Source organism: Dreissena polymorpha, chromosome 6 (genome assembly GCF_020536995.1).
Source record: "Dreissena polymorpha isolate Duluth1 chromosome 6, UMN_Dpol_1.0, whole genome shotgun sequence".
In the NCBI taxonomy this organism is placed as follows: domain Eukaryota; kingdom Metazoa; phylum Mollusca; class Bivalvia; order Myida; family Dreissenidae; genus Dreissena; species Dreissena polymorpha.
Window position 1 is genome coordinate 52,313,704 of NC_068360.1, and position 72,089 is coordinate 52,385,792.

At 36.1% G+C, this 72,089-nt stretch overlaps 1 protein-coding gene and 2 long non-coding RNA genes across 4 annotated transcripts; 1 reads left to right on the forward strand and 2 right to left on the reverse strand.

Annotated features, from left to right (window-relative positions):
* Positions 1-2,522: 2,522 nt before the first annotated feature.
* LOC127833415 (uncharacterized) lies at positions 2,523-41,182 on the reverse strand. Of its 2 annotated transcripts, none has more exons than XM_052358644.1 (9): positions 39,994-41,182; positions 38,549-38,672; positions 36,678-36,780; positions 35,785-35,877; positions 31,203-31,473; positions 30,056-30,198; positions 28,259-28,330; positions 7,095-7,212; positions 2,523-4,769 (listed from the first exon to the last, which is right to left on the reverse strand). In XM_052358644.1, the coding sequence occupies exons 1-9, from the start codon at positions 40,580-40,582 to the stop codon at positions 4,600-4,602; spliced, it is 1,683 nt and encodes a 560-aa protein (XP_052214604.1). In that variant the 5' UTR covers positions 40,583-41,182; the 3' UTR covers positions 2,523-4,599. The 2 variants fall into 2 exon arrangements, with proteins under 2 accessions (XP_052214604.1, XP_052214605.1); XM_052358645.1 differs by lacking the exon at positions 39,994-41,182 and adding an exon at positions 39,949-39,967.
* Positions 41,183-47,549: 6,367 nt separating this feature from the next.
* LOC127833429 (uncharacterized) lies at positions 47,550-60,108 on the forward strand. The gene is made up of 6 exons (XR_008027412.1): positions 47,550-47,700; positions 50,883-51,041; positions 52,053-52,175; positions 53,083-53,235; positions 53,848-54,480; positions 58,720-60,108. It is a non-coding gene; the product is annotated as an uncharacterized LOC127833429 (long non-coding RNA).
* A 4,360-nt stretch (positions 60,109-64,468) lies between these two features.
* On the reverse strand, positions 64,469-68,663 carry LOC127833427 (uncharacterized). Its single transcript, XR_008027410.1, has 2 exons — positions 65,990-68,663; positions 64,469-65,843 (listed from the first exon to the last, which is right to left on the reverse strand). It is a non-coding gene; the product is annotated as an uncharacterized LOC127833427 (long non-coding RNA).
* Positions 68,664-72,089: the final 3,426 nt, after the last annotated feature.

A 72,089-nucleotide genomic window follows, 5' to 3' on the forward strand; every position in this document is an offset into this window, starting at 1 on the left:
TGTTTTTTTTAAGTACGTCAGTTTGTTACAAATAAAATTCATTTATTGGTAAATTAATATATTTCAACATGTATTGTTATGTCATCTCAATACCTTCTAAAGCTTTATTTAATCTTAAAATTGAAAACTAATGGGAAATGGAAATTAAATAGTTAAATCTAAATATGAACGTTTGCAAACCTCTTGCAAACTTCAATTTTTAACCTAAGTGATTAATATATATATTCTTGATATAGGAACATAAAAATAAGGCAAACAGATCGAATTTAAATCATGTATATTTTTCTACTTTTAAACACGTAAAAACAAATATGCCTGGCAAACATCGATAGAAATGTAAATGATCAACCAAATATGACAAATATAATGAACCGAATTTTTATCTGATTAATTTTTCTATTATGAAAACATTGGGATAAATACTTAGAAATTAATTTTCAAGTTCATGTAATGTATTCAAATGATCACAGTATGAAAAATGTTTTAAAGGCTTGATATAACATAAAACGTTAGCTAGTGAATTATTTTTAACAGATAATTCAACAGTACATGCATATTCATATGACTTTGTGGGTCGTTAAATAACCAATCAAACGAAACAAGCTTGTTGCAAAGAAACAACGTATGCATTAATAATTCAGCTTTCTTAAAGAGTATAAACACGAGCTGTCACTTGTATGTATACATATATAATACATTTATATTATATAATACAATTATTGACACGCCGATTCATAATATACATCCACAGTTAAAACAAGAGTGCCAAACTGTCACAAGATACGCCCGTTCGAAGGTTTTGGACACCATGCTCAATGCTTGAAAGTGTCCTCAAGACCTAGTTATTGACCCGGCATGACCCATATTTGAACTTGACCTAGATATCACTTAGATGTAACATCTGACTAAATTTGGTGAAGATCAGATGAAAACTACTTCAATTAAAGAGCGGACAACATGCTTAATGCTTGAAATGCACTATGTGACCTCGTTTTTGACCCGGCATGACCCATGTTCGAACTTGACCTACATATCATCTAGACACAACTTCTGACCAAATTAGGTGAAGATCAGATGAAAACTACTTCAATTAGAGAGCGGACACCATGCTAAATGCTTGAAATGCACTAAGTAACCTCGTGACCTAGTTTTTGACCCGGCATGACCCATATTTGAACTTGACCTACATATCATCTAGACACAACTTCTGACCAAATTTGGTGAAGATCGGATGAATACAATTTGAATTAGAGTCCGGACAAAGTGGCGCCGTTGAAAATGCACTAATTGACCCTATGACCTAGTTTTTGACCCGGCATGACCCATATTCGAACTTGGCCTATATATCAACTAGATGCAACTGCTGACCAAGTTTGGTGAAGATCGGATGAATACAATTTGAAATAGAGTCCGGACAAAGTGGCCCCTTTGAAAATGCACTTATTGACCCTATGACCTAGTTTTTGACCCGGCATGACCCATATTCGAACTTGGCCTAGATATCAACTAGATGCAACTGCTGACCAAGTTTGGTGAAGATCGGATGAATACAATTTGAAATAGAGTCCGGACAAAGTGGCCCCTTTGAAAATGCACTTATTGACCCTATGACCTAGTTTTTGACCCGGCATGACCCATATTCGAACTTGGCCTAGATATCAACTAGATGCAACTGCTGACCAAGTTTGGTGAAGATCGGATGAATACAATTTGAAATAGAGTCCGGACAAAGTGGCCCCTTTGAAAATGCACTTATTGACCCTATGACCTAGTTTTTGACCCGGCATGACCCATATTCGAACTTGGCCTAGATATCAACTAGATGCAACTGCTGACCAAGTTTGGTGAAGATCGGATGAATACAATTTGAAATAGAGTCCGGACAAAGTGGCCCCTTTGAAAATGCACTTATTGACCCTATGACCTAGTTTTTGGCCCGGCATGACCCATATTCGAACTTGGCCTAGATATCAACTAGATGCAACTGCTGACCAAGTTTGGTGAAGATCGGATGAATACAATTTGAAATAGAGTCCGGACAAAGTGGCCCCTTTGAAAATGCACTTATTGACCCTATGACCTAGTTTTTGACCCGGCATGACCCATATTCGAACTTGGCCTAGATATCAACTAGATGCAACTGCTGACCAAGTTTGGTGAAGATCGGATGAATACAATTTGAATTAGAGTCCGGACAAAGTGATGCCTTCCGCCCGCCGCCCGCCCGCCGCCCGCCCGCCGCCCGCCGCCAAGGGGTTTCACATAATACGTCCCGTATTTTATACGGGCGTATAAAAAGTATTTTGTATTGTTTTGTATTTTATAATTTATATTAACATCATTTACAAAATCAATAAACACCAAACATCAAGTTCGTTTATAATAACATCCCAACAGTTAACAGTCTTATATAAACAAGAGAATAAATCATAGAACTACTTCATTTTGATAGTCTCAAATCAGAGATCTATCAATAAACATTTATTAAAAGATCTTTGACTTAAATGAGTCCCCTTGGTACAATCATTGAATAAATGTATAGGCGCCATTCAGTTTTATGAGTCCCCTTGGTACAATCATTGAATAAATGTATAGGCGCCATTCAGTTTTATGAGTCCCCTTGGTACAATCATTGAATAAATGTATAGGCGCCATTCAGTTTTATGAGTCCCCTTGGTACAATCATTGAATAAATGTATAGGCGCCATTCAGTTTTATGAGTCCCCTTGGTACAATCATTGAATAAATGTATAGGCGCCATTCAGTTTTATGAGTCCCCTTGGTACAATCATTGAATAAATGTATAGGCGCCATTCAGTTTTATGAGTCCCCTTGGTACAATCATTGAATAAATGTATAGGCGCCATTCAGTTTTATGAGTCCCCTTGGTACAATCATTGAATAAATGTATAGGCGCCATTCAGTTTTATGAGTCCCCTTGGTACAATCATTGAATAAATGTATAGGCGCCATTCAGTTTTATGAGTCCCCTTGGTACAATCATTGAATAAATGTATAGGCGCCATTCAGTTTTATGAGTCCCCTTGGTACAATCATTGAATAAATGTATAGGCGCCATTCAGTTTTATGAGTCCCCTTGGTACAATCATTGAATAAATGTATAGGCGCCATTCAGTTTTATGAGTCCCCTTGGTACAATCATTGAATAAATGTATAGGCGCCATTCAGTTTTATGAGTCCCCTTGGTACAATCATTGAATAAATGTATAGGCGCCATTCAGTTTTATGAGTCCCCTTGGTACAATCATTGAATAAATGTTTAGGCGCCATTCAGTTTTATGAGTCCCCTTGGTACAATCATTGAATAAATGTATAGGCGCCATTCAGTTTTATGAGTCCCCTTGGTACAATCATTGAATAAATGTATAGGCGCCATTCAGTTTTATGAGTCCCCTTGGTACAATCATTGAATAAATGTATAGGCGCCATTCAGTTTTATGAGTCCCCTTGGTACAATCATTGAATAAATGTATAGGCGCCATTCAGTTTTATGAGTCCCCTTGGTACAATCATTGAATAAATGTATAGGCGCCATTCAGTTTTATGAGTCCCCTTGGTACAATCATTGAATAAATGTATAGGCGCCATTCAGTTTTATGAGTCCCCTTGGTACAATCATTGAATAAATGTATAGGCGCCATTCAGTTTCTTAGCCACAATATGTTTTTAAACACTATGGTTATATTACACATAAAGGAAAAGTCATTACACGACACACTCGTTTCTCACCATGAAAATAGTTGTATTGAATTTCTATTTTTACACATTCTTGTGCACTGTTTGTATAAAATATTGTATTTGTTAGTAAAATACCATCATGAATTATCATTCCACACAACTAAAACTTTAAAATATAAAATCTAAGACTCCGTAGAAATATTTCAATTTAAAATAGTTGCCTTTTTTATATATCCATTTATTCAAATCACAAAATGATTAGGCTTCCTATCGCGGTGACACCGTTTAAGATTCTGAACTTCTCAATAAGTGACTATTTCCAGGGCCGTACAAATGTCTTTTAGACTGGGGTCCAACCGGGGAGGTTATGTGAGGGATCTTCCCTCCTGAGTTTTAATTTTTTGAATTGTGCACTTTTCAAGGTGAATTTTTATGCTTTAAAAACATTTTTTGTGATATTAATTCATGGAATATAACAAGTAAATCAGTGAAATTCGCACCAATCTGTAATGCTTTAGATTTCATAAATCTATTATGTTTGATCTAGAAGAAAATCATACTTTGAAAATAACAAATCTTTATAAAGAAATGTATCATAAATGTTTATCATCTACTACACATTTTTTCGTTCACCATCATCAACACAGACAAACCATAATAATTGTCAACAGCTTCGAAGTTAGATTGAATTTATACATTTTCTCTATAATTACCGTTTTTTTCACTTTCAGATATTAAGCTGATTTTTGGTATGTGAGGCTACCTACATAAGCTATAAATATAGTGTGAAATTCGTTCCGTTCCATTGATTTTTTGGCGAAGTTACGGGCCTTGGAATTAAATTTTATTTGATAAAATGCAGTTCAGGTAGAAAAAATTTAATGCCCTGTTTACTGAGTTTCACATTTCTTCGTAATACAGTGAGATAGCCTTGTTCACATCCATGTCAGCTCGCTGCACAAAGTATCGAGCTCTATTTGAGTCCTCCATGTTCGTGACATTCATGAACTCGTGTATGCACAAGTCCAGCACTTGCTCAACCGACCTAGCCTCGTCCTGAGTCTTTGGGTCTGAAAAATAAATCATATTTGTGTGTGGAATATGTCAAGAAATAAAATGTAGATTGTTTATTCAATGTCTAATATGCTAAGAATTTCATATACTTCACCATTCACAATGTAATTCAACATTTTCAACAATATGGTTCATACTTAAAGGGGCCTTTTCACAGATTTTGGCATGTTTTGAAGTTTGCAATTAAATGCTTTATATTGTTAACATTGGATATAAAAATCTGCAGCAAAAAATCAAAAATAAAATTAAAAAAAGAAAAAAAACGTAACCCTCAGCAGGGCTCGAACCACTGACCCCTGGAGTCCTGGAGTTAAAAGTCTCCTGCTTAGACCGCTTGGCCATCCTTCCGGATACAATGACAGGTGTATTTTTTACCTCATATAACCAATCCTCGTAGCTTCACAAAACAAAACGACAACAATAGAACTCTCCAAAATATTAATTCCTTTCGCGTTGCAACGCTTTATAATTTTCGGGTTTTTAAATCGTCAAAAGATGCATATAATGGCTATATTAGAGCATGGTAAATGTTCAGTATTACTGTTTCCTCATAAATATCATATCTAAAAGAAAATTTGCGAATCTGAAACAACTTTTTTCAATTTTGTCAATTTACCCAAACGTGAAAAGGCCCCTTAAATAACTACCAGTATGTACATGATTCAGTATATTCTGACATTCTACATTTCTGACTTGGCAAACAGTCCCATATTCTAGGATAGTAAAATGCGTTACTAAACAGTCTTTTTTGTTACTTATTTAAATCTTGACCTGACCGATTAAATATTAATTTGATAAGTCTGTTTTTCAAACCACCGACAAGACCTGGTTTTGAAAGGCAGACAAATGGGAAAAAACATATAGCATACGGAGTTGACCAAGCAACATGAGCATTTCTCTCAATTATTGCAGTATCAAGTTGTGTAAATTTTTAGTAACAGTGACCTGACATTTTAAATGTGGTGGAAACAGAAGGCCGTGCATATTACTTACATTAACCTTGGTATGTATACCAAGTTTTATCCAAGAATTGTGAGAACTTTCCGTTGGAACGTATACCAAGTTTCATCCAAGAATCGTGAGACCTTTCCATTGGCAAGTATACCAAGTTTCATCAAAGAATTGTGAGAACTTTCCATTGGCACGTATACCAAGTTTCTTCCAAGAATCCTGAGACCTTTCCATTGACACGTATACCAAGTTTCATTCAAGAATCATAAGACCTTTACATTGGCATGTATACCAAATTTCATCCAAGAATCCTGAGAACTTTCCATTGGCATGTATACCAAGTTCCATAAAAAATTGTGAGAACTTTCAATTGGCATGTATACCAAGTTTCATCCAAGAATTGTGAGAACTTTCCACTAGCATGTACCAGTATACCAAGTTTCATCAAAGAATTGTGAGAACTTTCAATTGGCACGTATTCCAAGGTTCATCAAAGAATTGTGAGAACTTTCCATTAGCACGTAAACCAAGTTTCATTAAAGATTTGTGAGAACTTTCAATTGGCACATATTCCAAGGTTCATCAAAGAATTGTGAGAACTTTCCATCAGCATGTAAACCAAGTTTCACCAAAGAATTGTGAGAACTTTCAATTGGCACGTATTCCAAGGTTTATCAAAGAATTGTGAGAACTTTCCATTCGCACGTATACCAAGTTTCATCAAAGAATTGTAAGAATTTTCAATTGGCACGTATTCCAAGTATCATTCAAAAACCGTGAGAACTTTTAATTGGCACGTATACCAAGTTTCATCCCAGAATCGCGAGAACTTTTCGGCACGTATACGAAGTTTCATCCAAGAACCGTGAGAACTTTCCATGAAATCGTAAGACCCAGATTTTATCTTCTTTCTTTTCAAGTTATTTCAGTTTTTAAACAACAAACAGATTGATCGATGAACAAATACAGGGTTAACAGGCAGACCAATAGAAAACCTACAGCTTCGTGAGTAGACTGCGTTCCATATTACTGCATTATGTACATTTTTATTTATTACAATATTAGATTTTGTTATATTCTAACTAACAGAGCTCTGACCGTTAACCTGGTTTTCACAGGGCCATAATAATATTAATATTGCCCTTTATAAGGATATCAGATTTTATCTAAATAACTCTAGTTCTTGTAGAAAAATCGCTAGATCTAGTTTTTTGCCTGGGCATACTGACAGACGGACAGGCAGACATCAAAGGGTTAACACACAGTCTCTTTTGGTAAAACTTGCAGTGGACCTCATGCATTTTGGACCAGGAAACTGACAATTTTAGAACAATGTTTATGTTAATAAATGGGTAAATACAGTATCAGACCTCTCTGTCGTGGCGGTGCTGGAGGTCCATCAAAATCTACAGCGTGACTACTCTGGGATTTGAGACTCACTTCAGAACGACTCAGTGGCCGAGTCAGCAAGTCATTCATTTCTGAATCCTGAAAAAAGTATATGAAAGCAAACGTCACATATAATTAAACACTGTTGTCAGCTTTATTCAAAGGCAAATCACTCAGGAATGTGTGGGTCATTGGAATTGACAAAAACTGTCTTCCTCGTCTACACTTTATGGTGACCTACATTTAAAATATATATGACACAAAATTCAACTTTTGACATATTTTGTCACCACATACCATAGTTTGTTGCACTTGCCTAATAACTTGCCAAAGAAAACAAGAGGGCCAAGATGGCTTAACCTAAAGTTGGTCCATTCAATCTTTACCAAATGTCAAACTTGACCTAGATATTGTCCAGACAAACATCCTGGTCAAGTTTCATCATTATTTCATCTGCGAATCATGATCAATGTACCTATGAAGTTTCATGATCTTAGGGGGAAGCATTCTTGAGTTATCATCCGGAAACCATTTTTCTAAGTTGGGTCACCATGACCTTGACAGCCTAATGGGATTGTTTACCCTCGGGACTTCGGTTAATAAACCATTGCCCGAGCACACTGCTTAACATTAAAACTCTGCATTTAAAAGGTCGAAAACGGCCATAAAATGGACAGCCCGATTTTACTGGGCTGTACCATTGATACAAATATAAAACTTTGCAGTGTTGGTGCCTTGCTTTAATAAAAATCTAGTAGTTTAAAAGTTAGCTTTACACTGACTGAGCCTAGTTACACTGTTAAAAAGCGGCATTTTTATTCGTTAATAAACTTTAAAAACGATAGCTCTGATTGGCCGAAATTTCTTATTAAGAATTACAAGAAGGTCAATCCGTTTAAAAATAGAAATTTTCCCACGGCGGACGACCTTGATATTGCACTTTACAAAAAGTAAACAGTAATATTTTCTATGTAGGAAATATAAAAATGAAAGAAAAAGGATGAATAAATCCAAAAGATCTTTGACTTGTTTTATAGTTATAAATTACTATGTTTATGTTATGTTACTGTACTTCTAATTAATTATTATTATTAATATGATGTTGTTATTGTTATTGTTTGTTGTTTTTTTTTTAAGAAGGAGAGAGAGAAAGAATAGCCCAATTTTTATCACAGGTGGTTAGCCTGTGGCTATGATATTAATTAGTGAAAACATCATTTTGAATGATAAATAATCATATTATAATGAAAAAATAACTTTTCTGAAAAAAAAATTCACTGTCAAATATATATATAACAAGATATGCAACTCAAAATCAGCCCAAAACAGGGTGCATCGCTTTGAACAGCCATATCTTCATCAAGTGTGCAGCGATTTTCACGATCTCGGTCTTATTCAACGCAGAAACGAATTTCCTTTCTGGAAATGTATATGTCTTGCAATATTTTTACAAATGCTGGTTCAACTTTTAAGAAATAGCATCAAACACAACTCGCATGACCCAGTTGACAGTTATCATGCAGTCTTTAAGACTGAAATCTTCACGGAGTAAAGGGCAACTTCCCTACAAAGTTCATGTAGTTCGACACCATAATTCAATAAAACGTATGAAAAAACCGTTCTTGTCGTTACATTATGCATCAAGACTAACTGTCCAGCGCCTGACTGACAAATGGGATTGTTTACCCTAGGGACTTCGGTTAAAAACCATTGCCCGAGCACACTGCTTAACATAAAACTCTGCATAAAAAGGTCGAAAACGGCCATAAAATGGACAACCCGATTTTACTGGGCTGTACCATTGATATAAATAGAAAACTATGCAGTGTTGGTGCGGTGCCTTAATAAAAATCTATTGGTTTAAAAATATCTATACTTATTTAAGAAGCGTTATAAGAAAAACGCAGTACTTTACACTGGCTGGGCCTAACGCTGTTAAAAAGCTGCGTTTTTATTGGATGATACACTTTTAAAACGATGGCGCTGATTGGCCGAAATTTCTTAATAAGGATTACAAGTAGGTCAATCCGTTTATAAATATAATTTTCCCACGGCTGACGTTGCACTTTAACAAAAAGTAAACAATAATAGTTCATATGCAGAAAATATAAATGAAAGAAAAGGATGAATAAATCCAAAAGAACTTGGACTTGTTTTATAGTTATAAATTACTATGTTTATGTTATGTTACTGTACTTCTTATTATTTATTATTATTTATATGATGTTGTTATTGTATGATATTGTTTGTTTTGTTTTTTAAGGTGGAGAGAGAGAAAGAATAGCCCAATTTTTATAAGTTAAGATGGTGGAAACACACATACTGTTGTATGTGGCATCATCATTACTAGACCCACTGTTCAGTATATACTACAATGGGTTTGTTGGAGTCTTTAGACTTTGTGATCTGTGTTTTAAATGTTAGAATCCAAATAGGATTATTTTAATATAATTCTTATAGAAAAAGGAATACACAGATGTGTAATATGTTTGAGAAACAAAATAATAATACTTGAGGGTTTTCCAGATCACAAAGTGCAGGTTGAACATTGCCACTATATATTTACATACATAGTCAAGTACCATTATTATGTGTATATTTAAGGTTTAAACGAAATGCCACACAACAAGATCTAATCGTTGGAGAGATATGTTTATATCTATGAACATTAATTAGTGGGGATGCCAGTGCCTGATTTAACAGCTCTCAAATGTAAAGTGAGGTTGCATGTGTACATGCAATTATTATGAAAAAAAAAAGGAAAATAGACAATATATGATAACACATAGGGAGTATAACTCTCAATCATATATTAATGTTGCAATTGAGTATTGAGTTATTAAAAAAGTAATGAGTATAAGTTTATGTATGTGGCTCAATGTTAAACACTTGCAGACAGGGAATATAGCCGTAATGCTCCAACATAAGACCCTGTCTGTATGGAACTTAAGGAGGATTGGGCTATGGAGAAGAGAAGTCCCCCCAAAGTGGAATTAAAACAATATTTAAAAGTGGGTTTAGTAAAAAAACCTTATATGTTAAGGGTAATAACGTGTCTCCAAACGGTCACCTTTATAGGGCCACATAAAAATTAAAGGTAAGACAATGTGCTTTACAGTAAACAAGAAATATCTTTAAAAAAGATATACGGCGTTGATTGTGGTTGCAGCTAATGAAAGGTAAAGACTTCAATGAATGAGATCAAAGATAGCGAATGTCTTTTTCTGTGCAGTTCTTAGCTGCAGCAAACGCAGTACGGGATAATACGCGGAGTTTTCGCGGCTTATTTTACATTATTACATATTGCTGGTCATAAACGTATAGATACAAAACAGAAAACCAAAAGAAGAATGGAAGTGAAATTAAAACATATGAGTCAACCGGCCACACGCGAAGTATCCGTATATATTTTAAATATTTATACGCGCGTTCTTCGAACAAACCTGTTTTAGTGGTTTGTCTGGCGTTGCTATTTGATTCGATTTTTAACAGTATCGAGAATCATTGCGCTCATGCTTAATTCATTAGTCAATATGATGGCATAATTCTTGTTAAATTAATTAAAAATAATATTTATCATGGTATTGTTGTAAAACACATTAAGAATCTATTATTGACATACCATATGATATCGCTGGATATCTTCATTTAACATCTGTCTGGTCTAAAGAAAATTCCAGTTCACCTAGTTCACGCTATAGCGTCTTTATTATGTAACGATTATTTTCCTGGCCGCGAACTCCGATCAGCATATAGGGTAGAGACGCAGCGATGACATCTATGTAAACTCTGACATTCACACACAGTGGCCGCAAATTGACCCGATATACCTCGCGAGTTGAAATGCAATGTATTAAAGTGAGTCTTCGCTTCCACTGCTCTCTATACTTTAACATGTTACCTGTCAATATGGAAGTTAGTAATAAATATGAGAAAATAGCCTTTAAGTGCAAACGTTCTCGCGCTGAAAATCTTCTGAAAATAAAAGGTGGACGCACAAACTGTATTGATGTCGAGATTGAGTGTAAAACTGTTCTATCTATTAAGCCTTTTCATTAGATATAAAATTGTTTCATGCTGAACACGCAGTAAAACAGTGTTACAAAGACGCGGACATGTTCCCAATGTTCTGGTCGTATTCTCAAATCAGCCAATGCAGTCAATGAAGTGTATTCATCTGTACTTGGCCGCGGGAAGTTTTATTTGAACTCTATTGGACGCTTACAAAGGTCAGGCTAAGGTGAAAAGCTGGCTTAATACAGCTTACGCCGAAAAATGAGATAAAAACAGCTAAATTTGTACGAAAGGTACATTATTTACAATATGTACAGAACTATATGCGTTTATATATTTAAAATACAGGTTGCCACCCTGGAGGGTTGAAAGAAGAAGAGATTTTTGGAAGTGTAGGCCGATGTGAGTGGGGGAAAAAGAGCCAGCAGGGGTGATGTCACTCAGTTGAACTAAGGGAGGTAATTGTGGGGATGGAGTCTACAATGGCTGTTTCCCCTGGACCAGAGGGAGTGCACGGTAAATGAAAAATAGTTTGTATACTATTGAAGGAAAATTTGTAAAGGTAAGATGTAAAATGGTAAAAAGACCAAATATTACCTAGATGCATTAAAACAAACCCAATAAGCTCTAATCCAACCAATATTATTAATATATTGGTGATAACAATGGAGGAAATAGTACTAAAGTACCTTGTATGGTATGTAAAATGACAATTAAGCAGAAAAACCGAGGCAATTTGCTATATAAAATAGCAATTTAATATAAAATTAAGGAAATTTGCTATAAAAATAGCAATTTTAACATGAATTAGTGCAATACAGAGTAAAATGGTTGCTATGGTGTAGGAATAGCAGTATTGAGAAAAAAATTAAGGCAATTTGCTATATAAGATAGCAGTTTTACACAAAAATAAGGAAATTTGCTACACAATATAGCAGTTTTAACAAGATTTAATGTACTACAAGGTACAAAATTAGCAGTATCAACAAAGTCGACAATACTTTGTCCTGGATAGGGCTAAATAAGTGTTTATCATGGTATAAGGCCCTGCACCGTGCACTCCAGTCCGACATGGTTCTTCGAGTTTGAAGGGGAAAGGGTGGGGTGTCAAAGGGGAAGAGAGGGGGTGCAATGCAGCCAACAATCCCAGGTTACTGGACAGCCTCATCCTTTCTTGTAGTAAGAAATGTCATAAAATATGATTATATTGAAAAATGTAAATGGTGGACTAACGTCATACTCTCATAAAAAATGTATTAAAATAAAGAAGACCAGGTCAATGCCATTGGCCTGATTTAGAAAGGGCGGGGTAGAACAATAAACCCATTAAAAACTAAAATTAAAGTTGTGTAAAAGCGACACAAATCCAACACAATTATTAGATTACATCAGGTTTATGCAAAGATTACACAGTTTAAAAGAAAAACAGTCACAAGACTGAATAATTAGGTGGGTGTTGGCTGCTCTCCCTCCCCCAATGACCTAGATTTTGTCAGTTATCTGACAATCCAGTAAGTATTTGGGGAGGGCAGAGAAGACCGGGCCCCTAGCTGCTCCCTTGGGATCTAGCACGTTGGAAAGGTTAAAAACTAGTCCATGGGAGTGCAATGCAGCTTCGAGGTGGTCCCTCTGCGCCTTATGGTTAGGACAGTGCAGCAGCATGTGGGGCGCAGTGAGAGGTTCCTGGCACCTAGGACATGCAGGGTCAATACCGAGGACATACTTTCCTGCGCCACCGGGTAATAGGGTGTTTCCCATCCTCAGGCACGTGATGGCTCTGTCAAGCACAATGCTTGCTGAGTATCTGTCAGGCGGCCTGAGGGTTTTTCGCTGGTCTGGTAAAAGTATGTCGACGGGAAGACAAATTGTCGGTCCGGAGATTCCACTCACCCAATACAAATTTCTTTGTCAGGGAGTAGATCTCAGTAGGTGCCAGGGGTTCCCCAACATCTACGGCCCCCCTCAAGAGGGCCTCTTTGGCCCCCCTGTCGGCCTGCTCATTCCCACTGATGTTGACATGTGCTGGACACCATACTAATGTGACCTTTAAAGATTTATCTAGGCACTGTTGATGAAGTTCCAAAATGCTAGCTAAAATATCAGGCCTAGATCTGCTATTTCTGTTTTTTATGGACTCAAGAGATGACATTGAGTCTGATAAATTAGCAGTTTTAGTAGGTTTATTGACCAATATCCAGCACAGAGAAAATTTAATTGCCAAAAGTTCTGCTGTAAAAATAGAAAGATTGTTGCTGAGCCTGTGCGTTTTACTAATGTTTTTTGAAGGAATTACAAAAGAGTTGGCTACTAAACCAGAGTTAGGGCATTTGGAGCCGTCAGTGTAGATTTTTAGATGCTCAGCATACATATTATCTATAAGAGAGAGAGCTTCTTACTTGATGAGTTGTGGCAAGTCAGTTTTCGTTATTTTATTAGAGAGTGATAGGTCAACATCAATGGTCCAAGCGTCCAGGGGGGGGGGGTCTTGGAGGGCCTCAGGTCTGCTACATGTACCTTGTCGAGACCGGCATCTTCAACCAGGGTCCTAATACTCGCACCAAAAGGTAGGGCGACATGCTTACGCTTAAGTATTTTCCCCTTGATGAAGGTGCCAGTCCCGACAAGTTTGTTAACGGGGTTTGAACCATGCCGAGACTTAGCCCTGGCCCAGAAATTGAGGGACTGTTGTTTTCTACGCAAGTCAAGAGGTAACACACCAGCCTCCTCCTCTAGCAGTGCACCCGGTGTACAGTTTAGGGCTCTCAGAGCTATCCTTAGGGCCTTGTGTTGAATGGCATCAACCATTTTTAGGGCGTTTGGCTTTGCACATGCATAGATTTGGGCTGCATTATCTAGCTTTGGACGTATAAGGGACTTGTAGAGAGTTAAGAGGCTATTTTTATCTGATCCGAAACCTGTGCCTCTTAACATTCTCACTAAATTTAGGTCCCTTTCGCACCTTTCTGCCAAATATTTGAAGTGGTGAGTAAAAGTGAACTGTTAATCTAGGTACATACCTAGAAATTTCACCACTTTTTCAAAGATAATTTTAATGCCGCCTAAATTTAAGTCCAAAGAGTGCTGAAATTGTTCGCCAAATAGTACTCCTACTGTTTTGGTTGGAGACATTTTGAATCCCCATTCAATTGCCCATTTCCATATGGAGTCTAAGCCTGCTTGGGCCCTCTTTTGCAGGCGTAACATGTTAGACCCCTTTAACCAAGTGCCTGAGTCATCGGCAAACTGGGAGATAACCATTCCTGAGTCTTTTACGGCATCAGGTAGACCGTTTACGATGAGGGAGAACAGAGTTGGGGATATTACGGACCCCTGAGGGGTTCCGCGGTCAGTTATGGCTACCTCTGATAACTCCCCATCGACCCTGACCTGGATTTTACGGCCCTCTAGGAAAGCTCTGAGGTAGTGGAAACAGTATCCAGTGATTCCATAGTCAGCAAGCTTTTTTAATATACCAAAGGTCCATGTTAAATCAAAGGCGGCCTGAAGGTCCAAAAAAATTGCTAATACTGATTGCCCTTGATTTTTTGCAGAAAGAATATCATGTTGTAATCTAGCTAGCTGATCAAGAGTAGATCGCCCCTTCCTAAAGCCAGACTGGAAGGGGTTTAGTATATTATTTGATTCCAATAAGTGTTCTAATCTATTTTTGACCATTATTTCTAATAATTTACCTGCATGTGATGTTAAACTTATTGGACAATATGAGTTTGGATCATTTTTGTCTTTACCGGGTTTAGGAATTGGAATCACTGTGGCCTGCTTCCACTCGGGTGGTATCCTGCCTGTCCTATACACCTGATTGAATAGGTTAAGCCAGATTTTTAGAGTTATGGAAGGCATATTTTTAAACATTAAATATGCTATTTTGTCAGGCCCTGTGGCGGTGTTGCTCCTGCTGTTAATGGCACTTAATAATTCTGTAATAGTGAATAGTAAATTGAGAGGCGTGCTGTTATCTCCAGGCTCATTTAAAATATTTTGGTGCTCAGTCTCAAACCGCTTTTGATAATTCAAAGTTTCAACGGGAAGGTTTGAGTCACTGGAGACAGATTGGAAATGTCGTACCAAAAATTGAGCCTTATCCCTTGGGGTAGTGGCAATTTCACCTCTGTATTTAAGTAGCGGTACAGGGGTGAATGAATTTCCTTTAATTCTGTGATTTTTTTGCCAAAAATCCCTAGTATTTTTCTTATTAATGATAGCTGAATCACAGAATTCTTTCTAATTTTGAGTTTTTGAGTCCAAAATAACCCGCTTTGCCTGATTTTTGAGGGACCTATAATTAAGAAGATTATGCTCAGCGGGGTTCTTTTTAAGAATTTTTAAAGCATTTTTACGGGCCTGTTCCGCATTGGAACACGCCTCATTCCACCACGGGACCCTATTTCTGGCTTTAACCTTGCCGGAGGAGACCGGTATGCTACATTCCGCTATGGACAGTATCTTGCTAGTTAAGTTATTACAAAACAGATTTGGATCCTGAGAGTGAACATCTGCAAGGGAGAGATCTGAGCAGTGGTCCCTAAACTGAGCCCAATTAGCTTTTTCCAATAAAAACTTTTGCTCTCCTGAGCATTGAGCCTCAGTTCCCTGTGCAATGTAGTTGAGCAGGGTAACCTGTTGTGGGAGGTGATCAGATCCCATGGTATCTTTAACAGTTGCCCATGCAGACGCACTTGCTATCCTGGCATTAACAGCAGTAAGGTCAATGTGGGAGTTTAAACCAGTGGGGTTAAGTCTGGTTGGAGAACCGTCATTGAGCAGTATAAGATCTTGCTCGTCCAACCATTCTATTACCGCCCGACTTTCTGCATCTGAATTGATGGAACCCCAAGCAGGGTGATGTGCATTAAAATCGCCTGTGAATATTACATCAAAGGGTCCTTTAATGGTCCTTAATTCCTTAAAGAGGCCGTTCAGAGTTTCAAGATCACATCCTCTTATAAATTGACCAGGATAAGAGGCCGGTTCTTGTCAATAACCAATTTAATTGCTAATGCCTAAATAGCAGTGCTACCATCAGATTTAAATTGGTTGTTCACTCCCAGGTGTTCATAATTAATTGTGTTTTTAATATATATGGCAAGGCCACCGGCAATATTATGGTTTAAAGTAACATAACTATTAAATTCACAGTTATACCCAGGTATTTGTTTTACAGAACTATTTGAAAATTTGGTTTCCTGTAAACATAAGATATGGGTATTACGGTTACAGTCAATAAAATTTTAATTCTGTAAATTTGTTGGGGGTAAGACCACCAACATTGAATGAAATGATGTGCAGGCTACTGTCCATAATGATGTGAAATTAACTTGCGTTTAATCTGATTTAATGAATGATGAGGAGATTTAACTCCTAGTTTATGGCCTGCACAGGCCAATTTGAGTTTCGCAGGGGTCCTGGCAAGCCGAACATGTTTCTTTTTAGCGGGGAGGGTACCGCTGGCCGGGGGGCATCCTGGATCTGCTACTACTATTGGAGGATCCCCAGTTCCAGAATGGATTTTATTAGTTAGGGATTTATCAGGGGGGATGACCTTTGTTATTGATTCTCTGCAATTTTTTAATCGAGAATCAATTTTGTTATAGATGTAGCATATAACACGACTCCCAGTGGGCCTTTTCTTGTCCTTAAGTATCTCAGCAACCAGATCAGCCAGCTCGCTGAGATATATTTTCCTAAATGTGGGACCTGTTGCTGGCGGATCCTTGATTTTAATAAATGAGTACCCAGCAAACGAGTTACTTCTGCTGGTGTTGTCGGTATAGGGGAGCTCATTGGGGATGTCTGGGAGTTGACCATTCTAGGACGGTTAGGGGGGACACTAACTCGGGGTTCCTCCTCTATTTCACAGACACCAGAGATAGAAAGGTTCTCCAATATACTGGAGTGCACTGACACCAGAGAGTCTCTCCCCGTCACATCAAACATAGAGTCGTCCGACAGTGTAGGACCACTACAGGTGGTGTCGCTAGCACCGTCGGTCAACATGTCGGACGGGGAGGACCCCCTGGTAGCCACAGGAGGGCGTCTCTGTGTGGGTGAATCCCCCTGGATAGGCGATACAGGGGGGTGGTGTGTAAGTCTGGTGTATGATTGAGTACCGGTTCCAGGGGGGGGGTACTCTTACCCGCTAGCCCCTCAACTATGGTGCATGTCCTCCCGGCCTGGGGCAAGATAGAACCGGGAGAGGCATGTTTAGGTGAAGAAGCGGAACCGGTTGTGATGATGGTGTTCAGGGCGCCCACGCTGTGGCTCACAGTGTCAGGTGCAAGTAGCCTGCTCTCCGCCTCGGACCAGGTGACCCCATAAAAATTGGCATAGGTGGCTATGTGGATAGCCTTCTTATAGGAGGGGCACCCCTGGTAGGATGCGGAGTGCTTGCCGCCACAGTTGGCGCACAAACGAAATTTGTTTGTGCACCTTCTTTGGCAAGTAGCGCCAGCGCAGCGGCAGCAAGAGGTGATATTAGAGCATTTACCCCTGCTGGCTATATGTCCAAAGCCCTGGCAATTGAAACAAGGGGCAGGTGTGACAGGGCAGGGACGAATGTCAAGGGTTATACTAGTGTCCTTGACTAAGATTTTATTTGGGACTGGTATGGACGCTAAGAAAGAGATTTTGACCAGTCTCGGTAAGCCAGGTGGGGCAGGGCGATAAGGCTCAACCCTTTCCAAATTGGTGATGAGAATATCAGAGATAGGGATCGCAGGTTTGAAAGAAAGAGATGTCTGAAGTTCCATCAAGTCCTGGCTTTCCGGGATCCCTGCTATATGACCATGAACCATCCTCATGTTCGACGGGGATAAGGCCCGGACCGCGACTTTGCCAAGATAAAAAGTACCCCTAGAAAGAAGGATGGCAAGCGCTTGAGCGGACTTGAGCTGCAATAGCACGCAGCCAGACGCCAGGGGCACCGCCCGCTCAAATAGTCCAGGGAGTACCCTCGCCAAACATGAGGCCAATTGAAAAATGGTGAGAAGGGACATGAAGGGGGCAACACTTCCAGCTGACTGGAGGAGGCACTTAAAGGGCATGGTGTTGTGAGATAGGTGATGCCTATCCGACCCTGAACGTACCTTCCCTAGTAAAGGGGTCAGGTTTTGACACTGCCCCTTGGATGGGTAGTTGGATGTTCTTTTGTGAGACGACATGTTGAAGAAATGAAAAAAGAAAGGAACAACGCTAGTTTAGTGGAAATCTTAGATGTTACGTGTGTGTATATCACAGTGATTTTTAATTGGCACAGTTCACAATACGTGTAAAGCACTAAATTTAAGCACCGCACCGGTAAACAACCCAATATAGTATATATAAGTAAATAAAGGTGGTTAATTAGTCATTTGGTAATGTTTAATTTATATGATGAAAAAGCCAAAAATATTTCGAATACCAAATGACGTCCGAAATGCTACAAGTTTTTAGAAATTCACGAAAAAACAAAAAAAAGAATCAATGGACGGGCAAGGGACAGTGCAGCGTAGTGGGTAGATGCTGATGTATTGGTATGCCTCTCTGGTTCATCTGGTCTCTTTGCTTTACTTTGAAATGGCGGTTAATCTTTGTTTACAAATTTTATCTCTGTGCAATATGGCTGCCGGAAACACGTGTCCAGCGCCATTTGAAACCTTTGTTTACATACATTTCAACTAACTGACATTTTAAACATAGGAGTGATTTCATTGGTCCAATGCGGAGGTGTGTCTTTACAACTGGAGATTTCATTCATAAAGACTGCATGATCACTGTCAACTGGGTCATGAGTGTTGTTTATCGTGTTATTTCTTTACAAGTTGACACAGCATTTGTAAAAATATTGCAAGACATATACATTTCCAAGGAAATTCATTTCTGCGTTGAATAAGACCGAGATCGTGAAAATCGCTGCACAATTGATGAAGATATGGCTGTTCAAAGCGATGCACCCCGTTTTGGGCTGATTTTGAGTTGCATACCTTGTTATACATATATTTGATAATGAATTTTTTTTTCAGAAAAGTTAATTTTTCGTTATAATATAATTATTTATCATTCAAAAAGATGTTTTCACTAATTAATATCATAGCCACACGCTAACCACCTGTGATTTTTATAAGTAAAGATGGTGAAAACACACATACTGTTGTATGTGGCATCATCATTACTTGACCCACTGTTCAGTATATACTGCAATGGGTTTGTTGGAGTTTTTAGACTTTGTGATCTGTGGTTTTATTGTTAAAATTAACATAATAATACTTTTAATTTAATGTTTCTAGGGATAGGAAAGATTACAGTGTGATATGTATAATATATGTAAAAATTATTAATATTTTAGGTTCTTGACAGTGATTGTGTGAATACGTTTTTTGGCACTGTGACCTTGACCTTTGACCTAGTGACCTGATAATCAATAGGGGTCAATTGCAAGTCATGATCAATATACCTATGAAGTTTCATGAACCAAGGCATAAGCGTTCTTGAGTTATCATCCAGAAACCATTTTACTTTTTCAGGTCACCGTGACCTTGACCTTTGACCTAGTGACCTGAAAATTAATAGGGGTCATCTTCGAGGTTATGATCAATGTACCTATGAAGTTTCATGATCCTAGGCATAAGCATTCTTGCGTTATCATCCGGAAACCATTTTACTATTTCGGGTCATCTTGACCTTTACCTTTGACCTAGTGACCTGAAAATCAATAGGGGTCATCTGCGAGTCATGATCAATGTCCCTATGAAGTTTCATGATCCTTGGCATAAGCGCTCTTGAGTTATCATCCAGAAACCATCTGGTGGACGGACAGACCGACATGAGCAAAACAATATACCCCCTCTCCTTCAAAAGGGGGGGGGGGGCATAATGAAAAAACATCCCCCCTCCCAGCAGCCATGCTATTCAACTGACCGGAACCATTTTTGAACTCAACTCTTGTATCAAGGAAACAAACGTTCTGAGCAAATTTCATGAAAATTGGGCCAAAAATGGTACTTCTACTGCGTTCACATAAACATATAAAGAAAATAAAGCCCACTGGCGGCCATGTTTTTTCACCGATCCCGACCACTTTCAATCTCGTCCGAGATATCAATAAAAACAATGTTTTGACCAACTTTCATGATGATTGGGCAAGAATTGTGACTTCTAGAGTGTTTACAAGGTTTCTCTATAGCCAAATAGGGCAAACTGCCACTAAATACATATAGAGAACAAGAGCACCGCCTTGCGGGTGCAGACCGCTCATCTATTTTCTTTTTAAAGGTGAAGGGACTCTCATTTTCAATCACAAAGGAGGGAGGGGTGGAGTGAAGAGCGGTGCATTGTGTGGGGGTGTGGACATTTATTACATTTTCTTTCAAAAATGCGAAAAAAAGGAAAAAAAAAATAGGGGGGGGGGGGGATTCGGGTGGGGGGAGGGGGGGGGGGGATTCTTGGGTGCGATGGTTGGACGGTATTTCAAACATAAAATAATCAAAATAAATATTTGTGTTTTTTAACCGTTTCATAAAAAAAAATGGTGGGGGGGGTGAGGTGGGGGGGTATAGTGTGAGGGTGTGGTGGTCATTTGTGAGATGATCTTAAAAAAAAAAAAAAAAAAAAAAAAAAAAAAAAAAAATAGGGGGGGGGGGGGGGGGGGGGGGGGGGGTTGTGGGGGGGGGGCACGGGCGATGGTTTGGGTGGAGTCTATTGTGGTATGTCAGGTAAGAGTAGTTTTGTCAATGTATCAATCAAATCTAATCATAAATAAAGAAGTTATGGCAATTTTAGAGAAATTTAATAATTTGACCTTGAGAGTCAAGGTCATTCAAAGGTCAAGGTAAAATTCAACTTGCCAGGTACAGTAACCTCATGATAGCATGAAAGTATTTGAAGTTTGAAAGCAATAGCCTTGATACTTAAGAAGTAAAGTGGATCGAAACACAAAATTTAACCATATATTCAAAGTTACTAAGTCAAAAAAGGGCCATAATTCCGTAAAAATGACATCCAGAGTTATGCAACTTGTCCTTTTACTGTACCCTTATGATAGTTTGCGAGTGTTCCAAGTATGATAGCAATATCTATGATACTTTAGGGGTAAAGTGGACCAAAACACAAAACTTAATCAAACTTTCAATTTTCTAAGTATAAAGGGCCCATAATTCCGTCCAAATGCCAGTCAGAGTTACATAACTTTGCCTGCACAGTCCCCTTACGGTAGTTAGTAAGTGTTGCAAGTATGAAAGCAATAGCTTTGATACTTAAGGAATAAAATGGACCTTAACACAAAACTTAACCAAAATTTTCAATTTTCTAAGTATAAAAAGGGCACATAATTCTGTCAAAATGCACGCCAGAGTTATCTAACTTTGCGTGCCCAGTCCCCTCATGATAGTAAGTAAGTGTACCAAGTTTGAATGCAATAGCATTACTACTTTCTGAAAAAAGTGGACCTAAACGCAAAACTTAACCAAAATTTTCAATTTTCTAAGTATAAAAAGGGCACATAATTCAGTCAAAATGCACGCCAGAGTTATCTAACTTTGCCTGCCCAGTCCCCTCATGATAGTAAGTAAGTGTACCAAGTTTGAATGCAATAGCATTGATACTTTCTGAGAAAAGTGGACCTAAACGCAAAACTTAACCGGACGCCGACGCAGACGCCGACGCCGACGCCGACGCCAAGGTGATGACAATAGCTCATAATTTTTTTTCAAAAAATAGATGAGCTAAAAATGCCCCACCCCGCGGCCATGTTTTTTCACCGATCTCGACCATTTTCCAACTCGTCCGAGACATCAATTGAACCAATGTTTTGACCAACTTTCATGATGATTGGGCGAAAATTGTGACTTCTAGAGTGTTTACAAGGTTTCTCTATAGCCAAATAAGGAAAACTGCCCCGCCCACTGGCGGCCATGTTTTCAACGGATCGGAACCACTTTTGAACTCAACCAAGATATCATTAAGACAATCATTTTGACAAAGTAACATGAAGATTGGGCATGAAATGTGACTTCTACAGTGTTTACAAGGTTTTTCTTTTTTTTACCTAGTGACCTAATTTTTGACCCGTCACAACCCAGTTTCGAACTCGGCCGAGATTTCATTGGGACAAAGCTTCTGACCAAGTTTCATGAAGATGGGGCAAGAAATGTGGCCTCTAGAGTGTTTACGAGCAAATGTTTACAGACCGACATACAACGGACAAAGATCTGTCACAAAAGCTCACCTGAGAAATCAGGTGAGCTAAAAATTTCTCACTAATTAAACTAATCAATTCAGTTGAAAAATATGACTTACAACAACACATGTTTGTAAAACATGTGTGCCATTTATGTGCGACCTTGAATTTTGATCGGTAGCTCTGCATATCAATAGGGACTTCCTTGCTTCATAACTACCAGTAGGCAGCATAATAACCTTCATACTCATATGAGAAATAAATATTGTGTGGAAACAACTTTCATGTTAAGCGCTTCTGCGAAATTGACAAAGCATTTCAAAATCTATAGGTGTCTTCCTTGCATTCCTGGTAACCATCATAACAATTGCATTATGGTAGGTCAAAGGTCAAACATGCTAACAAAATTGTGCAGAGATGAATTTTATGTAACAAGTCCCTGCTTGTCAAAGAACTCTCTAGATATAGTGAAGAAATGAAATGGTATACGATTCATGCCACAACCCCTGTTACCTAGACATTGGACCTGTTTACTTCAAAATCAAAGGGCCCCTTCTTTTCATGCCAAGTACCGGTAACCACAATACACTGGATATTGCGCGGAAACAACATGGTCTACCCAGTGTTTGGGTTATGGTCTACCCAGTGTTTGGGTTATGGTCTACCCAGTGTTTGGGTTATGGTCTACCCAGTATTAGGGTTATGGTCTACTCAGTGTTTAGGTTTACGTCGTAAATATTTCTAATTACGCTATAATTTTACCAGGGACGCAGAAAATTATTACCTGTTGTGTCCATAGGCTCCGAGAACATTTCAATCAAAACATTACCTTTCTTCTAATAGCAAGTAAATACATGTATGTCAAAATGTCTAGAAGAAAATTAAAACATAAATGGACACAAGCAATAGGTTTTATTTTATCATATTTCAATGATAAATTATCTTCAAGTTGAGTTAATCTGAAGTTGGGTTAGTATTTTTGTAAACGTTTGTTTAACACAAAGCTTATTAACAAAATGTTTTAATTATTTTGTAAGAATGTAAGAAAAAATATTGACATTTAAGATGTGTGATGCGGAAATTGGTCTTATGTTATATGCAAACAGCGTAGCTCAAGCCCAGCCTACCCAATCGGCCAGTCTGGTAAGGAGCTACACTGTCTGGTAAGGAGCTACACTGCCTGGTAAGGAGCTACACTGTCTGGTAAGGAGCTACACTGTCTGGTTAGGAGCTATACTGTCTGGTAAGGAGCTTCACTGTCTGGTTAGGAGCTACACTGTCTGGTTAGGAGCTACACTGTCTGGTAAGGAGCTACACTGTCTGGTAAGGAGCTACACTGTCTGGTAAGGAGCTACACTGTCTGGTAAGGAGCTACACTGTCTGGTAAGTGGCTACACTGTCTGGTAAGGAGCTACACTGTCTGGTAAGGAGCTACACTGTCTGGTTAGGAGCTACACTGTCTGGTAAGGAGCTACACTGCCTGGTAAGGAGCTACACTGTCTGGTAAGGAGCTACACTGTCTGGTAAGGAGCTACAATGTCTGCTTAGGAGCTACAATGTCTGCTTAGGAGCTACACTGTCTGGTAAGGAGCTACACTGTCTGGTTAGGAGCTACACTGCCTGGTAAGGAGCTTCACTGTCTGGTAAGGAGCTACACTGTCTGGTAAGGAGCTACACTGTCTGGTAAGGAGCTACACTGTCTGGTAAGGAGCTACACTGTCTGGTAAGGAGCTACAATGTCTGCTTAGGAGCTACACTGTCTGGTAAGGAGCTAAAATGTCTGCTTAGGAGCTACACTGTCTGGTAAGGAGCTACACTGTCTGGTTAGGAGCTACACTGTCTGGTAAGGAGCTACACTGTCTGGTAAGGAGCTACACTGTCTGGTAAGGAGCTACACTGTCTGGTTAGGAGCTACACTGTCTGGTAAGGAGCTTAACTGTCTGGTTAGAAGCTACACTGTCTGGTAAGGAGCTACACTGTCTGGTTAGGAGCTATACTGTCTGGTAAGGAGCTACACTGTCTGGTAAGGAGCTACAATGTCTGCTTAGGAGCTACACTGTCTGGTAAGGAGCTACACTGTCTGGTTAGGGGCTACACTGTCTGGTAAGGAGCTACACTGTCTGGTTAGGAGCTATACTGTCTGGTAAGGAGCTACACTGTCTGGTAAGGAGCTACAATGTCTGCTTAGGAGCTACACTGTCTGGTAAGGAGCTACACTGTCTGGTTAGGGGCTACACTGTCTGGTAAGGAGCTTCACTGTCTGGTAAGAAGCTACACTGTCTGGTAAGGAGCTTCACTGTCTGCAAAGTTTCATGGTCTGCGGATGCTTAAGTTGGTCTCAAGCTGCTTAGGCCGCATATGGCATAAGTCCTAGTTTCCGCAGGTTGCAGCTAATTTTTATTGAGATTCATACTAATCTGGAACTTAATATTTTTGCATGCAGGGACTTATTCCAAACATTAAAAGTGGGTCTATCGACTAACCAACTGAGCAACAACCAACTGATGCACAAAGCAATATACCAATGTTTGTTTAATGTGGAAAGACTGAAAAATTATGACCTACATTTAGAAAAATGTGGTAAAACCTGAAGAACATGTTGCACAAAAAAGCACGTTTCAAACAAATAACAATTTATGATATGAAAGATGATGGACCAGCTTGATTTTTGGTATTCAACAACAGTCACAAAGAATTTTGCGTGTTATTTACATCTTCAAAAATAAATTTTTCTTGTAAAGCCCCCTCCCCTTTCCTAAAATACATAAACACAATTATTTTTTTTAAACTTAATTCAAAAGTTCTACAATCAATGACAAGATCTGTTCACACAAAGCATTCTTCTGCTTTAATAGTATAATCTATCTTTTCTGTAATTCAAATACATATTTTAAGTGAAAAATACATGTAGATGTTTAATATTATATGTCAAATTTAAGATGAAAATGTCTAAATTAAAACAGGAAAATATTAGGTTAATTAAGATTGATTGACTTCGCAGCAATGTCTGCTTAAATGCTATCTTCACACAACAGTAAAGCACAATACTCCCTTTGAAACTCCAGTTACAATGACATTGACCCAACTGGCTACCATTTTTTTAAGTGGCTACCTTTTTTTTTTTTAAGTAGCAGTGCCCTTGACTAGACTAGCCACAAATGCAATTTAAACAAAGGTTTGCATGTAAACAGCTTAAAAAATCATAACAATACCACCATAAAAACACAAGTTATTGTGCCGAAACTAGGTTTAAGTAACAGTTTCTTTGAGCCCATTTGCCCAAAATTAAATACCTAAAATGCTGGATCAGAATGTAGCCTACCTACATACAAAATTAAAGCAATTAATTTTTTGCACCCAATGTTTAGCAACAGTGATCTTTCACCTGACTCAAATGGACTTAAATGAAACCACATGCTTTGAAAGCATGGCAGCTAGCAAATTTGTTTCCAGCAAATGTTTACATACATTTTCTCATTAACAAACAGAGAATATATCAGCTTAATTGCATTTAAGATTTATAGGCCTTGATCAACACCCTCAAATCATAATCAAGAAGACATGTGTGAAGATTCAATTTCATATATGTAGTACTGAAAGAGATTTATGAATGTTGCAAGCAAACTTGATCATGAATATATACTTGCAAGTAAAACTTAACCCGAATTTTGGAAGATTCTTAACCTCACCTTCTAATTACAAAAACAAGCAAATCTATGATAAACTTGACTGAGGACTTCAAAGTGTGACCTTGACATTACAGGTAAGCAGTAATGTGTTACACCCAAAATATTGTATAATGATAATTTACATCTGTGCCAAATTATTTTTAAAGCCATGTACATATGAAAAATTTATGGGCAAGACATCAATTTTCATGCTGTTTTAGGGCTGAATGCATACATGCCATACGTCCCGGATCGTTTAAAATGTGACTTCATCTCTCAGAGTGGCCTTGATCTTTGAGGAAAGGATACAGTTAAGTCTGGTAATCTTGCGTGTCCGGTAATCTTGCGCACTTCGCATTTGCGAATCTCGCAGACGAAAAATGTTTTTCTTTAATGATGAAAGATGGAATTTCACATTTTAAAGAATTAACTGATTTAAAAGTAACGTATTCCATGCAAAATAAAATTTGATCATTACATTTAAACACCGATTGCGTCATCCCTATACATCGTGAACACTGGCCTTCTAACAAAAAATTCAAAATGAATCACAAATTCCCTGCAGTCTTTAGCGTTTTCATACTTAAAATTAAGAATTCATAAATCCAACGTATAATTTAGCATTCCATTGCACAATATCCGATCAGTTATGGTATTTTGTGCCATGAAAATATATCGCATCAGACGACATAGTCATCATTTCCCGCCATTCTGTCAAACCAATTTGGTATGATCTCCGCATGAGCAATGTCCTAGTTTTGATATATTCTGTAAACTATGGAAGCATGATCGTGGTATCAAACCTGTTATGCATTTTTTTCACGCATACCGGTACTTTTTTATTACATTGTTGTAATTGTACACTATGATTAGTGACTATATTATCTTTTGATTTGTAGTGAACAAAAACTGCACTAGAAATCCACATTTAATTTCAATGGTTTTGCAAACTGATTTTTAAAATATTTTTCTGGAATGTTTTTTGTCAATAATTGGACACCATAATTATGTCTACAAGTTTGCCTAAACGAGGTCATCATACAAAGTGCGCAAGAATACCTGACACTGTGATAGTTTGAAAATGAGGTGAGTCATGTTTGTTTTGAAATCAAATCAGTCAGTTCTTCACTGAATTAATCAGATATTTTTGTGTTAATAAGCACATGAACATATAATTTTCATAATAAATTTAGATATTATGTTGCCAATTTATAAAAGAACATGTTTTTAAACCAATTGATCCTTAACTGCGCAAGATTACCGGACAGCATTGTACACGTATTACACACAACACACAGTTTCGTGTTGGTGGGCATTTAGGATAAATAAATCAATACTAGTATATGGCAAAGTTGTGAATATAACATGATTGTCAAGCTGTTTTAAGGCCAAATTTGACCTTTGACCTTTACGTGTGACCTTGACCATTGAGGTAGGGAGAAGGGTCTTACAAGCAACATGTTGTTTTATTGAGTTAAGTTATTTTAAAATCAATCCTCAAATTACAAATGTATGGCTGTGATAGGAAGTTGCGCACAGAGGGACAGTGCAACTGCTGCATGCTGCCTTCTTTGAAAGGGAAATTAAAAGGGGCATTACTCTGCTCAATGGCAGGTCAAGAGTTATGGGCCGTAGTAATAAACCTCTTATGACCTTCTAGGAAAACAAGCGTAAAGTTTCAATTAAATATTTGCAGCGGTTGCATAGATATGTACTTGTTGCACTCGAATATTTACCTCAATTTTATCTTTCACACAAAACTTTACCAAACTCATATTTATATTATATATAGGGGCATAATCCTGCTGAAAAGCTTGTAAAAGTTATAGTTCTTAGTCCATGAATGCTTATAAAGATCTTTAACACAGATCTCAAGTTATATTTAAATATCAGCAGTACATACAGAAATATTGAGTAGTTGCAAGCAAATGTTAACCTAAATTTTCTGGGTGCGAAAAGGGGCAGAATTCTGCAGGTAAAAGTTATGGAACTTGGTCAGTCACATCACACAATTACATAAAAGGCTGGTGCCAAGTTTCAATTGAATGCCTTAAGAAGAAACAGTGATATAAAATTGTTGAATGTTTACCTCAACCAGAGCATTACACGGACCCAGAAGCCCAACTTAACATTTGGATCACAGTGTAGAAAAGCTTAGACAATCTGAAGAATAGTCCAGCTGAAAATTTCATAGAGCCTTTTTTTTTCCATTTGAGTAGCGTTTATTTATAGAAATGTAAATTAACCAATTTGAGAGGTATTTTTTAAGGAAAATGTATGTTGTTAAACTCACCACATCATCTACAGGCCACAACTGTTTCTGTAACTGCTGTTGCTGCTGTTGTGATGCTGATTCTGCTTGAACCTGATCATTTAAGGTCCACATCTTAGAACATGGCAATGGCACAAAATCCAGGTTTTAAATATTTACATACTTAAATGTTCAAATAATTTGTATCCAATAAAGGAAAAATGTTCTGGGAATAGATAAAGGGCAATGACTTTTTAATTAAATGGTAAAAAATGATGAAAATATTTTGTCTATCCTGGAAACAATTCAGGTAATGACATAAGAATAACATTATCAAATAAACATTACAATTGCTGAAACTAGAGCTTTGTCACAGATGTGACCAATACCCTCACATGCCGAATTGACACAGAAATTTGCATGTTGTCTTCACAAAAGACAGCGGACACCATGCTCAATGTTTAAAACGCACTAAGTGACCCTGTGACCTGGTTTTTGACCCTGCATGGCCAATGTTCGAACTTGACCTACACATCATCTAAATACAACTTCTAACCAAGTGTGGTGAAGATCGGATGAAAACTACTTGAATTAAAGAGCAGACACCATGCTTAATGTATAAAACGTACTAAGTGACCCAGTGACCTCATTTTTGACCCGGCATGACCCATATTCGAACTTGACCTAGACATCATCTAGATACAAATTCTGACAAAGTTTGGTGAAGATCGGATAAAAACTACAGTCCACTCTCGTTATCTCGACATCGGATATCTCGATATTCTCGATATGTCGAAGTAAGCTCAATGTCCCATTTTTTTTCCTTCTTTATCTATATTAATAAACATCGCTTATCTCGATTTTCGTTATGTCGAATATTTCGATATGTCGATATAAATTTTTGTCCCGAGTCCCGATTTAACATGTATTTACTGTGGTTTATCTCGAAGTGCGAATAACTTTTCCAGTGTCGGCAAAAGGTGAGAAACTTTTTCTTTGATACTTCACCGTCCCGCTTCGCCCGGCTGCTCCCGATACTGTGCGGTAGAAAATCGATCCGTTAATTACATCAATGATCACACGTGTGTAATGTCGTTAGCAATTAAATCTTGATTAAGGCCTGTCACTTTAAGTGTCACTTGAACATCAATTAACTGCAATTAATACACAGCCTGCCGAAAGGCCGTAAGACTAATTGTTTTTACAAACAACATTCCAAAATGCATTGAGTTATATTCTTGCGTATATACACCGTCGTTTACTCGACAGTTTAGAAAAATTATAACTGCATGTGTTCATGCAATTCTGTTATACTTAAAACGTCATTTTAAGCATTTAAATAGAAAAATTATTCGTGCCTCGTAAAACGCGTATATATCAGGAAGAGAGTATTATGCCACATGGTGACGGCTTTAGTTAGATAACTTAGCAGGTATTAAGATGTTAAAAACAAGGTAAATTTTCGTCTCATTTTTTCTTTGAAAACGCCTTATCGGATATCTCGAACTCTCGTTATCTCGATATTTTTTGTTGTTCCCGCCGACTTCGAGATAACGAGAGTGGACTGTACTTGAATTAGAGAGCGGACACCATGCTAAATGTTTAAACTGCACTAAGTCACCCCTTGACCTAGTTTTTGACCTGCCATTACCCATGTTCGAACTTGGCCAAGACATCATCTAGATACAACTTCTGACCAAGTTTGGGGAAGATCGGATGAAAACCACTTGAATAAGAGGGCGGACACGGACCGACCAACCGACAGACAAGCTCACTCCTATATACCCCCTACACTTTGTTTAGTGGGGGTATAACAATATGCCAAATTCATCTCAGTACCTGTAATCCAGTCCGATTGGTGGATTCTATAGAGCGTTTGAGTCTGACTGTTTCCCGAACTTCTTGGATTCTTCTAGAGTGTTCTGTGTCTGGGGTATTGGGCATTTGGCCATATCTCGGTATTCTATCTGTCAAGTTACGCTCTGAAAAGAAAACCAACATGATCTAAGGAGACAAGTTTGATATTTAAACATGGGGCATACATTGTGAAAGACAACCTCCTCCTCTTTATAAGCATCATTTAAGCCTCGTTCTGGAAAATTTGGCTTAATGCATCTGAATAAAGTGTCATCCCAGGTTGTGTGAACAGTCTGCACTGGCTTATCAGGGCAAACACTTTAAGCCTACACTCGATTTTTTTTAGATGAGACTGCCCTTAAATGAAAAACTCCATTAATTCAGAAAGTGTTAAGTAATTGTAAAGAAAAAAAGCTTTAAACAGATTATGTATCACCATTTTTTTGGCCCATGCCTCCAATTTAAGACACTTTCAAGATCTTATAAAAAGTACCGTACATGGACATTATTTCTTATTTATTCAAAAGGATAAGGTACAAATATAAACCGTGCCTAGAACAGATAACTCCATTAATTCAGAAAGTGTTGTCCCTGATAAGCTTGTGTGCACTGCACAGGCTAATCTGGAATGACACTTTAAGCACATGCATCAAACCCAGTTTTCCCAGAAAGAGGCTCGTTGTATTTCATGCTATGCAGTAGACGCAAGGGAGAATACCTGTGTCAATAATAACCTTGTGATTTAAATCTTTGACTAGCTTTATGCAAAGCTTTTTAAGGCTATTTTGAAACAAAAAAAATCATTATAGATTAATTACTTCAATGTGAGTGTAATCATGACTCAAAAACAACCGAAAATAAAATACTACAAAATAATATTATAAAGTGACAACGCTGCAAAAAACAAAATCATGATTTTCCCAATAACAACAGTGTGAGCTACATGTTAGTAATCGTAACTATGATGTCACATTAATGATGTCAAAGTACACTTCAATTCATGTTATAGAAAAGCATGAAATAAATGAAAATTGTGTATATTTCCTTGTAAGATCTAACAAAAACAATGATAATAATCATCAAGCAACTGTCCATGCAGTTATCTTACACATGCATACAAATATAATACCTAAATGGTTTGTATGAAAATTGTGTTCAGCGTTTTGACCAGCTGTCATCCGAGACTGTGTGCTTGGTATCACAGACTGGTTTGTCCTAAAAATCACAGACTGTTTTGCAGGTGTGGATGGTGCTGCACAGACTGGTTTACTTGAGGTTTTCAAGGATTTGCTTCGAAGTTTTGCCACAAGGTCTTTGTTGACTTGGAATGTTATGATGTACTCAATCAATGCCCTTCGACTTTCGTAGACCACATACTCGTTGAAATCCTTCGGGCATCCCTACAAACATGCAAACCGTAACTGACTGAGGCTGGCCAATTAATCGTGCTCAGATGAGCTAAAAAGTAGGTCACATGACATATGAGATACATTAAAACTACAGTTGCTTAAACCAGAAGTATATATAAATAAATGAGCCTAGTTCCGGGTAAACATGCTTTAATGCATGAGTGTTAAATGGTGTTACCAGAAGTCGAAGCTGCCTGCACAGGCTAATCAGGGACGACACTTTCACGCTAAACTGGATTTTAGTTAAAAGGGACTTCCTAAAAACGAAAATACAATAAAAGCGGAAAGTGTTGTCCCTGATTAGCCTGTGTGAACTGCACAGACTAATCTGGGACAACACTTTACACATATGCATTAAGTCCTGTTTTCCCAGTGAGGCTCAATGTATATTTTATTATATTTCTAAATCAAAGGATATCTGATATTGCTCTGCGTTCTACCTTCCCTTCCCATCCAATTATCTTCACTCTTGACTGTCTGGGGTCTCAAGTATTCTTGTTCAAGATTTTTTTTCAAGTTAAGGCAAAATATGTTTTGAATAAAAGGATTACATTTTGATATTGCACAATTTTCTTAATATGGACTATAATCCTCACAACAAAGAGACAGCCCTTACCATTTCAAGAATGAATGTAAAAAGCACTGAAAAAAAACAGCAAATTACAAATAATTTCCCAATAAATTTAGGTCTTGTGTTTTTATTTCTTGCTTAAAAACATCTGCACCATCTTGACATTTCTTTGCAAATAAACATAAACTAACGCCAGGAAACTGTGTGTTAAGAATAAAAAGATGTTACTATAAGAGGCTTTATTTAACCCTTTGCATGCTGGGAAATTTGTCGTCTGCTAAAATGTTGTCTGCTGAATTTCTAAAATTCTCTTCGATTTTTTTTTCAAAGAATACTATCAGAATAGCAAACAGTTTGGATCCTGATGAGACGCCGCATTCTGTGGCGTCTCATCTGGATCCAAAGTGTTTGCAAAGACCTTTAAAATTCGGTTCCAGCGCTGAAAGGGTTAAGTAATTGTAAAGAAAAAGAGCTTTAAACAGATTATGTGCCAGATTCACAGCTTTTCACACCATTTTTCGGCCCATGCCTCCAATTTAAGACACTTTCAAGATCTTAAAACAAGTACTGTACATGGACATTATTTCTTATTTATTCAAAAGGATAAGGTACAAATATAAACCGTGCCTAGAACAGATAGAATTTTATCCTATTACCAGATGAAAATAGATAGTATAACAACGATTGTATAAGCTTAACCTTTATACTATTGCTATTTTTAGACCATGGTTTTCCGATCTCTATCTTAAGAACACTATATGTTTCAATGTGACGTCATAGCAAATGATGACGTTGAAGTAAACAAACACTTCGGAGTCAATTTGGAAAACCAGCGCTGTTTCTTTGAATTTGAGAGTATTTTAAAGTATTTTTATTCTGTTTGAACGATAAACGACCACAAAATAAGAGGATAAATAGAATATAATGTGAGTTTTGGATAAAGATCAAGTTTATCATGCTCGGCATGAACCATGTTAGCGCTCGGCAAGCCTCGCGCTACATCGGTTCTAAGCCTCAAATGGTAAACTTGATCTTTATCCAAAACTCACATAATATTCTCTATATCTGATTAATGGAGAATATCTTTGTTTACTTTATTATGATTCAAGAAGAAATTACAGGCCTTGAAGAATTTTTCCAGAGCCACTCGCCCTGCAGGGCCAGTAGGCCTGACAATCCACTCACCCTTCACTTTAATTTACTCGCCCTGCCTTTAAAAAAAATATATATCTATATTTAAAGTTATGATCAACCAGAACCTTTTTGTTAACTTTTTGTTTATTAATAATTATTTTTTCTGTTTATTTTTAATTAAATATAAGAAGTATTATAATTAACCAGTTATGTGTTATTTTTTTATTGATATTTACATTAAAATGAAATGTTATTCTTCAGGGAATAACCAATAAATTTAACTGTTTTTTTTTTCACTTTTAATCGATTAGCTTAGAGCACTGACACATACGAAAAGAGCGCAGCTGATTTCGAAAATTATTTTAACTGCCTGTGACGTTATTTTTCATTGTCAAAACGAAAGTGCAGTTTCTTTGTGTACTAAACCTTTCTTTTTTTTTCGAAAAATTGTTTGCAACTTGTACCGATGTGGCAGGAGTTCTGGAACTAAATTTATATTTCTCAACTTGAAAAACAGCACTAGCCCGGTCGGTCGAGTATTTAACAAACTTTACTCGCCCGACCGTGATCTTCACTCGCATATGCGAGCGGTCGAGTGGATTCTTCGAGGCCTGAATTACAACCCCTTATTATGCCATTTATAAACTTTCTATTAAAATATTTCACTAAATATTACAATATGTGTTTTCATAATATTTTAAATCCAATAAAAAATATTTAAATAGAAATTACTGACCCTGCAAAGGAAATTTTTTTAATCTGAATGGTTCTTCAATTTGTGCAGCTGTGAAATCAAATACATGCTTGTTGTGTCTGAGCACATCAAGAAAATATGTGTGGTGTTCTGAGAAAACTGGGCAAAATGAATGTGCATTGTTGTCCCAGATTAGCCTGTGCAGTCTGCACAGGCTAATCAGGGACGACTCTTTCCGCCTAAATTGGATTTTTGCTAAGAACAGACTATATTAAAAGAAAAATGTCATCAAACAGAAAGTTTTTTATCCTATTACCAGAGGAAAATCGATAGTATAACAACGATTGTATAAACATGGGCCTTATACTATCGCTATTTTTAGACCATGGTTTTCCGATCTCTATGTTAAGAACACTATATGTTTCAATGTGACGTCATAGCAAATGATGACGTTGAAGTAAACAAACATTTGGGAATCAAGCCTTGCGCTACATCGGTTCTAAGCCTCGCATGATAAACTTGATCTTTATCCAAAACTAACATAATATTCTCTATGTCCCTGATAAGCCTGTGCGGACTGCACAGGCTAATCTGGGACAACACTTTATACACAAGCATTAAGCCCAGTTTTCTCAAAATGCGACTCATATAATGACATTCTTATCAAACATAAATTTTATTATAGTTTGGTAGGGATTAACTTAACAAAACTAATAATGCTTTAATAAAAAAACTGCAGAAAAAAATTGTTTTATTTGATTAAGCTTCATCAGTTATAACATCATATGGAAATAACATTATTGTTACAAGATGTAATGCAAAACATTTATAAAGTTTTACAACAGTTTTCTAAATTTGAGCTGTACGATTTATAAGGAAGACAAATAAACTGTCATTATTTATAGAAAGTATTAAGACCTTGCCATAAAGCTTGGGAAATAAGCAAAACAGTCAACATCATCACAACATCGAGAGAATGAGCTATATCAAAGTTGCTGTTCGGATGATAAAGTTTAAGTTTGAACCGTTATTGAGTTTGAAGTTAGTACATATTATATCTGAGCTCTGGCTTCTACAAAGTCTAACATCAGTCTAAAGCATCAGCACCAACTACCTCACTTAACATAAATTATTGTTGGTATTAGGGTAAAGGTTTTAACATACTTATAATAGTCTTAAATAATGTGTCTGGTTGATTTTATAACTGTTTTTGATTAATCTTGAATTAAGCCTATATCAAGTGAACTAAAGAATGAGCCTAGTTGTGGAAAACGGGGCTTAATGCATGTGCTTTAAGTGTTGTCCTGCATTACCCTGTGCGCTCTGCACAATCTAATAAGAGTCACTCACCACCTAAAACTAGATTTTTGCTAAGAAGAGACATCCTTTAAACAAAACAATTAAATCAAGCTGTGCTGTCCCTGATTAGCCTGTGCAAACTGCACAGGCTAATTTTGGATGACACAAAAATAAGCCCCGTTTTCCATAGTGAGACTCAACTTTATGCGAGGTTTGTTGTTAGGAATGTATACTCTGCGTTAAAGTGACGTCATGGATCAGCCTGTCTAGTTTTCACAGTCCCCTGGAGGGCACACAGTCCCCTCCAGGGCACACAGTCTCATCTGGGGCACTTTATGCACAAACATTCAGCTGATTTTCTGCAACATTACTCCATCCTAATATGAATGGTGTCATGCGAAAATGGGCCTTGGTTTACAATTTAAGTTGACAAACCAACTGACAAGCCCGCCAACCATCTGCCAGTGCAACTCCAATATACTGTGTCAGTCCTTTTAGGGTATAAGAACATAAAGCATAATGTCATTGCATGTTGACTTCCTTACCAACAGGCTGACTACAATACACCACTAGTCAAACTTATAATCTTAACACTACTTATTACCTTAACTGAATCATAATAACGCCAACCGCTATAAGTATCCTCTTTTTCTGGCTCTCTTTTCAATGATATATCATTTGTGCCATGTGGATAGACCTAAAATAAATCATACACATATCGAAACCTATCTTGCATTGTGAAGACAGTCACTAGAAGTACATATAATAATTATCTACTTTTCCTTGCTATTTCCCAGATTTTCCCTTATATTTCCCTGATTTTACATTATATTTTCAAAATCCCTGATTTTCTTGACAATTACATGCAGGACTGTTATTTACATTAGTGCATCATCATTTCATACTACATGTATGCTGATAAATGAGAGGAAATCTCCAATTATTTAAATTTTTAAGATTTAATTATTCCACGTGAGACCAACAATTTTTTTTAAACATGCTTGCTACAACATTTTTAATTAAATTAGAACAATAATCATGTTATAAAGCATTTGATAAAAAATATCTCTGAGAAAAAAATATGCAAGGATAATGTATTCGATATAAAGTCAAAATGGTTAGAATTTATTTTTGAGTGATTTTATTACAGGTAAATAAGTAGACAAAGGGGAGAAACAATGGACAATAACACTTTGCACAAAAACAACAGTGACTTCCCTTCACTGTTTAATGACAAAACATGTTTAATATGTTAAGACCATTCTATTGACATGTGTTTCACATAGAACTATTTTTTCAATGAACCATTCTAGGTTATAAATGACCCATTACTGTGACATCGACGTGGCGTTATTGATATGTCGGCCTAGTGATGGGAGGTCAACGGTTCGATCCCCACTGTGGGAGCGTTCATTCCATTTCCCCAAAAAGACAACAAATACTTTTCTACCCAGGAATCTGCAATCTATCTAAAATAGATAGGTTAAAACTTTAAACCTTGACATCACCGAGAATGACCCGACACTTGAGTATGTAAGCCTCGTCAGGGTTTGACCGGCCAGGGTCATCAGCATAATGGACACACTTCAAAGGGGTGTCACTGAAATATTTCAAATACTCAATAAACTTCAAATAAATTACCTGGGGCCAAAGTTCCAACGCATCTATACTAACTTCGTATCTGAATATAACCATGTTCAAAAACATCTATAGTTCTTTTAGTTCTGAATATTTTCATAACTTAGAACAAAACTCTAATTGTAGTACAAAGCCAAATTTCATGTACACATGGAATCAAGTACTTTAGTACAATGCATGTTGCAAGAATATAAGGTTTCCGGCATGTTACCCATTTTATCAAATACATGTAATGTCCATCCTCCTTATTTGGAAGTTATGGGTTTCTGATATAAAAACTTAAAAAATAATGATTTTTTTAATCAAACATTTGTGTGTTTTTTTACAGCAAGCCAGTCTGCTCAAGCAGATCTGGTCAAACAAGACAGGCCAGGCAAGCTTGGCTAAGCAAGCATGGTGAAGCAAGCCATGTCAAACAAGCATGGTCAAACAAGCCTGGTACAAATATTGTGGTCAAACAAGCCTGGACAAAAAAGCCTCATAAAGCAAGCCTGGACAAACAGCCCTGGTAAACAAGCCTGGACAAGCAAGCCTGGACAAACAAGCATAGTCAAACAAGATGGTAAAGCAGGCCTGGTAAAGCAAGTCTGGTAAACAAGGCTGGTAAAGCAAGCCTGGTAAAACAAGCCTGGTAAAGCAAGCCTCGTCAAACAGGCTTGGTAAAACAGCCTGGACAAACAAGCCTGGTCAAGCAAGTAAGGTCAAGCAAACCTGGTCAAACAAGCCTTGTCAAGTGAGCCTAGTCAGGCAAGCAGGGTAAAGCCAGACTGTGCAAATATAACTGGTCAAACAAGCCTGGTCAAGCAAGCCTTGTCAAGCAGGCCTGATAAAGCAAGCCTGGCCAATCAAGCAGGGCAAATATACCTGGTCAAATATGCCTTATCAAGCCGGCTTGGGCAAATATACCTAGTCAAACATGTCGGATTAAGCTAGACTGGGCAAATATACCTGGTCAAACATGTCTGATGAAGCTAGACAAGGCAAATATACCAGGCAAAACATGCCTGATCAAGCCAGACTGGGCAAACATACCTGGTCAAACATGCCTGATCAAGCCAGACTGGGCAAATATACCTGGTCAAACTTGCCTGATCAAACTAGACTGGGTAAATATACCACGTCAAAAATGCCTGATTAAGCCAGACTAGGCAAATATACCATGCAAAACATGCCTGATCAAGCCAAACTTGGCAAAGCCTGGTTGAGCCAGCCAAAAAAAGAAGGCTGGGCCACACCAACATGGCCAAGCCAGAATGGTTAAATCTGCCTAGTAAAACCATTATGGTCAAGAAGGTCAGGTAAAGTCATCTTGGTCAATAATCCTTGTCAATCAGTAATGGTTCATCAGGCCTGGTTAGGGATGCCAGCTTAGCAGTCCTGACTTATTTTATATTATCACTTAGGATCAGGAAAAGCCATCAATATATACTTAAGAAATTGAGAACTACGAACTAGAAACCTTTTCAAAAACTTAAATGCCATTGTAAAAAAATTTCAATTTCAAACATTGACATATGAACCTTGCTTTGGGAAAACATGGCTAAATGCATGTGCGTCAAGTGTCATCCTGGACTTCACAGGCTTATCAGGGAAATAATTTCCATTTTGATTGAATTGTTGTTACAAAAATTATCTTCTTAACAAAAATTTGGACTGCAAGGCCTAATCTGGGATGACACTTTACAAACATGCATTAAACCCTGATTTCCAAGATCAAGGATTACATTTACCTGAAGTATATGCCCTTGCCGAAGTACCCCATGCGACTAAGGCGTTGGTCGAGCCCTTCTTCACACAACTTCGTCTTGTCCGCACTGGTACCATGATACAGATACTTCACAGTGACATCGCCATCTGGAATGTGTACAACATTTAGAATGGGCCAGAATTTGAATCTACATCAGCATCTGCAATAAGGTTACCATTCAGAATGGGTCAGAATTTATATTATAGCACTAAAAAGACTTTTTTTAAATAAAACTTCCTTTAAATTCCAGTTTATTTTACATTAGGTATACCAAAAACATTTTTGATAGCCATTATAAATTAAGACAAGCTTAAAAACATTACTTTCTTGAAAATTGCCTTTTAGTGAAAAGCAGGCATATTTTATAATTTAGGTTTTGTTGCATGGACGGGGAAAAGACAGAATTTTATCAGCAGGTTTCTATAGTCAATACAGTTAATACATCAATTTACAAAAAAGAAAATTACTTCAATAAATGTTAAATACAGATTTTTATTTTAAACCTCTCTACTAGTTCAAGATTTATCCTGAAAAGATAACATATTTTACCCAAAATAAATTGAGTTTCATTAACATTTGTTTTAGGTTGAAGGCAATGGCAAACAAAGATATTTTTGTAAGCATGTTGTACTTAAAAAAAAGAAGAAATATGGCAACAGTTGGTAATTATCGGTATTCATTTTATCTTCATGTTACATTTATCGGTACCTTGTAAATACATGTAATCACTACACTGTTGTAGCAATATATAGAGGATATTTGTTGGATTCGGTGGATTATCGATTTTAATTCATGAGTGATCATAGCAAATATTTTTTTCTATGATCACGAGTGAATTAAAATCTATATTCCACCGAATCCAACAAATTTTCTTTTTATTTTATGATTTTTTTTACAGTTTATATAGATTGTAAGAGTTTAACTACAGAATTTCGCTGAAATAATGACGTCATTTCGTCAAAAAAATGACGTCATTTCACAGTTAACAGTGAAAATTATCGATAATTTTCACTGATAATTTTCACTGTTTGAAACAGTGAAATTATCAGTTTTAATTCACTGATATTTCTCTATAAACCACCGGAAAGCATAAAATAAATATTATAAATTTTCAAAACTACCTTTGTTTGCCTCTCAAACACCAACTTCTTTAACTGAGCATTGTGCTGGGAAAACTGTTCTTAATGCATGATTGTGTATAAAGTGTCATCCTAGATTAGCCAGTGCAAACAGCACTGGCTTATCAGGCACAACATTTTCCACCTTAACTGGATTTTCTCTAAGAATTGACTTCCTTTAAACTACAAAAGAAGTAGAAAGGTTCGCTGCCGATAAGCCTGTGCTGAGTGCACAGTTTTAACTGAGACAACACTTTACACACACCAATTTAGCCCCATTTTCCCAGATTGAGGCTCTAATGAAATTAACCTTCTGAAATGTGTCTTCTCACGTCCTCAATTTCAGCTTTAAATCTCTCAAGTAATCGTTTATTTTGCAGTCTTTTAATTTTAGTAACTTTCATTCCAATATTCTGAAACTCATCCTCCACAACGTCATATTCTTCCTCGCCCCTGTGCAATGATTCGAGTTGATATGAACCTCTGGTGGTTAAAGCAGACCAGTTTGAGGGTAATCCATTCGGTAATAAGCTTGGAATTGCCAAACACAAGCAAGGTGTTTCAACGGTTTCCTCAACATTCTTGCTCGTCGGTTTGTTTGGCTGTCCACTTTTATCAACAGTTTTACATTCATTGTAAGATTCGGCACTTTGATATACAGACGTCTCAAAATCTGATCCAAGTTCAATTGTATCACTATCACCATAATCCTTTGATAATCCATCCTTTTTGGCAGAAGGAAAGTCAAAGGGTAAAACTCCCCTTCGTTTCAAATCGTCAATTTCTTCTGCTAAATCATCATCATTTTCATCAGCAGCAGCATGAGCATCATCTATGCTACCAATGCTACCTCTTCTTTTAGCAATGAAAGTGTGACCATCCCATACTTCTGATGACATTTTGATGAATCATATGGTCATTTCTGCTGTGGATAGTATTCATTGTTTTGAAGTCGAAAGTGAAAATAGAAAATGACGGTTACAAACCACTTTATGTCCAAGTGAATTTCTCAGATTGGTTTCTCAATGTTATTCAAAAGCCGGGTGCCAACTGAATCATCTTAAAACTTCTTAAGTTCCACCACCTGACATAACTTTCAGAGTTTTTATCTTACTTGTTATGCCATTAACGTTATTTTCTGAAAAGTAAAATAACAAAGCACCAAGTACAGTATGTCAACAAGTTCCGGATAATCAGCAGTTCCAATTAATTTGTATTTAATTTTCCATAATGCCACAATAAAAGCAAAATGATAAGTGTCTAAGGTATACAATAGGTAGAGGAATAAATGAAGAAAGTTTTAGCAAGAAAGCTTTTGTATTATGCTTACAGGGGAGATAAATGCAGCAAAAAGTTAAGCGGAACTGATTGAATGAGTTATGTTTTGAAATGTGCATATGGATATAGAAGGCTTTATTATGTTCAAATAAACTGTTTGCTGATTAAAAACAAATGCCATGACAATGATTTGAAATACTAATTCTGTAAGTTTAATGATTTTTAATAATTTCCCGAAAGGTGAACTTAAATTGGCTATTTTTTACAAAAAACTTCATATGCCGGCTGGCCTAACCTCTTATCACACAAAATACATTTTAACCTTTATTTTTACATCTTCTCACATTGACACTAAATCCCGAAAGAAAGTATTGTGGTCAAAAGCATGAATGTTTTTTGCCGGGTGATTCTAAAATGGTTGACTGACTGTATTTTGATTTAGCCGGGTTCAAAGTATCAATTTAAAGCAGCAAACAATGAGCTTGTCATATTCATGTACACTTCTCATCACATCAGTGGATCTCTCCTATTTAACGGCTTCACTAATAGAGGGAGAGGACTACCACTTAAGCAGTGCACCTGTTTTCTGTACTTCTTCCCGTCCACCCTTCGGATTTTTGTATCGCATGTTTCTCAAAAAGTAACGTAGATGGAGTGACGGTACTTTAAGAACATTAGTATTCAGCATGTAATCACTACTTCATTCCCACTACACAGGGAACTAGACAATATACGTTGATATTGGGATATGTAATGTCTGCAACTGTCACTACTACATTCTCATAGGGAACTAGACAATATACGTTGATATTGGGATATGTAATGTCACTAATACATTCTCATAGGGCAGGTGGCAAAAGACGCTGCTATTAGGGTATGTAATGTCTGCAACTGTCTCAACTACCTTCCCATAGGGAACTAAGCAATATACATTGCTGTTGTGGTGTGTAATTTCTGCAACTGTCACTACTACATTCTCACAGGGAATTGGACAATATACGTAGATAGTGGGGAATGTAATGTCTGTAACTGTCACTACTACCTTCCCATATAGAACTAGACGATAGACGTAGCTATTGGGGTATGTAATGTCTGCAACTGTCACTACTACATTCTCATAGGGAATAAGACAAAAGACGTTGATATTGGGATATGTAATGTCTGCAACTGTCACTATTACATTCTCATAGGGAACTAGATAAAAGACGTTGATATTGGGGAATGTAATGTCTGCAACTGTCACTACTACATTCTCACAGGAAACTAGACAATAGACGTTGATATTGGTGTATGTAATGTCTGCAACTGCCACTACTACCTTCCCATAGGGAACTGGCCAATAGACATAGATATTGGGGTATTTAATGTCTGTAACTGTCACTACTACCTTCCCATAGGGAACTAGACAATATACGTAAATATTGGGGTATGTAATGTCTGCAACTGTCCCTACTTCATTCCAATAGGGAACTGGCCAATAGACATATCTATTGGGGTATGTTATGTCTGCAACTGTCACTACTATATACCTTCCCATAGGGAACTAGACCATAGACGTTTATATCGGGGTATGTAATGTCTTCAACTGTCCCTACTTCATTCCAATAGGGAACTAGACAAAAGACGTTGATATTGGGGTATATGATGTCTCTTTCTTTCAAAGACCTTTATTAACGAACATACCGTTTATATGAAAATATTTTTATAATGTGGAATCAATTCAAACAAATGAATTAATATATCTACCAAAGAAGTATACTAAAGCGGTATACTATAATCATACAGTGACTTACATGCACGTGGAAAGTTACTTATTAATACAGGAAACAGTTTAAAAGGGCAAATGCTGCTGATAATTGTAAGGTATCCAGTGAATTTGTGCGCTTAATATCATACTTGTTGATTTAAATCTGGCCATATATTTTTGTCGATTGGAGTCCAACGTTGTACTGATTGTAATTAATAAACGATATTTTAAATCGACTACACAAAACACCAATATATTGTTTACATCATGTTCGTACGTGAACGTATTTACAATATTGTTTGTGTTTTGGTTTCTCCAGATAAGAGGTGAAATGAAGCTGTTTACAGTCGATGAGTATGTTTGATATTATTACTTCTTATTTAACACAATGCAGTGTCCGCTTAAGTTCCAATTATTTTCCGGGCCATGCGATCGTTGTACTTCGTGACACCTATTAACGATCACACTCAGTTAAGACGAGTTCCATAGCAAATATCACTAACAAGTAAACGCGTATGATTTTCTTTTTGTTATGGCTGTAAAGCGGGCTGCACTAAACAAATTAATTAACAGCAATAAAGGGTGTACAATCTGTTTCGGCATGGACATCATCAACTTGATTTCCTTTTGGCTTTCACGTGATTACCCCCGGATTAATATAACAGCAATAAATATTCCTTTACCAGAATGGTTTACAAGCCATTAGGGCAAGTATTGTGGCTATTTTCTTTAGATCTCGCAAAGTTTAACTTCCGTTTTATTCTGAGGTCTGACAGACTCACAGAGTCTACAGATCAATGTTTCATAGTCATTTGATTATTTATTGTTTCTATTTCGAATCGAAATGTAATTATTGGTGCATGTACGGTATTATAATAAAATATGTCTCAGTGCTCCCGAATTTGAGGTCTTTATCACTCTTCCCCGTTTTGGCGTACTGAATGCCGCACACCTTTCCGGTTCTGTACAATCTACGTAATTACACCTTTATTACACCTCATACTTTTAGGATTAGTTATTTATTAGCAAAAGTCTTGATGAAGCCGCACCAGAACATAAACTAAAAATTAATTGTATACAATCACTCATATTTTTCGCCTGTACAATTGAAGATCATTCCATTTTTTAACAATTAAACGCTCTTTGGAAAACTCAACTTTTCAGATGTGTTTATACGTCACATAGATACTGTTTTTGACGATGCTAACAGCATCGTCCAAGGTATCATAACCATCAAAACAAAATCACATTGGCGCCCTATGTAAAGACCGAGCCAGTCCGATTGAGATAACTCGATTTTTCAGTTACTTCCCTTTTGCATTCGCCACTGCGTAGGAGATTGCTCGTCTTTGATAACATCCTCCTAGCAGAGTTGTCGTTCGTGTTTCAACATTCAACAATGGCCGCCCCCATGAGAGTCTCGATTCAAAACTTTCTTACTGCATAAATTGGCTTGTTTCGCTATTTAGAAGCTGTCATTTTGGATATATGAATTATTTATTCCCTAAATCTCCGCTTATGACAACAATAGTTGGAATTCGAAGAATATATACTCGATGTGAATGAAGAACTTTCTGGATCGTAACAGCTTGACACGGCAAAACTGGCATACTGGTATTTTTAGTTATCAATATAAGTCACATTGTGCTTTATAAATTGTATTCGAGCATTTTGCGACTTATTGAATGACTATGATACCCGATATCAACATTTCATCGGGGATTTGCAGATCACCAAGCTGTCCTGAAATTCAACATTGATTTCAAACTCTTTACTGGTTCGAATATTTCTTAGTGTTAGCACTTATTATCATTTTAAAGTTAAATGAACTGTGTCACAGTAAAAGAGACATTAAGGCGAGTGTGGCCAGTTTGGATCTAGATCAGCCTTCAGTCGCTTGAAAGCTTTTTGCTTAAAAGCGTTTTTCTGACAATAACAAATAATTTAATTGGATACTGATTTGACTGCGCTTTTCCTGTGACCTGGCTCAAATAATAGAATTGTCATTAATCAAATTATTTATTTCTAACATTAATCAATTGTTTTTCTTGTCCCTCGGGATCAATGACTCCAGCACTTTCCTGTTGAGAATTGAATACTGCTAAAGGCGATGCTAGGGGGCGTGAGAGATGTTGCACCTTCCATTATCGCTCGATTGTTCATTGTCGGCTCGGGTACTACGTACATGTACCCCGGGTACTCTTAAGTATACTTACATGTATCCCGGGTACGGTAAATATACTAAAATGTACCCGGGAAATTTTACCCTAAATCAGTCGTTGTCGACTATTTTTTTGTAATTACACATTTATGTCAATTTTCTGTAAAATGGCCTCTATATTATCGGAACACATACTCAAAAAGCATGTTGATGCAATGTTTTTTGAAGAGAAGTGTGTTTAAGATAATCGGTTGCGCGTTTTACGACATCGGATTTTGGGCGCGAATACAACTCGGGTACAGTCTAATATGGACCGAGTACAATTACGTTTATTTACCGTACCTGGGGTACATGTAAGTATACTTAGAGTACCCAGGGTACATGTAAGTATACTTAAGAGTACCCTGGATACATGTAAGTAGTACCAGAGCCGACAATGACCAATCAAGCTCCATTATCCCTCATGAACCGACTCAACAAACCGAGTCAGCATATTTGACTTAATTTTTGGTTTGGTTGCTCTCGAGGGATCGAAAATTTCAGAATCTTCCTAAAAGCCCTACGGGTTTGATCCCCAGAAGCGACATTGGAAACTAGCATACTTTGTTATCTAAAAGGCTGCTAAACCTGATATACAATGATCATGTGAATTTTCTCTCACATGATGTTCATCAGTCATATTATATAAAAACTTACAGCAGTAGTAAACAACTGGACAATAATTAATGAACGCATCTTTCATTTGTCTTTGACACTTTGATTTTGACATGGCCTAGATTTAAATATGTGACTGGACTTTACCAGCACTCTTGTAACAGAGCTAAAGTTTAAATGTACCATTGAAGATCACCTAAATCCAGATTTGCTATTATAGACGTGTGAAAAGTTTTAAGGGTGTGACAAGTTAGCAAAAATTGGTCATTACCCAGAGGCCACAACTGATCTATGACTGTATGAAAACAACAAAAATCAGTGCCTGATTTAGATTTCCTTAGATAGTTCAATAAAAACTTATTTCATAAGCCTGGTAACAGTTTAACGGTAATGCTACCAATGTGTCACACCAGGGCCTTGAATTTGAAATCTAGGACATGCATGGTCATTTCTTCATGAAATCAGGACACAAAATTGTATTTTAAGTCCTTAATTGACCTGGCTATAGTTCTCAGATTTTTATAAGCTCAATCAGTATATTTATATCATTATTTATGCTTTGTGTATTGTAAACATATACACAATCATGCAGTTACATGATAGCAATGAATAATATCAAAGCTACCCATACTATAAAGGTCATTGAGACAAAGCCTATGGTCAAAATGTGAACACATTGAGTGTAATCGCCCTCTCGTGCCAGCAAAAACAACACGTTGACAGGTTTTCATTTTTTACAGTTCCATTTTTACTTTCATTTTGTGATATCAAACTATTAACAATTATGTGGCTGAGAAAAATATCGCCATTGCTTTTTATGCCCCCGGTAGGGTGGCCTATATCAGTTGAACTGTCAGTCAGTCAGTCAGTCAGTCAGTCAGTCAGTCAGTCAGTGTGTCAGTCTGTCCGTCCGTCCGAAAACTTTAATGGCCATAACTTTTTTAATATTAAACATAGCAACTTGATATTTGGCATACATGTGCATCTCATGGAGCTGCACATTTTCAGTTGTGAAAGGTAAAGGACATCCTTCAAGGTCAAATGTCAAATATAAAGCGTCTGTTTGTCTGTCCGAAAACTTTAACATTGGCCATAACTTTTTCAATATTGGCGTGCATGCGTATCTCATAGAGCTGCATATATTGATTGGTGAAAGGTCAATGTCATCCTTCAAGGTCAAGGTCAATGGTCAAATTTTGCAATATTGAAGATAGCAACTCCGTATTCGGCATGCATGTGTATGTCATGGAGCTGCACATTTTGAGTGGTGAAAGGTCAAGGTCATCCTTCAAGGTCAAAGGTAAAATATATGGCTTCAAAGCTGCGCAGCAGGGGGCATTGTGTTTCACAAACACAGCTCTTGTTTAATATATTTTCTGCACATTCCTTCAAAAAACTTACATCAATACATGATTTTCATCGTTAATTCAATCATTCCTGACAGACTTGTGTACATATTTCGCTTACATTTTGACGGGCAAAGGTAGGACCGCATTACGGCTTCCGAAATGTGTATGCATACTATGGCCTTCGAGGAACTTATCTGATGTTTGACGGAAAGGGCCGAAAATGTACGAGTGTGGGTCAAGTTCTCCACAGGTACTACTTTCCGGTTCCCCTAATTTTTTTTCTGTACCTAAAATTTTTCGTACCCAATTTTTTTTTTCGTACCGATTTTTTTTTTCGTACCCAATTTTTTTTTTCATCCCCAATTTTTTGTTCGTTCCCAAAATTTTTTTGGTCTCAATTTTTTTGTTCCCAAATATTTTTTCGTACCCAAATTTGTTTGTACAAAAATTGTCTCCCATTCGGCGGGTAGGTATCATGAGTATCCTGGGAGGCGGACAACGACAACGGGCGAGGCATGGTAATGTCATGCGCATGCGTCAACGAGGTACTTTAAATAGATTCTGGAAATTTACGGTTATAAATAAAGCGGTCAAAGAATAGCCTGGTTTATTTTTAGCTGTGTAAAAATGCACATGATTTCGGTTTCATTTTCGCGCGATGGAAACAACGTGGAATGATCTTTTCTCATGGAAAGAAAACAATTTTCTTCGGAAGTTGTCTATCTTTAAGCGACTGTGAAGATATAATTAATGAATAAGAATATTGTACATGCACATCGTTTGTACAAGTGCGGTCATCGAAGAATATTGGGACTTTTGATTTCTCAGGTAATTATGAATGTATGATGCATGCTGATATCTGCATATTATGATATAACTATATCTGGTAGTTTAAATGTAGTTTTAAGTGCATTTAACATTCAAAAATGATTTTAAAAAACGCTGAAATTAAACAAAGGTAATAGTAGTATTGCGGGAATGAATCAGTTTTGAACATATTTTTTAGCAAAGATGCCATTAATTAATTTGTTAGACTATTAAATCGTAGATTGGTGCAAGACAATGGTGCCTTTTAAAATAATTTTTGAGTGAATTTAATCATTAAAACCAAGCATCCATTCGCATAACCAAAATGAACATTGCCCCGGCGACGACGTAAAATTTTATGTCAATTTAGCACAACGTCGCCAGATTTTCACACTAAGTAACTAGCAAAAAAACCCATAAGATACATCAACATGACTTGATAACATGTGTGTGATTATTAAGTAGAACATATTGCTATCATAAAGGTTAATGTTTTAAATTTCGAGATACCACTCGCTATCAAGAATTACCAGTACCTTTATTATACTTGACACCATCAGTTTTCGTTCATTCTAAAATAAAAAATATTATGTAGAATTTGACTGATTAAAATTATAGAGAAATAGCTTTCAATAAACTTAGAACAATTCTTCGAATGTTGTTATGATCGTAATAACAACAGGAATATCATTGTCTGTGCTTTGAGAATAAAATACCACCTACATGAACTGATGTCATCAACGTCATCTAGCAGGTAGAGGATTAATTTATTAAATGATATATGTTGACAATAAAATACCATGCCTTTGCTGCTGTTATGAGCGTATAAAAACAGGCAGAGCATGTTGTATATGTTGACAATAGCATACCATGTATTGACTGCTGTCATGAACATATAACAAGAGGCGTGGCATGTTGTATAAGTTGATAATAGCGAACCATGCCTAGGACCGTTGTAATGAACATATTACAACAGGCAGAGCATGTTATACATGTTCACAATTGAATACCATGTCTTGACTGCTGTAATGAACATATAACAACAGGCGTAGCATGGTCTATATGGCAGCAATAGACTACCCTGCCTTGACTGCTGTCATGAATATATAACAACAGAAAGAGAATGTTCTATATGTAAACAATATAATACTATGCATGGCCTGTTGTTATGAACGAATAACAATAGGCGGACCTTGTTTTATATGTTGACAATAGGAAACCGTGCCTTTACCGTTGTCATGAACATATAACAACAGGCAGAGCATGTTGTATAAGATGATAATAGCGTACCATGCCTAGACTGTTGTAATGAACATATAACAACAGGCAGAGCATGTTCTATATGTTAACAATGGAATACCATGTCTTGACTGTTGTCATGAACATATTACAACAGGCAGAGCATGTTCTATATGTTAACAATGGAATACCATGTCTTGACTGTGGTCATGAACATATTACAACATTAAGAGCATGTTCTATATCAAAACAATATAATACTACGCATAACAACAGGCAGAGCATGTTGTATAAGATGATAATAGCGTACCATGCCTAGACTGTTGTAATGAACATATAACAACAGAAAAAGCATGTTCTATATGTTGACAATATAATATTTTGCCTTGACTGTTGTCACGAACGTACAACAACAGGCAGAGTATGTTTTATATGTTGACAATAGGAAACCGTGCCTTTACCGTTGTCATGAACATATAACAACAGGCAGAGCATGTTGTATAAGTTGATAATAGCTTACCATGAGTAGACTGTTGTAATGAACATATTACAACAGGCAGAGCATGTTCTATATGTTAACAATGGAATACCATGTCTTGACTGTTGTCATGAACATATAACAACAGGCGTAGCATGGTCTATGTGGCAGCAATAGAATACCCTGCCTTGACTGCTGTCATGAATATATAACAACAGTAAGAGAATGTTCTATATGTAAACAATATAATACTATGCATGGCCTGTTGTTATGAACGCATAACAACAGGCGGAGCATGTTTTATATGTTTACAATAGAAAACCATGCCTTTACTGTTTTCATGAACATATAACAACAGGCAGAGCATGTTGTATAAGTTGATAATAGCATACCATGCCTAGACTGTTGTAATGAACATATAACAACAGGCAGAGCATGTTCTATATGTTGACAATGGAATACCATGTCTTGACTGTTGTCATGAACATATAACAACAGGCGGAACATGTTTTATATGTTGACAATAGAATACCCTGCCTTGACTGCTGTCATGAATATATAACAACAGTAAGAGAATGTTCTATATGTAAACAATATAAAACTATGCTTTGATAGTTGTAATGAACGTATAACAACAGGCGGAGCATGTTCTATAAGTTGTACATATAACAAAAGGCAAAGAATGTTGACAAAATAATATTCTGCCTTGACTGATGTTATGAGCGTTTGACAACAGACAGAACATGTTCTATATGTTCACAATAGAATATAATGCATTGTCTGTTGTCATGAACGCATTGCAACAGGCTGAGCCTTTTCTATATGCTGACAAAATAATATCCTGCATTGATGTTTGCCATTAACATATAACAACAGGCAGGGCATGGTGTATATGTTGATAAAAGAATACCATGCCTTTCGCTGTTGTCATGAGCATAATACAACAGACAGAGCATTTTCTATATTTTGACAACAAAATATCATGCCTTGCCTGTTGTCACGAACGTTAAGCAACAGGCGGAGCATGCTTTATATGTTCACAATAGAATACCATGCCTTTGATGTGGTCATGAACATTAAACGTCAGGCGGAGTATGTTTTGCCTTGGTTGGTTTTATGTGATGACATCAGAAGATGCATATTCTACATGTTGAAAATAGAATACCATGCCTTTGCTGGTGTCATGTACATGCATCAACAGGCTGAGCATGATGTATTTGTTGATAATAGAATGCCATGAATTGACAGTATTGGAACAGCAGCAATCAAAGCCTGGGCTGTGTGATGGCAATATAGTGCCATGCTTGTATTGTTGTTAGGAACGTATAACATTATGAGGAACATAATGTATATGTTGATAATGGAATACAATATTTAAACAATTTCAACGAGCGAACAGCGACAAGCAGTGCACTGACCTCGTATTATTTGGATTTTTATTTTTCTGTTTTATGATAACTTCACTATATGCTGTCACTCACTATAGGTTCTCACAGAATCCGCTTCAAGGATGACACACGTGTAAAAAAAAAGGAAGTACAATACCATCTACTGGTGCACCATTGTGATCGTCGGCTCTCGGTTACTGGAATGCCACCAAGGTCCCGACCATAGGAAACAGGCCAACGAGAGTAAAACTGAGCTTGTAAATATCAATTTTCTAAATATTAATGGTTTGCTTTATATTCTTTAGGTGCGTGAGAGATGTTGCACCTTTCATTACGTCTCATGAAACGACTAAATTTAACAGAGTTTGCCATGATTTGCTTTGATATTTTGGTTTGGTTGCTCTCGACGGATCGACAACTTCGAGTGTATTTTTACAATATACCTGTATAATTTTTTTGGTAAGTTATAACTTTCTCACAATTTTACTGTCATTTTCATTATGCAGATCTTTAGATCTTATTGTATTAAAGCACAAACAAAATTACTTTCTATACAATATGTTCCACTTTCTTGTCCAATTAAAAGCTTCACTTAATTGCGTCAATATATAGGAGAGAGTGCGTGTAGGCGACCAGGCAGATCAGTCGGTAGAGCATTTGCCCTTTAAGTGAAGGTTCTCGGTTTCGAGCCCTGGTCAAGCTGCCTACTTTTCTCACCCTGTGACATACTATAAAATATATAATACCTATATAAATATGTTTATCCGGCCAGATTTTCATTGTATTGAATACATACACTCCCTACACGCCGCGAGTCGCGAGTATGTATCTTAAAATAAAATGTCGTTGTAGAACTGTAACTGAACTCGTTGAACTGTCACAGAACTCCGTCGAGGAACGATTTACTGATTAAAGTATAGTTCCAAGGGAGTAATAGCATACTTTATTGACGATGAAATTGTTATATTTGTTGGTTATATTCGACGACACTTTGCTAGCCCTTACTAATGATAACATAGCTGCTCATTGATGCATCGGAAGAACTTCAGCTCGCATTAGCTTTATTATAATTATTCTGTTATATATATTAAGTGTTAACATTATAATATAATTATTATCTTGTATAGTAAGTGCCAAAATTATTAAAGTAACCTTAATTCAGTGTAGTCATATCTTCTACATACCGATTTCAACCGGGTCTACTATAATGTTCTTTTGGTTGCATTCAAATGATCTATATTGATATATCTGTATCTGTGTATTTACAGGTTGCTACCGGCGATCACAACTATAGGCAAATGGCCTATAAAAAGAGAGTCATGTGCTCGAAAAAGCTGGGATGCACAGCCCCAATATTACTGAGGGAGTGCATTAGATTCCAAGATTATAAGGTACGAACAAACAAACACACACACACGCACGCACGCGCAAGCACGCAAGCACACACGCACACAAACACACACACACACACACACACACACGCACACATGTATACATAAGTTTGGTTAGCGTAAACTATACAGTCCATTAAAGGGGCCTTTTCACAGATTTTGGCATTTTTTAACTTATTCATTAAATGCTTTATATTGATAAATGTAAACATTGGATCGTAAAAGCTCCAGTAAAAAATCAAGAATAAAATTAAAAAAAGGAAAAGAACATTGCCCGGAGCAGGTTTCGAACCAGTGACCCCTGGAGTCCTGCCAGAGTCCTGAAGTAAAAACGCTTTAGCCTACTGAGCTATTCCGCCGAGTACACATACTTGACGTATTTTATACCTTATATAAGCAATCTTCGTAGTTTCACAAAATTTAACGACAAAAACAGAACTCTCCAAATTATTCAATCGTTTCGCGTTGCAACGCTTTATAATTTTTAGGTTTTAAAATCGTCAAAAGATGCATATAATGGCTATATTAGACCATGGTTAATGTTCAGTATTACTGTTTCCTCACAAAAATCATAACTAAAACGAAAATTTGCGAATCTGAAACAACTTTTTTCAATTTTGTCAATTTACCAAAGCGTGAAAAGATCCCTTTAATTTCAATAATTATGGGGAAATTGTACGTTCAATCGCAGAATTTTATTTGTGATGGGACTCGTCAACAAACAGCATGTTTTTAATTCAAATGAATTCTATTCCGGAAGACTTTTAAGTGCCTGTTTTCCAATTTATAACCGTTTTAAATTTTTAATTACAAATTACTTCAAATTTTCATTTCATTTACGAAAAGTTCTACGTTTTATAGTTTTGAATCAATATTCAATCAGCATTATTGATATTTTAATTTGCAGCCTAAGAAAGATAGTCATATCTGCCAGGACAAGTGCTCGCAACAATTGCGAAACGACCTACAGTCGTCAGTTTATGACGAGGTGAGAATGGAAAAATGCATTTTCATTGACCTGCCCAAGATCGAAGATCATCAGGGCCATATAATGGGAGACGTAAGTATTCACTTATTATACATGCCCAATATGCCATAACATTTGGCGCGAAAAGTGCTGAAAAACTAGAACGGAACTCCAATTGTGGATAAAGAAACTTAATACTTATTGCTTCTTAACGGTTGCATCGAAACGCCAAAATGAAGTTTAGCTGATGCTTATCTGTTAAACCACATGACTGTTCATCTTGAACATTTCCGTGAAAATGATCTCGTGTTAAATTACGGAACACGTTGGACCAGTGGTACGGCCTTTGGCTTGAGATACAAAGGTATCGGGTTCGAATCCTACTTGATCCATCACTAAATAATCAGGGCACAAGAAATAAATCTACGGGGTTCCATTCAATCGAGGTGTGAATGGGTATATGTGGGGGAAAGAAGTTAATGTGTTATTGCTGTAACATGCGTCTAATGTTAAGTAATGGCCGACTTATGAATCGATGATTGGTGCAGGTGAATGCAAAATTCGACAAAATATTATATAAATTGCATCCTTTATATAAAAAAACATTTCTTAGCATTTGCAAACCGAATTCTGACATTTCGCCCAATTTTAATGCGTATGCATCAGGATGCACAGAAGTAACGGTTCATTGTCTTCATATTTCAGGCTGCTAATCTTAAAGTTCCCATTGACGATACAATCACATCAGGCACCTCATCAATGAGAACATCACCCAACCAAGAGAGATCCAGAGGAATGTGAAAATGTTGGTAAAGTCCATCTTTGGCAGTAGACTCCCCAGTGACCTTAATAGAAGGTTCTATCTCAGCAGGAAGAACATACGGAAAATAGTATACAGGGAGAGGAAGAGGTTAATGGACGGAAAACTGGACCAACAGCTATTAGCTGAGAAGGTAGAAGAATGGACGGATGAGGACACCGGTAATCTAGTCTTCTTTCGTCCGCGGACGGAAGATTGGGACAAGGAAAGCAGCCGTTTCTTGCTGATTTTTCAAAGCGAATGGCAACGACGTCTGCTTGCCAAATACGGCAAAGAGCTAGTATTTCTGGACGCAACATATCGTTCCACTAGATACGCTTTACCCTTATTTTTTCTCTGTGTGTACACTAACAGCGGGTACTACATCGTTGCAACAATGGAAGTCGAGAATGAAAATTCCGTATCCTTAGCCGAAGCCTTGGGCAGATTGAAGGAGGCCAACAGCGGTTTTAACACATCTGCATTCATGATAGACGCTTCTGATGTCGAACAGAATGCGATAAAAATGACTTTCCCAAGTATGATAGGTTAAATGTGAATTTTTGTTTGATTTTTAATAACTTCATATTATTAAATATTGCTGATGTATTCATCCGCCTGTTGTTATGCGTTCATGATTACAGCCAAGGCATGGTACTTTGTTGTCAACATAAAGAAAATGCTTCGCCTATTGTTTAACGTTCATGACAACAGCCAAGGCATGGTATTCTATTGTAAACCTATAGAACACGCTCCGATTGTTGTTATACACACTAGACAACAGCCAAGGCATGGTATTCTATTGTCGACATATAGAGCATGCTCCACCTGTTGTTATGCGTTCATGACAACAACCAAGGCATGTTATTTTATTGTCAACATATAAAACATGCTCCGCCTATTGTAATACGTTCATGACAACAGCCAAGGCATGGTATTCTATTGCCGACATATAGAACATGCTCCGCCTGTTGTTATGCGTCCATGACAACAGCCAAGGCATAGTGTTTTTTGTCAACATATACAACATTTATTACTAGGTGTTATATGTTCATGACAGCAGTCAAGGCATGATATGTTATTGTCAACATATAGTACATGCTCCGCCTATTGTTAAACGTTCATGACAACAGCCAAGGCATGGTATTCTATTGTCAACATATAGAACATGCTCCGCCTATTGTTAAATGTTCATGACAACAGCCAAGGCATGGTATTCTATTGTAAACATATAGAACATGCTCCGATTGTTGTTATACACACTAGACAACAGCCAAGGCATGGTATTCTATTGCCGACATATAGAACATGCTCCGCCTGTTGTTATGCGTCCATGAAAACAGCCAATGCATGGTATTTTTTGTCAACATATGCAACATTAATTACCAGGTGTTATATGTTCATGACAGCAGTCAAGGCATGATATTGTATTGTCAACATACAGAACATGCCCCATCTGTTGTTATACGTTGAAGACAACAGCCAAGTCATTGTATTCCATTGTCAACATATATAACATGCTCTGATTGTTGTTATACACTATAGACAACAGCCAAGGAATGGTATTCTATTGCCGACATATAGAGCATGCTCCGCCTGTTGTTATGCGTTCAAGACAACAGCCAAGGCATGATATTCTATTGTCAACATATAGAACATGCTCCGCCTATTGTGAAACGTTCCTGACAACAGCCAAGGCATGGTATTCTATTGTTAACATATAGAACATGCTCCGATTGTTGTTATACATACTAGACAACAGCCAAGGCATGGTATGCAATTGCCGACATATAGAACATGCTCCGCCTGTTGTTATGCGTCCATGACAACAGCCAAGGCATGGTATTTTTTGTCAACATATACAACATTTATTACCAGGTGTTATATGTTCATGACAGCAGTCAAGGCATGATATTGTATTGTCAACATACAGAACATGCCCCATCTGTTGTTATACGTTGACGACAACAGCCAAGTCATGGTATTCCATTGTCAGCATATATAACATGCTCCGCCTATTGTTATACGCTCACGACAACAGCAAAGGCATGGTATTATATTGTCAACATATAGAACATGCTCCGATTGTTGTTATACACTAAAGCAACAGCCAAGGAATGGTATTCTATTTCCGACATATAGAGCATGCTCCGCCTGTTGTTATGCGTTCAAGACAACAGCCAAGGCATGGTATTCTATTGTCAACATATAGAACATGCTCCGCCTATTGTTAAATGTTCATGACAACCGCCAATGCATGGTATTCTATTGTTAACATATAGAACATGCTCCGATTGTTGTTATACACACTAGACAACAGCCAAGGCATGGTTTTCTATTGCCGACATATAGAACATGCTCCGCCTATTGTTGAGCGTCCATGACAACAGCCAATGCATGGTATTTTTTTGTCAACATATACAACATTTATTACCAGGTGTTATATGTTCATGACAGCAGTCAAGGCATGATATTTTATTGTCAACATACAGAACATGCCCTATCTGTTGTTATACGTTATCGACAACAGCCAAGGCATGGTATTCCATTGTCAACATTCAGAACATGCTCCGCCTATTGTTATACGTTCACGACAACAGTAAAAGGAATGGTATTATATTGTAAACATATAGAACATGCTCCGATTGTTGTTATACACTCTAGACAACAGCCAAGGCATGGTATTCTATTATCGACGTATAGAGCATGCTCCGGCTGTTGTTATACGTTCATGACAACAGCCAAGGCATGTTATTCTATTGTCAACCGATAGAACATGCTCCGCCTATCGTTATACGTTCATGACAACAACCAAGGCATGGTATTCTATTGTCAACAAATAGAACATTCTCCGATTGTTGTTATACACTCTAGACAAAAGCCAAGACATGGTATTCTATTGCCAACATATAGAACGTGCTGCGCCTGTTGTCACACGTTCAAGACAACAGCCCAGGCATGGTATTCTATTGTTAACATATAGAACATGCTCCGCCTATTGTTAAACGTTCATGACAACAGCCATGGCATGGTATTCTATTGTAACTTATAGAACATTCTCCGATTGTTGTTATACACACTAGACAACAGCCAAGGCATGGTATTATATTGCCGACATATAGAACATGCTCCGCCTGTTGTTATGCGTCCATGACAACAGCCAAGGCATGGTATTTTTTGTCAACATATGCAACATATATCACCAGGTGGTATATATTCATGACCGCAGTCAAGGCATGATATTGTATTGTCAACATGCAGAACATGCTCCATCTGTTGTCATACGTTGAAGACAACAGCCAAGACAGGGTATTCCATTGTCAACATATAGAACATGCTCCGCCTAATTATATACGTTCATGACAACAGCAAAGGCATGGTATTATATTGTCAACATATAGAACATGCTCCGATTGTTGTTATACCTTCTAGTCAACATCCAAGGCATGGTATTTTATTGCCGACATATAGAGCATGCTCCACCTGTTGTTATGCGTTCATGACTACAGCCAAGGCATTGTACTTTGTTGTCAACATAAAGAACATGCTCCGCCTATTGTTATACGTTCATGACAACAGACAAGGCATGGTATTCTATTGTCAACATATAGAACATTCTCCGATTGTTGTTATACACTCTAGACAAAAGCCTAGGCATGGTATTCTATTGCCAACATATAGAACATGCTCCGCCTGTTGTTATACGTTAATGACAACAGCCAAGGCATGGTATTCTGTTGTCAACATATAGAACATGCTCATGTAAATTTTATGATCCTTGAATCAAATACATGAAATTATAAATATTGGGTTTGTAGTGCATTAAGCTAGCATGCTGAGCTATAATCATGCTGTTACAAAGTTAGAGTACATGTGGGTTGGAAACCACGATTTATACTTTTTACCAACATTATTTTTAAAGGGCGTATGTATACACCATTGGTTTAATGTTTGTTCTTCGTTGATTGAGGTCCATGGAATAGTTTACAAACGTAAATGGTTTTCATGCCCTAATATATGTTTTCCTATATTCGACATTTTCATTATTCCCAGTATTTTGTATTTAGTACCGTCATATTTTCTTCCTCTCGACATTTTCATTTTTCCCATTATTATTTTTTTTAAATAAAGGCTTCAATGAATATAAGATGTTTTTGCTATAAATATTTGCATTGTTTTTGTAACATGTATTTAAAAAAAATCTGATGCATTTTTTTCATTCCTTTCAATAAAAATATTGAGATAAAATTCCCTTCACCTTGTAGTTGATGAAACTCGGCCAACCTCTTAATAGCGGCGTTTTATACTGTTCATTGAACTTTTATTTATAATGATTTGAGATAAAAAAATAAAGTGAACTATTCAACAAATGGTGACCGAATATATTGCATATTATAAATGAGATATCGGGTTATTCATAAAAGATTAACTAAATTACATGCATGCAAAATCAGTCATAAAACAGCTTTCGTATGGACCGGTTAGAAATCATATTATATAGGATAATTATATATAATGCACTATAAATCAGTATTTACAGTATAATCTTGGTTAGTTCCCCGTGTATACAAATAAAGTTCCTTTGTACAAAAATATAATGATATATATAAATACCATGCCTCGCTCATTTTCGTTGTCCGCTCCCCGCGAATATTTGATCTGCTTTGGCTTGCACATACCTTCATATTAAGTGGTAATAATTTAACTTGTAAAATGGTAGCAGGTTTGAATAACCTCAACAGGTCTAGGCTGCATTTTTTTTCCCTTCTTTTTTACAGGTCACAAAACATGATTAGCAGCAGTGACGAATACGATGGGAAAAGTTCTGTGTCGCCACTTGTCCCGAAAGAAGACGTAGTTTTGTTTAATACTGTTCATTCTGTAGCAAACGAGATGTCATCAGAAAAAGTTAACTGTGTCGCCATTGTCCCGAAAGAAGACGTAGTTTTGTTTAATACTGTTTATTCTGTAGCAAACGAGATGTCATCAGAAAAAGTTAACAGTTTGTTACAATTGCAAAGAATTATTGGTGTAAATGGGCAGTATAAAAACTTAAGTTGGGACACTGTAAATGCTATTCAAGTTTTATAAGTCTATAATTTTTGTAATTACCAAGGATTTAGTATCAGAAATAAACAGTTCACCCACATATGCGATAATGCTTGATGAAAGTACTGACATTAAGTGTTCAGAAACATCTCTCTGTCTGTGTAAGGTACGGGAAAAATGGAGAGGCAGTGACCAAATTTTTGTTCAATAGTTATTTGAGAGATGGTAAAAGTTACACTATTATAAATTGCATTGCAGAAGAATTCAAAAAGTTGGGTATACCTTTATCTAAATGTTCAAGTCTATCAACAGACGGTGCTGCAGTAATGACGGGTAGAAAAACAGGCGTTGCAGTTCAACTGTAATCTAAATACTCCCCATTTTGTACAATGACACATTGTGTTGCTCACTGCTTGAATTTGGCCTGTGTAGATTAAATGAAATATGATGACTTTCTCACAAGATTTAAAAATAAATTTAGTGACCTGTACTTTTTTATGTCTAGTTCTTCAGTTAGAAGTACAATATTAAAGGAGATTGAAGATGTATTAGAAGAGCCAACTCTGTCAAACAGCCCCATGATATTACATGGCTTGGATTGAGAAATGCTGTGAAAGCTGTATTCAAATGTTATGGTTCTGTACTCGCTTGCTTAAGTCACTTTGCGGAGGAGAAAAATCCTGTAGCTAAGCACTTGTACAAATACTTTAACAATTACAAAACTGCCCTGGTGACTGCATTTATCCTAGAAGTCCATGATGAGCTGGCTGTATTAAGTTGTGAATTTCAAAAGGCAAGTCTTGCATGCTCAGAGGTCCAAGCCTAGATTGATGGAACCATTAATAAACTAGAGATTTTAGCATCTACAGATGGCCCTTCCCTAATAGATATGAAAGGGAGAATCACTGTTGAAGATGGTAAAGCAATGTACAGCACTGATACTCTACAGTACAAATCTACAATGGATAGTGACTTTAACAATAAGAGAAGAACTTACATTGACAGCTTGAAGAAGAACATCAGAAATAGACTGAGAAAAGAAGATAGTGATGTATTTTCTGACCTTTCTAAGGTTTTAGAACCAGATACAGTGAAGGACACACCACATGTTGAATGTCTGAAGTACAGGTCCTCTCTGAAACCAGAAAAGCTAGATATCCTACTGAAAATAAGCATGCTGGGGTCAGATATTCAACACTTTGATCCTGTTCCAGCTGTAACAAGGTGGCGGAGGGTGAAAACAAGAAGGACAGGGAGATTGAAAGAGGTTTACAAGCCTAGAAAAAAGGCTAAAACCGGTTAAACTATGAATGGAAACTGTTAAACATGATATTACCCAGTTATGATTTATCAGAATACACATAATCTTATTACATTTGTATAATATGCATGGTACTTATTGTGCTCAACATAAGTGAAAGTGTCTTTAGATATCTTTAATATGGCAAATAATTGAAATGACATAGAGTGAAGATAATTAAATGTTATCCATGTACCTAGTTGACATTATGGAAACTATTGTATACTACTGAATATTATTGAACTCATTTAAATAAAGTTGCAAGTATGTTTTTTTTATTTTCTGCATGAAAATATCCATTATTATTTTTTTTTAGGTCATTTAGAAAAGTTAAGAATTATTTTCCAAAACTTAGTAGTAACGTTAAGAATAAAATTTCAGAGTTAAGAATTATTTTTGAAAATCTGGTAGTAACGTTAAGAATTCCACAAAACCTTATCTGGAGCTCTGGATGTCATTTCAAATGAGTTTTTTCTCATTATGACGCTTGACGAATTATATATATAAGTACCAAAAGGCTCAGAACACGCCACATTTAAATATTATACATACAACCCCCACATACACTTATTAAAACATTACTCTATGTACCTAACCAATTAATTTATGTGACTAAGCAGTCAAGTCTTTCTTTATATTTTCCAAAGTGTTGGTAAAAAGAAATAAAACTGGAGCATGTTGAAAAGGCACTATTGATAATATATAAGGCATTAAAAGTACATTTGTATGCATATGTACCCACATACGCTTACTATAGGCCTCTACAAAGCAAAGAAATTGCAACAAAATGGCTGGAAATTTGGGTTTTTGTCACGAAAAAGAATTATAAAGTTGCTGCTCACATAAGGTTTCCTAGTCTTCTCCATTTGGTATCCATGTTTTCCCAACATGATCATTAAAACAAGAAATAGTTTTCTGGAGAAACCCTGCTGAGAGATTATGGCAGGCATGTGTAAATTTGTATAAATCCTTTAATTATTTTAGCGGCTTGCAAATTAAAGCTGTTTTTCTCCCCTAAATGCATAAAAATGGCCCTTTTTTCCCGATCTTCTACTTCAGGGAGCCACATTTCACTCATTTTTTAAAGAAAATTTGTCAGTATTTTTCTACGTGTAGGCCAATACCATGTTATCAATGTAAATACACAGTTGTTTCAAACTGGACTTTGAATTTTTTTCATTTTTCGAATTTACTTCCCCTTTGTTAGCTCATGCAGAAATACACAATGCTGCTCCGAAGGTATGCTCCTCACAAGGTATCGGGTTTCCTAGGGTGATTGTGTTTGCCACAAACACATCTCTTGTTTTCCACTTACACCGGGATAGTCTTAACGCTTTGGTTTTCAACCCCTCTTTAATAACTGGTTATGTATCTTGCTCAAATTCACAGTCTAATTACATTAAAGCCCCATTAACATTTTGTATCTACTTAAATCTGTGTTACCAGACCACATCTGGCCTTGAAATGTTGGCTGTTGCTATAAGGAACACTGATTTGTTATGGATTAACTTTATTTCACAGAATATTTTACAAAATATTCGTGATTTTGAGTGTAAGTTCACATATTTATAGCCCTGCAAAGAAGTTTCGATAGGGGTTATATTTGACTGTCTCTCATTCAGTTTGTCTGTTTGTCTGAATCAAACTGCTTTCACAAATTTTCTCCAATGATTTATTTGTAACTTTTAAAAGAAATCATTATGAAATTGTGATGTGCGATACTTTATTTTCACGCTCAGTAATCCACTTCTTCCGGAGTCCTGTGCCTTTGAACTTATCTATGATCATGGTTGCCATATATAGTTCGAATTTCAAATTTCCAAATTCTTGGAGCTAGATCACCCTTGAATAAGAAGGGATGTTGCTTAAGCCAGATGCTATAATTGCCTGGGGGACATCATGATTGTAGTCAGTTTGATATTGGCAACATTTTTTTGCAATTTTTCTCACCTCCTTTCATAAGTAAACAGATAAAAAGGCTGGAAGTGACTTGTGAAATGTTGTCTTAAGAAGAGCACCGTCGAGTGAGTGCCTACACTTGGCTGTGGGTGCTTGACTTTTGTTTTTTTGACCTTTGTCCTTGAAGGTCATCATTGACCTTGACCTTTTCACCACTCAACATGTGCAGGTCATTGAGATACACATGAAAAAAGTTTTTTTGACCTTTGACCTGAAAGGATGACCTTGACTTCTCACCACTCAAAATGTGGAGCTCCATGAGATACACATGCATGCCAAACATCAAGTTGCTATCTTCAATATTGCAAAAGTTATGGCCAATATTAAAGTTTTCGGACGACGACAAGCGGAAGACCAGAGGGCTATAACAAGGATAATACCTCGGGTTTTCTTCGAAATCAGGTGAGCTAAAAATGACAATGATATAGTCATTTGTTGTTTTTAAACAATATCTATATATTGTTTGATTAAATGCAATTGTAAATTCATTTTCACCCGGTTTCATTTCAGTCTTATTTGTTAACAATATTTATTTAAATTAAGTATGCTTAAATGCAATTGTAAAGGAAACAAGCAAATTTATATCAAATTCAGACAATTTGGAAACATGCAGATGCAGGTTTATTGTAAACATAATTCCACTTTCTGAAAATAATTTCTACATGTTGCATTTAATCTAAAAGATTCGCATTTCAATTGTGTGTTATAATTTAAATCTGAACAGTGCCCGATGCGCGCAAATCTTGTCACCTGAACTACTTATGTTCAATGAGTAATAACCCATCCCATAATTTACTGTACTATTTTGCATTTCCGAAAAATGAAATATGTTTGTGTTAATGAAATTCTTAAATACACTTACTATTGGCCAGATAATTATTTTTAATTCAAATTTGTGATTATATGGGATTATCAGATAAATAAAGAATATATATATTCTTCATATATATATATATATATATATATATATATATATATATATATATATATATATATATATATATATATATATATATATATACTAGAAAGGAAGTATCCAGATATTTATGGGGTCAGGCTAATATATGCATGTATTTGCATGTGACATGATGTCAGCACATCGTGGCAATATATGAGCACTGAAGTTATTAACCCTTTGCATGCTGGGAAATTTTTCGTCTGCTTAAATGTGGTATGCTAAATTTATTAAATCAGCATTTTCTTCGATTTTTTTTTTCAAAGAATACTTTCAGAATAGCAAACAGTTTGGATCCAGATGAGACGCCACGTTCTGTGGCGTCTCATCTGGATCCAAACTGTTTACAAAGACCTTCAAAATTCGGTTCCAGCACTGAAAGAGTAAACCAGTTTCATAGCTGGGATCCCACGATGGATGTTAAATCGGAAGAAGAAATTCTTCTTTTGTCCCACTGATTTGTTAGCTAGACCACAGGATGATACAGTTCATTTGTATGAATAATCTTTTGCAGTGAAAATAAGAACAAAAGCTGGTTTTTTGTCAAAATCTTTTATTGCGTTCACAAATAAAATATTAAGTCCTAAAAAAAATAACAGATTTTTATTAAAAAAAAAAAAACAGGTACTATTTTCCTAATACTGATACAAATGTACCAATGATTGCAGATGTCTTACTGGCAAAAATAATACATAATTTATTTTGTTGTTGATGAGAAGAGTTTAAGGATATATACAAAAAAGAGCAACGTTTTCAAGTTTTGACAATTTATTATAGCCATAATAATAACAAGGGCTGTTTGTAAAACATGCATGCCCCCCATATGGGCTGTCCGTTATAGTGGCAGCCATTGTGTGAATACGATTTTTGTCATTGTGACCTTGACCTTTGACATAAAAATCAATAGGGGTCATCTGCGAGTCACGATCAATGTACCTTATATGATCCTAGGCAAAAGCGTTCTTGAGTTATCATCCAAAAATCATTTTACTATTTCGGGTCACCGTGACCTTGACCTTTGACCTTGTGCCCTCAAAATCAATAGGGGTCATCTGCGAGTAATGATCAATCTACCTATGAAATTTCATGATCCTAGGCGTATGCGTTCTTGAGTTATCATCCGAAAACCATTTTACTATTTCGGGACACCATGACCTTGACCTTTGACCTAGTGACCTCAAAATCAATAGGGGTCATCTGTGAGTCATTATCAATCTACCCATGAAGTTTCATGATCCTAGGCGTATGCGATCTTGAGTTATCACCTGAAACCATTTTACTATTTCGGGTCACCGTGACCTTGACCTTTGACCTAGTGACCTCAAAATCAATAGGGGTCATCTGCGAGTCATGATCAATCTACCCATCAAATTTCATGATCCTAGGCGTATGGGTTCTTTAGTTATCATCCGAAAACCATTTTACTATTTCCGGTCACCGTGACCTTGACCTTTGACCTAGTGACCTCAAAATCAATAGGGGTCATCTGCAAGTCATTATCAATCTACCCATGAAGTTTCATGATCCTAGGCGTATGCGTTCTTGAGTTATCATCCTGAAACCATTTTACTATTTCGGGTCACCGTGACCTTAACCTTTGACCTAGTGACCTCAAAATCAATAGGGGTCATCTGCGAGTTATGATCAATCTACCCATGAAGTTTCATGATCCTAGGCGTATGAATTCTTGAGTTATCATCCGGAAACCATTTACTATTTCGGGTCACCTTGACCTTGACCTTTGACCAAGTGACCTCAAAATCAATAGGGGTCATCTGCAAGTCATGATCAATGTACCTATGAAGTTTCATGATCCTAGCCCCAAGCGTTCTTGAGTTATCATCCGGAAACCACCTGGTGGACGGACCGACATACCGACCGACCGACATGAGTAAAGCAATATACCTCCTCTTCTTCGAAGGGGGGCATGAAAATAATAATTGAAACTATTTACAAATAACAATATCACAGTCATGGTAGTCATCATTGAATCATTGATGTCCATTTCACTTCTCATTTCTAATAATAATCTAATGGCTACAAACTGACTACAAGTTGGCTAAAGAAAAGTTTATTTGGCTACAGCATTTCATTTATTAACACCCATAAAAAATCCCAAATAAGTAGAATTTTGCCAAAGCAATATAAAGAAGTGACGTCTAACTTGGCTTAGGAAAATTTTGAGCCAGGGAGAACCCTGATTAACAATCTATTTTAACCAAAATTCATTCATTTCAAGCGAGGTTCATATATGTGTCTAATGTATTTATGATAAATGTATTCAAAACAATGTCAGATGTAAATTTATACAAGAGCACCGTAAAGCGGATGCCAACGCTCGGCTGTGGTTGCTTGGATTTAGTTTTTTAGACCTTTGACCTTGAAGGTCATCATTGACCTTGACCTTTTCACCAATCAAGATGTGAAGCTTGATAAGATACACATGAAAACAAGATGTGTTTGTGAAACACAATGTCCCCCTATATAATGTTTGACCTTGTAGAATGACCTTGACCTTGACCCTTCACCATTCAAAATGTGCAGCTCTATGAGATACACATGCATTTCAAATATAAAATTGCTAGCTTCAATATTGCAGAAGTGACATTACATGAGCAATTTTGACCCATATATTAGACCTTGAAGGATGACCTTGACCTTTCACCACTAAAAATGTGCAGCTCCATGAGATACACATGCATTGCCAAATATCATGTTGCTATCTTCAATATTGCAAAAGTATTCATAAAATTAGCGATTTGGGCCACATATATTGACCTCTGACCTTGAAGGATGACCTTGACCTTGACCTTTCACCACTAAAAATGTGCAGCTCTATGAGATACACATGCATGCCAAATATCAAGTTGCTATCTTCAATATTGCAAAAGTACTCATAAAATGAGCGATTTTGGCCACATATATTTGACATCTGACCTTGAAGGATGACCTTGTACCTTGACCTTTCACCACTCAAATTGTGCAGCTCCATGAGATACACATGCATCCCAAATATCAAGTTGCTATCTTGAATATTAAAAATACTGCAAAAGTGTACATTAAATGAGCGGTTTTGACCCATATATTTGACCTTTGACCTTGAAGGATGACCTTGACCTTGACCTTTCACCACTCAAAATGTGCAGCTCCATGAGATACATATGCATGCCAAATATCAAGTTCCTATCTTCAATATTGCAAAAGTTATTGCAAATGTTAAAGTTGGCGCAAACCAACCAACCAACAGACAGGGCAAAAACAATATGTCCCCCACTACTATAGTGGGGGACATCAAAAGTTTTTTTGACCTGTGACCTTAAAGGATGACCTATACAACTCCATGAGATACACATGCATGCCATATATCATGTTTCTATCTTCAATATTGCAAAAGTTATGGCAAATGTTAAAAGTTTTCGGACCCAACTAAGACGACGACATGGAAGACAAGAGGGCTATGACAATACCTCAAGTTTTCTTCGAAAACATCCAAGCTAAAAAAGACTAAATTCTTTGAAAAAACAAAAGTAAGAATAAATGTTACAAACTATGCAGATTTAACATAAACGAAAGTATGCAACAATGCCATAGTTATTCAAATAAATTGGAATTAAAACTAAATGGTATTGGAAACAGAGCTGTGTCAAAATAGTGACTATTACCCTGCAAAACTTTTTAACATGCAAGGGCACATTATAACTAGGGCACATATATAAGAAATAGTTAGATCAAGTGCAAAATTGTGTCTTGCAAAGCTAGACTTCATGGGTGACATATTTAAAGTTTCAATTAAATTTCTTGAGAAACCATGGTCACCATGACCATGGTAAAGTTTAAGGGCCCATAACTCAGATATGTATTGACTACTGCATAAAAAAATAATGTCTTGGGCATCCCTTGTTTTGGAAATAAATTGATCCAATTCAGAATGATGGGAGAATCCACTCAGCATAAATGGGTTAAGCAATGCAGAAAGTCCCTACCGGACAAACTCCAGTCATTAATTGCTGAGAAAAAGCCCAGACAAAAATTGTGCACGGACATACGCACGGATGGATGGAAGGAAAGACGAAGCGGCGACTATATGCTCCCCCCAAACAATTTGGGCGAGAATAAAAATGACCAAGAGTTGTTTATACCTGAAATTACACAGATTAAAATATAATCATAACAATACTTCGAATAAAGACATTATCACTGAAATAACATTAATTTAGAGGCTACTACCGATTAAATCAATCAAGATGTGCTCAGAAATAGCAATAACTAAGAGGTCATCAGGATATGAATCTTAATCAATAGTATCTTATCAATTATCTTATCATATAACTATAAAAAATTGTTGTCACCACAGAAATCTGAAAAGGTTGAAGTAAGTATAGCCCAACTAAACTTCGACGGCAACTGAAATAACCACTGCGACAACTGTGTACAACATTGAAATGTGAACAACACTACTGTCATAACACGAAACAGATTATCACTGACAAGGTGCCAATAAACCTTCAATTGATATTATCAGTTTGATAACCTTATGACCAGTGTCTTATCATTCAGTAATAACCACTTTGAAATGAGTTTTAATGGATTGTCATACATGTATAAGAAGGGAAAGTTTAAATAAAATATGACTAAACATGTTAGCATGACACTAATTAATACATCGTTATAATGATACTATTGATTAAGAAATTATCACAGATATAACGTAAATTAAGACATTACAACTGACTTAACGTAGATTAGGACGTTTTCAATATGATAACTTCTATCAAGAGGTTCTCAGTTATAGCAATAATAATGAGGTCATCAGGATATAACACTTAATCAATAGTATCATTCTAACAATAAGTAAACTTTTCAATACATTTCCAGAGCATATAACACAGCAACATTTGGATTTTTGGGCATACAAAAGTTTCTTCAAAAACAGCCGAGCTTAAAATGGCATATATAATTTCTTTAAAGCCTGTTTCGTGAAAAGTTTAATCTTGAAGTTTATAGAGGCAAGACTATTACATGTAAAGTATTTACAGTGTCGGTTCTTTTGTACAACACATACCAGTGCTGATACTTTTTTTGAAAATAAAATTTTAAAGAAGAGCATTGAGTTATCTCTTTTAAACGATTGTGAAAATGATAATCGTTTTGAGAAACAAGAAACTTGCATGAGTATAGAGAATAATAGGTTGGTGACGTTGATGAAGAGTGGCTATCTGGCAAGTCAGAGGAATTTATTGGGTGAGCGGAAGGCTAACCCAATAAGATCCTCCGACGAGCCACATAAACACTCTCCATCCACGTCACCAACCTATTATTCTATTTATCCTGTCACATTAACAACATTTTGAATTAAATATTAAATTATAATATATTATATATTATATTATTAAGTAATATTGTATTATATTTTATGATATATTTTATATAATATTATAAATATTATATAATATATTATATTGTTTACTATATTGTTTACTTAATTATATTTTATTAATTATATTATATATTATAGTATTTATTATGTATTTTATATTATATATATTATATTATATATTATATTACATTATATTATGAACACTGTATTATGTGAATTGGGAATAAGACATGAAACTTATAATAATATAATATAAAAAATAATAATAAAATACATAATATAATATCATTTAATATAATGTTATATAATGTAATATAATGTAATGTTATATAATATAATGTAATATTACACCTCAGAGATATTGGTCCTGCTATATATATAATGACCGGTTTCAGTCTGTATAATGCGATAGAGAAACCTAAGAGTATATGGACCGGTCACTTTTTTTTTGTATATTGACCGTTCGGGGGTTACACACCACTAATTTGACACTGTTATAATATATATTACATAAAATAAATAAAATATTAAATATATAATCTAAAAATTTAATATATAATATGTAATATATAATATAATACTATATAATGTATAATATAATAAATGAAATATATTATATAATATATAACATAAAATGAATAATTATAAAATAGATTATATCTATATTATATTATATATATATATATATATATATATATATATATATATATATATATATATATATATATAGATTATATTATATATATATATATATATATATATATATATATATGATTTATATATAATATATATATATATATATATATTATTTAATATAAATATAATCTATTTTATAATTTATTTATTGTATGTTATACATTATATAATATATATATTTTATTTATTATATAATATATTATATAGTATTATATAATATATAACATATTATATATTAAATTTTTAGATTATGTATTTAATATTTTATTTAATGTTATATATATTATAACAGTGCCAATTTAGTGGTGTGAACCCCCGAACGGTCAATATACAAAAAAAAGTTACCGGTCCATATACTCTTAGGTTTCTCTATCGCATTATACAGACTGAAACCGGTCATATATATATTGCAGGAACAATATCTCTGAGGTGTAATATTACATTATATCATATTACATTACATTATATTACATTATATAACATTATATTATATGATATTATATTATATAATTATTATTATTATTATATTATAATATATTTATATATTATATATAATAAAATATATTTTATTATATACTATATTATAATATATAGTATATATAATATATTATATATTTTATATTATATATTACGTATTTTATATTATATGTAATATTATAATATATATAATATAACATTATATTATATATTATATTGTATTCAATTATATTACATTACATTACATTATATTATTAACTTTTGGGTTATTAGGTTACCTGGTCAACAAGCCTAATTTTGGTTATTAGGTTACCTGGTTATTAGGCTGATTAAAAGGCATGTGACAGGATAAATCTATTTAGGCCTACATGAATTATTTGTTAATTTTAAAGTAAAAACACAAATAAAATTGTGCGTAAGAAAGAGTTATCCAAAATGAATTGACCATAACATTAAATAATTATAGACATTTTTCTAGTTCACTATCAGACTTAATAACACACAGTTGACACACTATTGAAATTATGCTGCCCAGGAATCAAATATCAAAAACAAAGTTAAGAGACAACATATTACGATACTCGCCATATCAAAGTGAGGACATGAGAAAGATTCTTAGCGTTAATTGTAAAGAAAATATCAATACCGGTACACAAATTAAAGCAATAGGAATTCAATCAACGAGAAAAAATCAGACACAAATAAAACAAGTTCTATGTTTTAAGTTTCAACACCTTAAGAAATAATGCACCTTGAACTGAAACCCCCAACACTCAAACTGACGACCACATGAAGAATTTCAATCATAAAAACATGGAAATCGCAACCTAACAGAAATGTTTGCCCATACGAAAAATAAATGAAAGAAACATGAACAACAATTCATGTTGGAGACCTTACCAAAGCTAAATGTAGGAACATAAAATTTCTATTCATGTTGGTGTATAATTATGCCTGTAATGCCTGTAATGTAATTTAACAGCCTTTAAATTTGCACTGTGACATTTTTTACCATGAATTCAATGGGAAGTCATTTAATACACTAAGCATAAAACAAAAATTGACCCAAAATGTTTTTTTTAGAAGAAGATAAAAACAACACTCAATAAATGAAGTGTATGGTGTTGCTATTTTCAAACAAATAATTTGCAAAATAGTTTTATTAAGAAAAAGGTTTTTGCAATTTATGAGCTTATGACATGTTTCTGGTATATAATGCAGGACAACATAGACAACACCCATCAAGCGGCTAGTGGTACACATCGTTACATAATGCATGGGACACGTCAAGCTGCTTTACTGGTGTAATTTTCAAAATATTCTTATGCTTAAAATAATTTTTTTCATGGCATTCATATTGGCTTGTTTTACTTCAACAAATCACATGCAGATATACTGGGAAAATGATGTTGTCAACATCAAAATAGTAGTACTGTCAGTATTAAACTTGTCAGTATTTATCCACATTTTTTGTATAATGAGACATTTATAAAGCATGTTCAAAGTGTGTCTTCCTAACATTAATTCCTGAACTTGTTTCATAAAAGATTGTTAGAAATGTCAAAACTCATGTTAGATCCTTACTGTTTAACCTAGTAACTAACCTTTTTGCATGAATTAATTAAAATACTGTTTTGATAAATATATTCAGTGCAATCATATCAATCAAAGCTTATCAAAATGTTAGTACTGTTATAGATTTACTAATCTTGTGACCTACATGTACAGACAAAGCCAAATAGAGATATGGGAAACAATTCAATCACCATATTTGTGCTCAAATGGAGTTCATTAGTACACTGCCATTAATCACGGGCGCCGCCTCTTTTTTGAAATGCACTAATAAACAGTCCAATGATACTTCTGAGGCCGCGCCTCCTCGGAAGTATCATCAACTTATTTATTGTTGCATCTCAAAAAGAGGTGGTATCTGTTATGAACGGCAGAGGAGTAGGTAAATTTTTATCAGATAAACCATGAACAAATAAATAATAAAGACCTTTTTTTTAAAATTCAATCAGAACTTGAAATGTTAATAGTTGATGAAATTTGTATTGCTACTTATTTATTGATTAATGACTTTCGAAACGTAAGTGAACATTAATTTTGACTGGGAAAAATAAATAAAAAATAAATTGAATCATCTCATAATTCTGATGATAAAATCATACTTTAATAAAAGATTTAATGTTTGTAAAAGATTATATTTTTATGTTGTGGAACAATCAATTGAAAGCCATGAAACATGGCTATACATACTTCATTATGTGAACTTTTACCACAGCAACTTTGCTGGAGTTTTTATGAACTGCTATGCATGTTTATAAAAAATCAT

What these genes read in the sequence shown, in the direction of transcription:
- LOC127833415 (XM_052358644.1), bottom strand. Translation starts at nt 40,582, where the DNA reads ATGTCATCAGAAGTATGGGATGGTCACACTTTCATTGCTAAAAGAAGA. An exon ending in GGCAAGGGCATATACTTCAG is followed by an intron (nt 36,781 to 38,548) that starts GTAAATGTAATC and finishes GAAATATTTCAG; the next exon opens with TGACACCCCTTTGAAGTGTG. An exon ending in TGTGGCCTGTAGATGATGTG is followed by an intron (nt 7,213 to 28,258) that starts GTGAGTTTAACA and finishes TACTTTTTTCAG; the next exon opens with GATTCAGAAATGAATGACTT.